This window comes from Callithrix jacchus, chromosome 7 (assembly GCF_049354715.1).
Source record: "Callithrix jacchus isolate 240 chromosome 7, calJac240_pri, whole genome shotgun sequence".
NCBI classification, from domain to species: domain Eukaryota; kingdom Metazoa; phylum Chordata; class Mammalia; order Primates; family Cebidae; genus Callithrix; species Callithrix jacchus.
Window position 1 is genome coordinate 37,244,857 of NC_133508.1, and position 71,873 is coordinate 37,316,729.

General features: G+C 49.5%; 1 pseudogene; it reads right to left on the reverse strand.

Annotated features, from left to right (window-relative positions):
- Positions 1–8,311: 8,311 nt before the first annotated feature.
- On the reverse strand, positions 8,312–58,794 carry LOC128928273 (NFAT activation molecule 1-like; annotated as a pseudogene).
- Between the last annotated feature and the right edge of the window lie 13,079 nt (positions 58,795–71,873).

Sequence of the window (71,873 nt, forward strand, 5' to 3'; positions counted from 1 at the left end):
CGGTGGCTCAAGCCTGTAATCCAAGCACTTTGGGAGGCCGAGGCGGGTGGATCATGAGGTCAAGAGATCGAGACCATCCTGGTCAACATGGTGAAACCCCATCTCCACTAAAAATACAAAAAATTAGCTGGGCATGGTGGCATGTGCCTGTAATCCCAGCTACTGAGGAAGCGAGGCAGGAAAATTGCCTGAACCCAGGAGGTGGAGGTTGCAGTGAGGCATGATCATGCCATTGCACTCCAGCCTGGGTAACCAGAGCAAAACTCCATCTCAAAATTAAAACTAGGGGAGGACTCAAGATGGCGCTGTGAGAACAACCCAGGATTGAAGCTCTCGCTGGATGCACAGAGAGGGTGAGTCGGGGACGCATTTCCAGATGGATCTTAGTTGCCCACAGAACGGGGAAATTCCCAGGTATAAAAGAGACGCAGGACGCCAGGCAGAGGTGTTCGCTGGTGTAGCGGGCAGCTGGTGTGGCTGCGGCCTGCTCCAGAGTGCAGAGGCGCTCCACAGTGCTCCATACAAAAGCGCACTGTTATGGGTGCCCTGTTGAACCGGCAAACTGAGACCTGAGAGGGCTGAACTTGAAACTGAATGGGACTTGGACAGGGAGCCAGCCCAGGAAATCCCAGGGAAACAGCGTTTGGGGTAGCACAGTGCGACAAACAAAATGGCGATTCCAAACACTCCCAGTGAGGAGGTTTTCTTAAAGCGCAGCTCCGTGGGGGAGGGGCGTCCGCCATTACTGAGGCAATCAGCCCCTACTGAGGTACACGCCCATTGCTGACACAGCCTGCCATTGCCGAGGCAACCCGGTACAACAGAGAGACTCCACCGCAGGGTGGAGCCCAGGGCAGCAGGGCGGAGACTGCAGCAGAAGGGCAGAGCCTGCAGAAACAGGGCAAACCTCACACCAGCAGCGCAGAGCCTCGGCAGGCAAAGAGTGAATAGACTGCCTCCTAGCTGGGCAGGACAGCAAGGCGGACACTCACAAGGAAAGCCCCAACCCGCCCCCCAGACAGAGCATCTGAGAAAAAAAGGGGTTTTTTTATGAGTTATGTTGCAGCAGAATTAAGCATAGCAGCCTAACAGCCCTGAATGAACAACAGAGCTCACAGCTCAGCACTTGAGCTCCTACAAAGTACAGACTCTCTCCTCAAGCAGCTCCCTGACCCCTCTATATCCAAAAGACTGACATTTGGCAGGCATCATTCTGGGACGAAGATAGCAGAAAAAGAAACTGGTAGCATCCCTCGCTGTTCCGCAGCTGCTATAGGAGCACCCCAGACAAGCAGGGCCTGGAGTGGACCTCAGCAGTCTTACAGTGAAGGGGCTAGACTGGTAGAAGGAAAATCAAGTAACAGAAATACTTCATCATCAACAATCTGGGAGTCCACTCAGAGACCCAATCGAAAAGTCAGCAACTACACAGATGACAGGTGGATAAATCCACAAAGATGGGAAGAAACCAGCGCAAAAAGGAGGAAAACACCCGAAACCAGAACACCTCACCTCCTAGAAAGGACCAAAACTCCTCACCAGCAAGGGAACAAAGCTGGATGGAGAATGACTGTGACGAAATGATGGAATTAGACTTCAGAAGGTGGATAATGAGAAACTTTTGTGAGCTAAAAGAACATGTTTTAAATCAATGCAAAGAAACTAAGGAACTTGAAAAAAGATTTGAGGAAATGATAACAAGAATGGATACCTTAGAGAGGAATATGAATGAATTAAAGGAGTTGAAAAACACAATACAAGAACTTCGCGAAGCATGCACAAGTTTCAATAGCCGAATTGACCAAGCAGAAGAAAGAATATCAGAAGTCGAAGATCAGCTCAATGAAATAAAACAAGAAACCAACATCAGAGAAAAAAGCGCAAAAAGGAATGAACAAAGCCTCCAAGAAATGTGGGACTATGTGAAGAGACCTAACCTACGTTTGATAGGCGTACCAGAATGTGACGAAGAGAATGAACCCAAGCTGGAAAATACTCTTCAGGACATTATCCAGGAAAATTTCCCCCACCTAGCAAGACAGGCCAACACTCAATTGCAGGAAATACAGAGAACACCACAGAGATATTCCGAAAGAAGAGCAATCCCAAGGCACATAATCATCAGATTCAACAAGGTTGAAATAAAGGAGAAAATACTAAGGGCAGCCAGGGAGAAAGGTCGGGTCACCCACAAAGGGAAGCCCATCAGACTCACAGCAGATGTCTCGGCAGAAACTCTACAAACCAGAAGAGAGTGGGGGCCAATATTCAACATCCTTAAAGAAAAAAACTTTCAACCCAGAATTTCATATCCAGCCAAACTGAGCTTCAGAAGTGAAGGAAGAATAAAATCCTTTGTGAACATGCAAGTACTCAGAGATTTTGTCACCACCCGGCCTGCTTTACAAGAGCTCTTGAAAGAGGCACTACACATAGAAAGAAATAACCAGTACCAGCCATTCCAAAATCACACTAAATGCTAAAGAGCATCAACATAATGAAGAATCTACAACAACTAACGGGCAAAGCAGCCAGCGAGCATCAAAATGGCAGTATCAAATTCACACATAACAATATTAACCCTAAATGTAAATGGACTAAATGCACCAATCAAAAGACACAGACTGGCAAATTGGATAAAAAGCCAAAACCCATCAGTGTGCTGTATCCAGGAAACCCATCTCACATGCAAGGATACACAAAGGCTCAAAATAAAGGGATGGAGGAAGATTTACCAAGCAAATGGAGAGCAAAAGAAAGCAGGAGTTGCAATTCTCATCTCTGATAAAATAGACTTTAAAGCAACAAAGATCAAAAGAGACAAAGAAGACCATTACATAATGGTAAAAGGATCGATACAACAAGAAGAGCTAACGATCCTAAACATATATGGACCCAATACAGGAGAACTCAGATACATAAGGCAAGTTCTTAACAACTTACAAAGAGACTTAGACTCCCACACAATAATAGTGGGAGACTTTAATACTCCACTGTCAATATTAGACAGATCAACCAGACAGAAAATCAACAAGGATATCCAGGGCTTGAACTCAGACCTGGAGCAAGCAAACCTGATAGACATTTACACAACTCTCCACCCCAAATCCACAGAATATACATTCTTCTCAGCATCACATCGCACCTACTCTAAAATTGACCACATAATTGGAAGTAAAGCACTGCTCAACAAATGCAAAACAACTGAAATCATAACAAACAGCCTCTCAGACCATAGTGCAATCAAGTCAGAATTCAGAATACAGAAACCAACCCAGAACCGCACAGCTTCATGGAAACTGAACAACTGGCTCTTGAATGTTGACTGGATAAACAATGAAATGAAGGCAGAAATAAAGAAGTTCTTCAAAACCAATGAGAACGAAGACACAACATGCCAGAATCTCTGGGACACATTTAAAGCAGTCTCTAGAGGAAAGTATATAGTAATAAGTGCCCATATGAGAAGAATGGAGAGATCCAAAATTGACACCTTATCGTCAAAATTGAAAGAGCTAGAGGAGCAAGATAAAAAAAACTCAAAACCCAGCAGAAGACAAGAAATAACTAAGATCAGAACTGAACTGAAGGAGATTGAGACACGAAAAACCCTCCAAAAAATCAATAAATCCAAGAGCTGGTTTTTTGAAAAGATCAACAAAATAGACAGACCACTAGCCAGATTGATTAAAAAGAAAAGAGAGAACAACCAAATACATGCAATAAAAAATGATAAAGGGGAAATCAACACAGATTCCACAGAAATTCAAACCATCATCAGAGAATATTACAAACAACTCTATGCACATAAACTAATAAACCTGGAAGAAATGGATAAATTCCTGGACTCCTGTGTCCTCCCAAGCCTAAACCAGGAGGAAGCTGAAACTATGAATAGACCAATAACAAGGGCAGAAGTCGAGGCAGGAATTAAGAGCCTACCACACAAATAAAGCCCAGGTCCAGACGGGTTCACAGCCGAATTCTACCAGACACACAAAGAGGAGCTGGTACCATTTCTTCTGAAACTATTCCAAATAATCCAAAAAGAAGAAATCCTTCCCAAATCATTCTATGAGACCAATATCATCCTGACACCAAAACCTGGCAGATACCCAACAAGAAAAGAAAACTTCAGGCCAATATCCATGATGAACATAGATGCAAAAATCTTCAATAAAATATTGGCAAGCCGATTGCAACAGCAAATCAAGAAACTTATTCATCATGATCAAGTAGGATTCATCCCGGGGATGCAAGGCTGGTTCAACGTACGCAAGCCTATAAACGTAATTCACCACATAAACAGAACCAAAAACAAAAACCACATCATTATTTCAATTGATGCAGAGAAGGCATTTGACAAAATTCAACAGCCCTTTATGCTAAAAACCCTCAATAAACTCGGTATCAGTGGAACGTATCTCAAAGTAATAAAAGCTATTTATGACAAACCAACAGCCAATATCATACTGAATGGGCAAAAACTGGAAGCATTCCCTTTGAAATCCGGCACTAGACAAGGATGCCCTCTGTCACCACTCCTATTCAATATAGTACTGGAAGTTCTAGCCAGAGCAATCAGGCAAGAAAAAGAAATAAAGGGTATTCAAATAGGAAAGGTGAAAGCCAAATTGTCTCTATTTGCAGACGACATGATAGTACACCTAGAAGACCCCATCGCCTCAGCCCAAAAACTCCTGAAACTGATAAGCAACTTCAGCAAAGTCTCAGGATATAAAATCAATGTGCAAAAATCACAAGCATTCCTCTACACCAATAACAGACTTAAAGAGAGCCAAATCAAGAATGAACTGCCATACACAATTGCTACAAAGAATAAAATACCTTGGAATACAACTCACAAGGAACGTAAGGGACCTCTTCAAGGAAAACTACAAACCACTGCTCAACAAAATCAGAGAGGACACAAACAGATGGAGAAACATTTCATGTTCATGGTTAGGAAGAATTAATATCGTAAAAATGGCTATACTGCCCAAAGTAATTTACAGAATCAACACTATACCCATCAAGCTACCATTGACTTTCTTCACAGAACTGGAAAAAACCACCATGAACTTCATATGGAATCAAAAGAGAGCCCGCATAGCCAAGTCAATTCTAAGCAAAAAGAACACAGCAGGGGGCATCACACTACCGGATTTCAAACTATACTACAAGGCTACAGTAATCAAAACAGCATGGTACTGGTACCAAAACAGAGATTTAGACCAATGGAACAGAACAGAGGCATCAGAGGCAACACAACATATCTACAACCATACAACCTTTGATAAACCCAACAAAAACAAGCAATGGGGAAAGGATTCCCTGTTCAACAAATGATGCTGGGAAAACTGGCTAGCCATGTGCAGAAAGCAGAAACTGGACCCCTTCCTGACACCTTACACCAAAATTATCTCCAGATGGATTAAAGACTTAAACATAAGACCTGGCACCATAAAAACCCTAGAAGGAAATCTAGGCAAAACCATCCAGGACATAGGAGTAGGCAAGGACTTCATGAACAAAACACCAAAAGCATTGGCAACAAAAGCCAAAATAGACAAATGGGAACTAATCAAACTCCACAGCTTCTGCACAGCAAAAGAAACACTCTCTAGAGTGAATCGGCAACCAACAGAATGGGAAAAAATCTTTGCAGTTTACCCATCTGACAAAGGGCTGATATCCAGAATTTACAAAGAACTCAAACAGATTTACAGGAAAAAAACAAACAACCCATTCAAAATTGGGCAAAGTATATGAACAGACACTTTACGAAAGAAGACATATATGAGGCCAACAATCATATGAAAAAATGCTCATCGTCACTTGTCATCAGAGAGATGCAAATCAAAACCACATTGAGATACCATCTCACGCCAGTTAGAATGGCGATCATTAAAAAATCTGGAGACAACAGATGCTGTTGTGGAGATGTGGAGAAATAGGAACACTTTTACACTGTTGGTGGGAGTGTAAATTAGTCCAACCATTGTGGAAGACAGTGTGGCAATTCCTCAAGGCCTTAGAAATAGAAATTCCATTTGACCCAGCAATCCCATTACTGGGTATATATCCAAAGGACTATAAATCGTTCTACTATAAGGACACATGCACACGAATGTTCATTGCAGCACTGTTTACAATAGCAAAGACCTGGAATCAACCCAAATGCCCATTGATGATAGACTGGATTGGGAAAATGTGGCACATATACACCATGGAATATTATGCAGCAATCAGAAATGATGAGTTCGTGTTGTTTGTAGGGACATGGATGAATCTGGAGAACATCATTCTCAGCAAACTGACACAAGAACAGAAAATGAAACACGGCATATTCTCCCTCATAGGCAGGTGATGAAAAATGAGAACACATGGACACAGAGAGGGGAGTACCAAACAGTGGGGTCTATTGGGGGGAAAGGGGGAGGGTCAGTGGGAGGGGGAGGTGGTAAGGGATAGCCTGGGGAGAAATGTCAAATGTGGGTGAAGGGGAGAAAGCAAAGAAAACACACTGCCATGTGTGTACCTATGCAACTGTCTTGCACGTTCTGCACATGTACCCCAAAACCTAAAATGCAATAAAAAATTAAAAATAAAATTAAAAATAAAAAAAGAAAGAAAGAAAAATTAATAAATGATCAGTAAATGAATGAATCAATGAGTGAGTGAATTAATGAGTGAGTGTGCAGATCGTTGTGGGGTCAGAGGCCAGGTGAGCTCCCTGAGATGGGGGCAGCAAGACAAAACTGTGGTGTAAAACAAAACACACTGTCCCCCAGCCCCGTCTTTCTTCTGTAGGGAAAGGGGCTATTTAGGTCCTGGGTAATTTTAACCTCACATGAATCATGCGGATGGGTGGACAGTTGGAGGACCAGGAGCAGCAGCACAGGCCCCTGGCCACTTGGGGGTCCCAAGTGCTGGAATGATCTGCCTCCATGGTGTGGGTGGGGTCTGGGCCCACCTGGAGGGGCAGGAGATGTCGCTGGACCACAGCTGGGGGTGCCAGACAAGGGCCACACCATATTTGGTGTCAGAGCCCAAGCAGACCCAGGCATAGAAACTGTTTCTGGGGCCAAGTTGGCTACAGCCCAATACCTGGGTGACCTCAGGCCCAAAGCATGCTCCTGGCCCCCGAGACGGGCCTCATAGTTGCAGCCCATGTACTGGGCTTTGTCAGCTGGGCCTGGGACACCCCTGCTGCCTGCCCCTGCCTCCAGGCTCACCATTTCCCGCCCTGTCACCAGGGAGCTGTTCCCAGTTAGCCTGTTGCTGTGGCCACTCCCCTGCTCTAAGCCCCTCCATGGCTCCCATCACCAGGATCCCCCATGACTTATCTTAGGAAGTGAGGAGTGAGAAGAGGTGCAGGGCGTGTCTGAGCATGGTGGCTCATGCCTGTAACCCCAGCATTTTTGGGAGGTTGAAGCGGGAAGATCATGAGGCCAAGAGATTGAGACCATCCTGGCCAACATGGTGAATCACGACCTCTACTAAAAATACAAAAATTAGCTGTACATGGTGGTGGGTGCCTGTAATCCCAGCTACTCAGGAGGCTGAGGCAGAACAAAAATCACTTGAACCCAGGAGGCAGAGGTGCAGTGAGTGGAGATTGAGCTATTGCACTCCAGCCTGGGCGACAGAGCAAGACTCTATCTCTAAGAGAAAAAAAAAGAAAAATCGGCTGGGCGAGGTGGCTCATGCCTGCCAACCAAGCACTTTGGGAGGCCAACATGGGTGGATCAGACCAGCCTGACCAACCTGGTGAAACCCCATCTCTACTAAAAACACAAAAATTAGCCAGGCATGGTGGCACGCACCTAACCCTAGCTACTCAGAAGGCTGTGGCAGGGGAATCACTTGAACCTGGCAGGCAGAGGTTGCAGTGAGCCAAGATTTCACCACTATACTCCAGCCTGGGTAACAGAGCAAGACTCTGTCTCAAACAAATAAACAAAAAAAATTGAGAGGTGCAGGGCAATGGAGACAGAGGACCAAAGGCCAGGTCAGACCCCTGCTGGCCAGGCCCTTGGCACCAGCTCTTCAGGCCCCAACAGAGGGCATCAGCAACAGGGGCCAGGACCAAGGGCCTGGAAAAGGCCCTCCAAGCTGGGGCTTGTCATCCCTACACAAATTGCACCTCCACCTCTTCCTACAGTAGAGGCCATACCCCTCCAGCCCCATGTCTAGCCCAGCTTGGTCTACACTGGCTAACAATGACCCAACAAAACAGCATCCACACTGAGCCTCCATCCAGGCTGAGTGCAGACACAGAGGCTCCCAGAGCGCTGGGGTTGTGCCCTCAGAGGCTCTGACATCCTGATGGGAACACAGAGGCCCAGAGAGGTAAAGGTGTCAGAGGCGTGTGAACCAAACCAACTTCATCTTAAATAGGAGATGGGTAAAATGGGGATGGAACTTACTGGGCTGCATTCTCAGACGGTCACGGCATTCTAAATCACAGGATGAGGAGTTCAGCACAAAATACAGCTCATAAGGACATTGCTGATAAAACAGGTCGCAGTAGAGAAGCTGGCCAAAACCCACCAAAACCAAAATGACCACGACAGTGGCCTCTGTCCTCACTGTTACACTTCCACCAGCGCCATGACAGTTCACAAATGCCACGGCAAGTTACCCTCTATGGTCTAAAAAGGGAAAGCATGAATAACCCACCCCTTGTTTAGCACATAATCAAGAAATAACCATTAAAATGGGCAATCAGGGCAGGGCCTGGTGGCTCACACCTGTAATCCCAGCACTTTGGGAGACTGAGGTGGGTGGATCACAAGGTCAAGAGATCGAGACCATCCTGGTCAACAAGGTGAAACTCCATCTTTACTAAAAATACAAAAAATTAGCTGGGCATGGTGGTGCGTGCCTGTAATCCCAGCTACTCAGGAGGCTGAGGCAGGAGAATTGCCTGAACCCAGGAAGCAGAGGTTGCAGTGAGCCGAGATCGCGCCATTGCACTCCAGCCTGGGTAACAAGAGCGAAACTCCGTCTCAAAAAAAAAAAAAAAAGAGCAATCAGCAGTCCTAGGGCCTGCTCTGTCTATGGAGTAGACATTCTTTTATTCCTTTGTTTTTTTTTTTGAGACGGAGTCTTGCTCTGTTGCCCAGGTTGGAGTACAGTGGTGCCATCTTGGCTCACTGCAACCTCCGCCTCCTGAGTTCAAGTGATTCTCCCGTCTCAGCCTTCCAAGAAGCTGGGATTACAGGTGCCCGCCACCATGCTGGGCTAATTTTTTGTGTTTTTAGTAGAGAGGGGGTTTCACCATGTTGGCCAGGCTAGTCTTGAACTGACCTCAAGTGATCCACCCATCTTGGCCTCCCGAAGTGCTGGGATTACAGTATGAGCCAACGGCCCGGCCTTAATAAACCTTCTTTCACTTTGCACTTCAAACTCGTCGTGAATTCTTTCTTGCCCCTTGGCGTGAGTGACCACAATTCCCTCCCACCACCCTGCCCCCACATCACTCAACATTTCCTTCAATGCCCTTGGTCATGGGCCTGGCCCAGGGAGCAGACTGAGGACCTGGACAGCCCCATGCAGGGCCTGGGGAGGGCTCTGAGTTCCTGTTAGGGCAAGGGATACAGGAATGGGTATAAGGTCTTTTAGGCTGACTGAGGGCTCCGTGGATGCAGTGGCTGTCCCCATGACCTGCAGGTATACTCTGGATGGCCTCCTGGAACTAGAAAATCTAAAGTAACTGGAAGACCCTGAAGAGAGGAAGCATTATCAACCCCTGTGGGGCTTAATTAACTTGAGATATTCTCTATCGCTGCTTTTTCCCTATCTCTGTTCTGGAAAAGGAATGTTGCTTCTCTATACCAGCCAGTCGGGACTGGTACAAAATACAGCCCAATGGCTAAGTAAAAGGGCCTCTGAAATTAGACAGTGCCTCTCAAACTCAGGAACCATGTGGTCCCACCTTTAAAGTCGGGCACCTGGCTCCTCCCACTAATGGAACCCCTTGCTGCCATATTGCTCCTTTTAGCCTTTGGCCCTTGCCTAATGAACATCCAGCCCTTGTGGGTACAAGCCACTAAGTACAAACACTAGGGTGTAAAAGGTGATGCTCCCTAATATCCATAAGAGAGCATCGAAGGGGGAAACAAAGTAGAAATTTTGCCCAGGATTTTGTCAGCACATTTTCAGCAACTGTCCCTATTTTTAAAGTTAGTAATGGCCTCTTTCTGCTTCTGTAACTCAGCTTACTGCTTACTAATGGGAAAACCTTAAAAAAAAATGCCTTACTGTCTAAAACCTGCTCCATTGTCTAAAGTCCTGAGTTCCTTCCCCTGTCCCTTCAACTAGAAAAACTCTGTACTTTTCTTAGCCAGGGTCCAAACTTTTTAGTGCTAATCCTAGGCGTAATAAAAATGTGTTCCTCCAATTCAGAGTGCCACTTGGGTTTCTTGTCAGGTAAAATTTTCCAAAACACCTCAATTGATAAGGCAATTGGATTTTGTAACCAACTTGGTCAACCTCCCAACTCCAGACCCTACAACCCCCTCCCAGCTTGCAAAAAAAATGCCCTAACCTGTAAGTTCTGTAACTTTCCACTTCCCACCCCAAACCTATAAAACCAACTTCTATCCCACCGCCCTCCATTGACTCTTTTTCAGACTCGACCTGCCTCAACCAGGTGAATAAACAGCCATGTGGATTACACAAAGCCTTTTCAGGGGGAATCTCTTTATTCAGAGTGCGTGTGTTAACACTGGGCAAAGGGAGAGTTGAGCTGTGAGGCTGTTGAAACAGAGGCCGGCCAGGCACGGTGGCTCATGCTTGAAATCCCAGCACTTTGGGAGGCCAAGGCAGGTGGATAACAAGGTCAGGAGTTCAAGACCAGCCTGGCCAACACAGTGAAACCCCATCTCTACTAAAAATACAAAATTAGATGGGCATGGTGGCAGGCGCCTGTAATCCCAGCTACTCAGGAGGCTGAGGCAGGAGAATCGCTTGAACACAGGAGTCAGAGGTTGTGGTGAGCCGAGATAGCCCCATTGCACTCCAGCCTGGGTGACAGAGCAAGACTTTGTCTAAAAAAACACACACACACAAAAACAAAACAAAACAAAACAAAACAGAGGCCTTGGCTGCTCTCACAGGAGCTCCAGAGCTGGGCTGGCCTTCAGAGATGTGTTCCAAATCGCAATGGGGGCTGTGATGGTTAAGTTGATGTGTGTCAACTTGACCAGGCCACAGGGTGCCCCAATTAAACGTTACTCCTGGGTGTGTCTAGGGGCTGTTTCCAGATGAGATTAGCATTTGAATGTCAGAATCAGGAAGCAGATGGCCCCCAGGGTGGGGGGGGGCCCAACCCTCAAGGACCTGAGCAGAAGGAAAGGCTGAGGATGGAGGAACTGGCCCCACATCCTACTGCCTCACTGCTGAGCTGAGCCATCTCATCTCATCTTCTCATGGACTGCTTCTGTTTATTTGGAGAACCCCAGCTAACCCAGGGGCCTACAATGACATTAACCCACATCGGGTCACTGGGGACAGGCTGCTCAGGAGGCAGGGGACAATTCACCCAGGAGACGGGGGCTCCAGGGCTCCATGGTAGGACCAGATGGAGCCACCACACACAGTGCAGCCCTCAGCCCCTGGAAATAACTGTGTGTGTTTTCCATTGTCTCACTCCTAAGGGGCAGGGGCTACTCCATCTCTCATTCTGTCCCCGCAGACAGCAGGAGCTCAGCAGATAAGCAAGAGACAAGAACTGGCCCTCCAGTACAGCCAGGGGCTATTTCCGTTTTTCTCAGGTTCTTGAGGTCTCAAGAAAAGGGCACAGGAACTGGAACTCCAGGAGCAAAGCCTTGACCCCATGGTGGGAGGCCAGCAGCTCATTCGAAGTTGGGACGTGGGGAGAAACACACCCAGCAACGGCGGAGGGGCACCCATCAGTACCATGGTCAGATCCTGCTGTGGCTTCCAAGCCTCCAGATAAGGAGCTAGCCCATGTGCACGGCCAGGATGGGGTGTGGCCACCCCTTTTCATTTGTGATTATAACCCCTTATACCCCTGAGGTGTAAGATACCAGTGCCAAGGTACATGGGGGCTCCCCCTGCATCACCAGCCATATGACTGCAGTCAGGCCATGCTCCTCCTCTAAGTCTCAGTCTGTCTGCCCACAAAATGGGATTAACTCTGGCTGGGTGCAGTGGCTCACACTTGTAACCTCAGTACTTTGGGAGGCTGAGGTGGGTGGATCACCTGAGGTCAGGAATTCAAGACCAGCCTGGCCAACATAGTGAAACTCTGTTTCTTTTTTTTTCTTTTTTTTGAGATGGAGTTTTGCTCTTGTTACCCAGGCTGGAGTGCAATGGCATGATCTCAGCTCACCGCAACCTCCGCCTCCTGGGTTCAGGCAATTCTCCTGCCTCAGCCTCCTGAGTAGCCAGACTGCAGTCACATGGCCCATTGCTTCCCAGCTTACAGGAACGCACAACCATGCCCAGCTAATTTTTGTATTTTTAGTAGAGACGGGGTTTCACCATGTTGACCAGGATGGTCTCGATCTGTTGTCCTTGTGATCCACTTGCCTCCCCCTCACAAAGTGCTGGGATTACAGGCTTGAGCCACCACGCCTGGCCAGTGAAATTCTGTTTCTACTAAAATTACAAAAAATTACCTGGGCATGGTAGCTGGTGCCTATAATCCCAGCTACTCAGGAGGCTGAGGCAGGAGAATCACTTGAACCCAGTGGTAGAGGCTGCAGTGAGCTGAGATTGTGCCATTGCACTCCAGCCTGGGTAACAAGAGGGAAACTCCATCGCAAAAAATAAAAAGAAAAGAAATGGGATTAACTCCACCTTGGAGGGATGGAGGGAGGTGATGAATATTCAGGGCCCAACCCCTGCTGGAGCAGGCTCTCAACAGATGCGGCCACGGCCATCATGTCACAGGCCTTTTCCCCCACAGGGGGGACTGGTGCATATCTGTATGCAGATGTCTGTGAAGGGGCTGGGAGGGAAGGGCCATTCAGGATAGTCTCTAAGGCCAGGAAGCACAGGCATGCAGCCAGAACTAGCGCCCTCTTTATCATGCTCCCAGTCTCACAGCTGTCACCAACTGGATAGTCCAAGCATGCCATCCCTGTCCCATGGTCATACTTGCTTCTAGTGGAGCCAAATTGGCTCCCCTCTCACCCACCTCCACCCTTTCCTGAGCAGAGACCCAGGTGGACTTCACCCCAGGGTCTCCCAGCCCATTGCTTCCCAGCTTCCTTTCTGAGCAGGACTTTGTGTGGCCAGGCCTGGAGGACCAAGGCCCACAACAATATGCCCAAGCTTCCTTCCTGGCCCTGCCCTGTGCCCACAAGACAGGCCACTGCTCTAAGCCTTTGTTCCTCTTCTGTGGACAGGTCACAGGTCGCTGTGGGAAGTGAGTGTAATCAGGGCTCAGCTGGGTCCTAAACTCAGATAGGAGCCCGAGGTGGACCCCTGGCCAGGGTAAGGTGGAAAGGAAACTTCTCACACCACCTTCTGCAGGGTTCCCATGACTTTCATGTCACATGTATGCAGGGTCACATGTGGCTTTCAACATCACTACTATGGCAGTTCTGTAGAAAATCTCCCTCTGCAGCAGGAGAAAAATCACATGCACTGCTATTCTGCAGTGGAGACAGAGGGTCATCTAGGTTTACCTCCCCTGAGAATACCTGGTGTCTTGTGGGGGGAGCCACCCCTGCCCTTGGGCCCCACCCCCGGCTGTCAAGGTGAGCACTGACTCAGGTCTGGCTAATGACTGTGCCACACTGGTCAGGCTGAGGCTGACAGAACCCAGGCCAGGCCAAGCTTCCCATGGGGTTGCTAGGTGTGAGCCAGGAACCCTCAGGGAGAGCCTGCCTGAGAATGAAGCCAGCCCAGAGGCAAGAAGAGCCAAGGGAAGGAGACAGGGACCCATGGCAACCCACCATGTGTACCCCACCAAAGAGGAAGGGAGTGCCTAGAAGTCAATGGTGGAAACTTCTGATGACCTCCTCAATCAATCAATCAATCAATCAATGTCTTCTTTCCTGTCAGTGTCTTCTTCCTGCTTTTCCTCTCTGGGGCTCCTTGTACCTCCCCTCTTTCTCTTGGTCCTGTCACTCCAGGTTGGTCTCTCTCTTTCTCTCTCCCCTTTCTCCCTCCTCATCCCCCTCAGCAGACACCAGGATCCCTGACCCCACAACATCATATTGGGGCAGGGGGCTGCAATAGCAGCAGATAGAGAGGGCCAGGGCTAAGCATGCAGGACTGAGGCATGCAGCTGCTGTCAAGGACTCGTGCCCTCCACTGGCCCCAGAAAGGGGTTCCCCCACCAGAGGAACATACTCTTTTTTACAGAAACACAGTCTTGATCTGTCGCCCAGGCTGAAGTGCAGTGGTGTAATCTCGGCTCACTGCCAACCTCTGCTGCCTGGGTTCAAGTGATTCTCTTGCCTCAGACTCCCAAGTAGCTGAGACTACAGGTTTGTGACACCATGCCCAGCTAATTTTTTGTACTTTTAGTAGATATGGGTTCTTGCCATGTTGGCCAGGCTGTTCTGGAACTCCTGACCTCAGGTGGTCTGCTCACCTCGACCTCCCAAAGTGTTGGAATTACAGGTGTGAGCCACTGTGCCTGGCTGGACCACACTTTTGACCTCCAAGTGGCATGGGAACCCCCTTGCCGGGAAGAGGACACCTGGACTCATTGGGACTGGGGGGTTTGGGGGAAGGGACGCAGTGGGTCAGGAGCCTTTGTGCAGAGAAGGTGGGGAGCCTGCCAGGTTCTTCCACTTGCTGAGGACACAGCTGGAAGTCAGGTGGTCCTAGCCCAAACAATGGGGTGGGCAGGTTGTCTTACCTCAGCTTGACCCCCGTGAGGGCTGTAGGTACTACTCCAGCCAATCCCAGCCCTGCTCTCCTATTTAACTTTCAGAAAAGTTAGTGGGCTGCAGTGGCACTGGAGCTAGGGAGCAACACAGTGTGGTCTGCTGGCCGCAGCATCCCTGCTCCCCATGCTGCAGCCTCGGCTGTCATGTGCTGCCCTGCTGTGTGTGTGTGTGAGCATGCTGCCCTACTGAGTGCGTGTGTGTGAGAGCGGATGCTCCCTTGCTGTGTGTGTGTGAGAATGCTGCCCTACTGTGTGTCTGTGTGTGTGAGTATGCTGTCCTACTGTATCCGTGTGTAAGCAGGCTACCCTACTGTGTGTATGAGCATGCTGCCCTACTGTGTGTGTGTGTGTGTGTGTTCCCCATCAGGCTGTGAATGCTTTGCAGGCAGAGACTAACCCAGCCTAGGGCTCAGGCATATGTATTAAACAAGTAAGGAGTGTTTTGAAAACTCTCAAGTGCAGAACTAGGAAGCTGTCCTTGGCCCACTCACCAGTGAGGTCAAGAGGATGACTTGCTGTGTCACCTTACAGAGGTCACTTTCCTTTTTGGGCCTCAGATTCCCTTCTGCACAGTGGAGCGGGTGCAGGACTAACCAAATGCTCTAACCTTGGGCACACATAGGCACCTGCTGCTAACTGCATGTGATAAGTAACACCTTAGCACAGACCCAAGGCACCAAGGACCCTGAGGGATCTGAAGCGGAAGGCCGCAGAGCCAGGAAGCAGCATGGACTGCAGAATTCAGATCCAGGTCCGGCCTGCCCACTTCCACATCTGCTGCAATTTGGACCCACCTCTGCCCCTTCCTGGGCCTTCACTGCTTTGTCCATCAGAGGAGCAGGTGGGCTCCTTGACCTTAGAACTCAGATCCTCCTTGGTGTGAAAATTCAACACCCAGAGCTTCTAAACCCTGGCTGGAGGGCCCACTGTCCTGTGCCCCACCCCTGGTCCCCATAATCTTTCAGGGTACAAATAAATACAATATTTCTACCCAAGAAGTAAGAATGACAGATTTTAGGAGGAAGTGATTGGCATAAGAAGGGCTGTTTGTGGCCAGATGTGGTGGCTCACACTTGTAATCCCAGCACTTTGGGAGGCTGAGGCAGGTGGATCACAAGGTCAGGTGTTCAAGACCAGCCTGTCCAATATGGTGAAACCCTGTCTCTACTAAAAATTACAAAAGTTATCTGGGCGTGGTGGCATGCATCTGTAATCCCAGCTACTCAGGAGGCTGAGGCAGGAGAATCGTTTGAACCTGGGAGGCAGAGGTTACAGTCAGCTGAAATCGCACCACTGCACCCTAGCCTTGGTGAAATAGTGAGACTCTGACTCAAAAAAGAAGGAAAAGAGGAGCTGTTTGTAAGAAGGGCTGTTTTCAGAGCAGAGGTTACAAAATATTTTTCTTCCCAACACTCCAAGACTTGAATGTCCTCAGAAGCCAGAAACCAAGCAGGTGGTCTTGCTCTCTGGGTGGACGTTACAAACAGAAAACTCACGGAGGTGAAGACTTCATGCCAGGAGGAAAACAAGGCAGCAGCTTAGCTCTGGATTTTCCCTTTTCTACCAAATTATACAAAGCAACACGGGGAAAGACAAGGGTAAGAGGCAGAAAAACCCATAAACTCCCAACCATGAGTGAACGTGACCCAAAGTACCTGCCAGCAGCAGACATGGCAGTGCGGGGGATGAGGGGGAGGCAGGGGGCTCAGGAGTGAAAAACCCCAGAAAAGACCACTTCTAAAAAGGATATGGTGGAAGGCAGGAGCTATGGCCGTAATGAACTGGGAGCACTCAGGGCTGGAGGCAGATGACCTCTTGAGCCAGATTAGGCTCTGGAGGTGAAGGAGGAGTGCAAGCAGAGAAAGGCCACATTTTCTTTTTTTTTGAGTTGGAGTTTCGCTCTTGTTACCCAGGCTGGAGTGAATGGCACAATCTTGGCTCACTGCAACCTCTGCCTCCCAGGTTCAAGCAATTCTCCTGGAGAAAGGCCACATTTTAAAAGCCATTACCATGGCAATAGAGGAGGGAGCCTTTCACCAGAGAAACCCAGAGAACTGCTCTGGCTTCTCTCCCAATTTCTGCCAAAACTTCCTGTTAATTTTCACTCCAGGAAAATTCAACTAATTCAAATATAGAAAAAAATGTAAAAATATAATGCAAAATGGAGATGATGAACACTCCTTTTGTATATAAAGAAAATTCACTATGAAAATATTGCCACAAGGGGCAGCCAGGTGCAGTGGCTCATGCCTGTAATCACAGCACTTTGGGAGGCTGAGACGGGCAGATCACCTGAGGTCTGGAGTTGGAGATCAACCTGACCAACATGGAGAAACCCCATCTCTACTAAAAACACAAAAAATTAGCCAGGCATGGTGGTGCATGCCTGTAATCTCAGCTACTCTGGAGGCTGAGGCAGGAGAATCACTTGAACCCAGGAGGCAGAGGTTGCAATGAGCAGAGATTGCCCCATTGCACTGCAGCCTAGGCAACAAGAGCAAAACTCCATCTAAAAAATAAAAAAAGAAAAGGAAAAGAAAAAATATTGCCACAAAGCCAGGCACAGTGGCTCATGCCTGTAATTCCAGTATTTTGGGAGGCTGAGGCAGGTGGATCATTTGAGGTCAGGAGTTCAAGACCAGCCTGGACAATGTGGTGAAAGGCATCTCTACTAAAAATACAATTTTTTTTTTTTTTTTGAGATGGAGTCTCACTTTGTCACCCAGGCTAGGGTGCAATGGCTCGATCCGGCTCACTGAAACCTCTACCTCCTGAGTTCAAGTGATTCTCTTGCGTCAGCCTCCCAAGTAGCTGGAACTACAGGCACGTGCCACCATGCCTGGCTAATCTTTTTTTTTCTGTAGAGGTGGCGTTTCACTGTGTTAGCCAGGATGACTAACCTGACCTTGTGATTCTCCTGCCTCAGCCTCCCAAAGTGCTGGGATTACAGGCATGAGCCACCATGCCCGGTTAAAAAAAATACAAAAAATTAGCCGGGCATGGTGGTGTGCTCCAGTAGTCCCAGCTACTTGGGAAGCCAAGGCAGGAGAATCACTTGAACCTAGCGGGTGAAGGTTGCAGTGAGCCGAGATCGTACCACTGCACTCCAGCCTGGGCAACAGAGATTCTGTCAAAGAAAAGAAAAGATTGTCACAAGACAAATACAAATTCTAATCCAAAATTACAGTGTGAATTTAAAAAGTAATTCCAGGCCAGGTACGGTCCAGCACTTTGGAAGTCTGAGATGGGTGGATCACCTGAGGTCAGGAGTTCGAGACCAGCCTGGCCAATATGGTGACTACCTGTCTCTACTAAAAATACAAACCTTGGCTGGGCGTGGTTGGCTCATGCCTGTAATCCAAGCACTTTGGAGGCCAAGGCGGGCAGATCACCTGAGGTCAGGAGTTCAAGACCAGCCTGACCAACATGGTGAAACCCCATCTTTAAAAAGAAAAAATAAATAAAAATTAAAAAGAAATAAAAATACAAAACTTAGCCAGCCGTGATGGCGGGCACCTGTGATCCCAGCTGCTCAGAAGCTGAGGCAGGAGAATCACTTGTACCCAGGAGGCAGAGCTTGCAGTGAGCAGAGATCGCACCACCACACGCTGGCCTGAATGACAGAGCTAGACGCCATCTCAAAAATAAAATAAAAAAAACAAAACGTAATTCCAGGCTGGGTACAGTGGTGCACATCTGTAGTCCTAGCTCCTATGGTGGCTGAGGCTGGAGAACAGCTTGAGCCCAGCAGTGCGACTGCTATGATTGCAGCACTGCACTCTAAACTGGGTAACTGTGAGATCCTGTCTGTATAAATAAAATGAAATTGGCCGGGCGTAGTGGCTCATGCCTGTAATCCCAGCACTTTGGAAGGCCGAGGTGGGTGGATCACGAGGTCAAGAGATCGAGACCATCCTGGTCAACATGGTGAAACCACTAAAAATACAAAAAATTAGCTGGGCTTGGTGGCATATGCCTGTAATGCCAGCTACTCAGGAGGCTGAGGTGGGAGAATTGCCTGAACCCAGGAGGAAGAGGTTGCAGTGAGCCGAGATCGCGCCATTGCACTCCAGCCCGGGTAACAAGAGCGAAACTCTGTCTCCAAAAAAAAAAAGATGTGAGCCACTATGCCTGGCCAGGAATGGCTGGCTGGCTTGCTTGCCTTCCTTCCTTCCTTCCTTCCTTTTTCTCTCTCCTTCCCTCCTTCCTTCCTTCCTTCCTTCCTTCCTCTCTTCGATGGAGTTTCACTCTTGTTGCCCAGGCTGGAGTGCAATAGCATCATCTCGGCTCACTGCAATCCACCTCCTGGGTTCAAGCAATTCTCTTATCTCAGCCTCCCAAGTAGCTGGAACTACAGGCACCTGCCACTACACCCAGCTAATTTTTGGTATTTTTAGTAGAAAAGGGGTTTCACCATGTTGGTCAGGCTGGTATTGAACTGACTTTGGGTGATTCACCCACCTCAGTCCCCCAAAGTGCTGGGATTACAGGCATGAGCCACTGTGCCTGGCCAGGAATGACTTTCTTATGGTAGCCATCACTCGAGCTGTGCACAGACCCACAAGCTTTTCCTGGCTATGCCTGGGGAAACTGCGTCCTTACAGCTTGTTTAATCTTACAACCCTCTGAGGTTGTCATCACACTTCTATCATCCCCATTTTACAGATGAAAAAATGGAGACTGTTGGCCAGGTGCGATGGCTCACTCATGTAATCCCAGCACTTTGGGAGGCCAAGGCAGGAGGATCACCCGAGGTTGGGAGTTCCAGACCAGCCTGACTAGCATGGAGAAACTCTGTCTTTACAAAAAATATAAAAAATTAACCAGGTCGGCCAGGCGCGGTGGCTCAAGCCTGTAATCCCAGCACTTTGGGAGGCCAAGGCGGGTGGATAATGAGGTCAAGAGATCGAGACCATCCTGATGAAAATGGTGAAACCCCGTCTCTACTAAAGATACAAAAAATTAGCTGGGCATGGTGGCATGTGCCTGTAATCCCAACTACTCAGGAGGCTAAGGCAAGAGAATTGCCTAAACTCAGGAGGCAGAGGTTGCGGTGAGCCGAGATGGTGCCATTGCACTCCAGCCTGGGTAACAAGAGCAAAACTCCATTTCAAAAAAAAAATTAGCCAGGCATGGTGGTGAATGCCTGTAATCCCAGCGACTTGGGATACTGAGGCAGGAAAATCACTTGAACACAGAGGGAGGCGGAGGTTGCGGTGAGCCGATATCACACCAGTGCACTCCAGCCTGGGCAACAAGAGCAAAACTCTGTCTCAAAAAAAAAAAAGGTAAGAAAGAAAAAGACAAGCAGAGGTTGGAATTCAAATTTGCCTGGCCTCCAATGCTGCAGCAGCCTTTGAGGCCAAATTATTTTCTAGCCTGAACTGCCCTGGCTGTAGGGAGAGCTTCAGGGGCCAGGGCATGGAGGAAGAAGTGGGGAACAGAAGATCCCTCATGTCTGACCTGCCCTGGACTTAGTTTGCTCATCTGTGAAACCCTGTCCTGGAAGCACAGCCTGGCCCACGCTACCCTGGGCTCTCCTGACCCTGGAGCACCCCTTCTGCTCCTGAGCCCAGTGTGCCCCTTTTCTCTCCCTACGAGCACCCTTGCAGGTTCCTTTCCTCCTAAGGTTGAGCACGCAGGCTCCGAGAGGAAGGGAAGGCATGGCTTGTGGCTGGCTTTCTGGCTGGAGATGAAGAACCCACAAGTGGTGCTTGTGAAAGAAGGGAGTGGTCTGCCTGGGGTTAGAATCTGCCTCTAGGGTGGGTGTGGGCAGATTTTTACTTTTCTGCAACAGCATCTTACCCAGGCTGGGATTCATTATTATCATTATTATTGTTACTATTTAGAGACAGTGTCTCACTCTGTTGCTCAGGATGGAGTGCAATGACATGATCACAACTCACTGCAGCCTTGACCTTCCAGGTACAAGTGAGCCTCCTGCCTCAGCCTCCTGAGTAGCTGGGACCACAAATGTGCACAGCCATGCCCAGCTCCTTTTTGTTTGTTTGTTTGTTTGTTTGTTTGGAGATAGAGTTTCGCTCTTGTTACCCAGGCTGGAGTGCAATGGCATGATCTCCGCTCACCGAAACCCCACCTCCTGGGTTCAGGCAATTCTCCTGCCTCAGCTTCCTGAGTAGCTGGGACTACAGGCACATGCCACCATGCCCAGCTAATTTTTTGTATTTTCAGTAGACACGGGGTTTCACCATGTTGACCAGGATGGTCTGGATCTCTTTTTCTTCTTTTTTGTTTTGAGACGGAGTTTCGCTCTTGTTACCCAGGCTGGAGTGCAATGGCGCAATCTCGGCTCACCGCAACCTCTGCCTCCTGGGTTCAAGCAATTCTCCTGTCTCAGCCTCCCGAGTAGCTGGGACTACAGGCGTGCGCCACCATGCCCAGCTAATTTTTGTATTTTTAGCAGAGGTGGGGTTTCACCTTGTTGACCAGGATAGTCTCGATCTCTTGACCTCGTGATCCACCCACCTTTGCCTCCCAAAGTGCTGGGATTATAGGTGTGAGCCACTGTGCCCAGCAAAGTTGTATTTTTTTTATTTTTTATTTTTTAGAGACAGGGTTTTACTATGTTAGTCACGATGGTCTTGATCTCCCGACCTGGTGATCTGCCCACCATGGCCTCCCAAAGTGCTGGGATTACAGGCGTTGCATGAGCCACCCCGCCCGGCCAAGGGGGGTCTTTCTTTTTTCTCTCTGCCACCTGTCTGGTTATAGCACACTAAATACATCCCAAGAAGTACCCCCTGTGTTTGGTGTGGTTGATCTGTCCCTTGACATAACTAACTCTATCTTTTTTTCTTTGAGACAGAGTCTTGCTCTGTTGTCCAGACTGGAGTACAGTAGCACAATCTTGGCTCACTGTAACCTCGACCTCCTGGGTTCAAGAGATTATCGAGCCTCAGCCTCCCTAGTAGCTGGGATTACAGGCACCTGTCACTTTTATTAAATTATTATTTTTAGGCTGGGTGCGTGAGCCACCGTACCTGGCTGCTCATGGCATTTGTGATGGGCTCACGCCTATAATCCCAGCACTTTGGGAGGCCGAGGCGGGTAGATCATGAAGTCAAGAGATTGAGACCATGCTGATCAACAAGGTGAAACCCTGTCTCTACTAAACATACAAAAATTAGCTGGGCACGGTGGCACATGCCTGTGGTCCCAGTTACTCAGGAGGCTGAGGCAGGAGAACTGCCTGAACCCAGGAGGCAGAGGTTGCAGTGAGCCGAGATCGCGCCATTGCACTCCAGCCTGGGTAACAAGAGTGAAACTCTGTCTCAAAAAAAAAGAAAACAAAGAAAAAAGAAAAAAAAAGAAACAGCATCACTAAAAGCCTGACATTGTGGAAAGACACATACATGGACCTGGTTATTTCTGACCGTGGACAATTCACCACATCTGGCCAGAGACTGGTCCAGAGATGATGTGACCCACATGATGTGATGAGAGAAGTCTGGGATAGAGGTGTGTCCTCTTCTGGATGGCTTTTAGGTGTGCTGTCTTTTTCTAGACTAGGTGACATCTCATTGCCACATGAGGGGAGGGCCCATCTCAAAAGAGAGCCCAGTCTCCAACAAATGGAGCTGGTTACACACACAGAACTGAGCCAGGGCATCAGTGGAGCCATGTCCAGCTGGGCCTAATCTGGTGATGTCCCTGCTTCCACCCCCACCTGGGCTTTCCTGTTATATGGTTTGGTTTAACCAGACGAACTGCATTCTTTCTTTCGATTTTTTTCCAAGACAGAGTCTTGCTCTGTCGCCCAGGCTGGAGTGCAGTAGCAGGATCTTGGCTCACTGTCATAGCCTCCTTGGTTCGAGAGATTAGAGAGCCTCAGTCTCCCTAGTAGCTGGGACTAAAGGTGTGCACCATCACACCCAGCTAGTTTTGTATTTTTAGTAGAGACAGGGCTTCACCCTATCTCCAACTCGGGACCTCAGGTGATCCACCCACCTTGGCCTCCCAAAGTGTGGGGATTACACACCCAGCCTCTTGCCCTTGTAGAAGAAAGAATTCTGATGGATGCACCCTTATGGCTACTAGCACTTTCCACCCTACCCATGAGCAAGCTGGAGCCTCTCCCAACCTAAGAAAAGAACAAGAAAACAAAAACAAAGCAGATTCCTCCCTCCACCTGTCAGCCAGATTTCTCAAAATAATCACCTCCACCCAATGTTCCCCTTGGGATTCTTCCCTCCCTGCCTTCATCCTTTCTCCTCTGCTTCCTGTCCCTTGCTGAGCCAGCCAGTGTCACAGCAGTTGCCCTGTCAATATGGAATTAACAATAACAATGGGCCGGGCATAGTGGGTCACACCTGTAATCCAAGCACTTTTAAGGCCAAGATCACCTGAGGTCGGGAGTTCAAGACCAGCCTGACCAACATGGTGAAAGCCCGTCTTAAAAAAATAAATAAATAAAATAACAATGTTCTTAATGCTTGTTAACAAAACTGCAGCCTGAAGAAACTTACTGACAATTACTGACAATGTATGACCTTAAAAGTCAAAGAGGTATTTCTGGTTTTGTGTGTGAGTGTGTGTGTGACTGATTCTCACTCTGTCACCCAGGCTGGAGAACAGTGGTGTGCTCTTGCCTTACTGCAACCTCTGCCTCCTGGGTTCAAGTGATTCTCCTGGCTCAGCCTCCTGCGTAGCTTTTTGTATTATTTTATTTTATTTTTTTGAGACAGAGTCTTGCTCTTTCACCAGGCTGGAGTGCAGTGGCACAATCTCAGCTCACTGAAACCTCCTGAGTGGCTGGGACTACAGGCATGCATCACCACTCCTGGCTAATTTTTTGTATTTTAGTAGAGACAGGGTTTTGGCCGGGTGCAGTGGCTCACGTCTGTAATCCCAGCACTTTGGGAGGCTGAGGTGGGTGGATCACGAGGTCAAGAGATCGAGACCATCCTGGTCAACATAATGAAACCCCATCTTTACTAAAAACACAAAAAATTAGCACATGCTTATAATCCCAGCTACTCAGGAGGCTGAGGCAGAATTGCTTGAACCCAGGAGGCAGGGGTTGCAGTGAGCCAAGATCACGCCATTGCACTCCAGCCTGGGTAACAAGAGCAAAACTCTGCCTCCAAAAAAAAAAAAAAGACAGGGTTTCACCTTGTTAACCAGGACCATCTCAATCTCTTGACCTCATGATCCACCCGCCTCAGCCTCCCAAAGTGCTGGGATTAAAGGTGTGAGCAACCGCGCCCGGCCTAATTTTTTGTATCTTTAATAGACATGGGTTTTCATCATGTTGGTCAGGATGGTCTCGAACTCCTTACCTCAACTGATCCACCTGCCTTAACCCCCCAAATTTCAGGGATTACAGGTATAAGCCACCATGCCTGGCCTAATTTTTAAATATTTTTGTAGAGACGGAGATCTTGCTATGTTGCCCAGGCTGGTCTTGAACTCCTGGCCTCAGCCTCCCAAAGTCCTAGGAATACAAACATGAGCCACCATGACCGGCTTCTTAATTATAAGTCTTATAGGACTAATTGACACAATGTACATGTGTAATTTAGATAAAAAGGAAAAGTAAATTTTATAAAAGAACAGGCACATTATGTCCCAAGAAAAACAGATGCAGAATGATCATCTGCATAAAGCAACTGAACTTTAAATAAAGAATTCTTTGGATACCTGGGCAGAAAGATAATATCACCCAAAGAGTGACCTCAGAAGTTTCCGTAGCAGCATTCAGTGTTAGACTGTGTTTACCCTATCCTCAGAGAGAGAAAGTAGGACCCAAGAACTTTATAGCCAGCCTAACTGGTTTTAAATAGTAAATGCTGCAGGCTAGCATTTTCACGGGTCTAGAATGCAGGGAAGGTAGCTCCTCAGGTCCCTTGTTGAAGAAACGTCTGGAAGATGAGCTTTAACAACCAAGACATGAATGGAGAAATTCAGTGAGCATTGCATACCTGCAAATATAGGATCCAGCTAAGATGATAAGGGCACTGTAGGTAAGAAGGTAAGTGTGGCTGGGTGGGTGGCTCTCACCTGTAACTCCAGTACTTTGGGAGACTGAGGCAGGTGGATCACCTGAAGTCAGGAGTTCAAGACCAGCCTGGCCAACATGGCAAAATCCTGTCTCTACTAAAAATACAAAAAAAGGCTGGGCGTGGTGGTTCATGCCTGTAATTCAAGCACTTTGGAGACCAAGGCGAGTGGATCACCTGAGGTCGGGAGTTCAAGACCAGCCTGATCAACATGGTGAAACCCCTTCTTAAAAAAAAATACAAAAAAGCCCCCACAAAAATTAGCTGGATGTGGTGGCAGGCACCTGTAATCCCAGCTACTCAGGAGGCTGAGGCAGGAGAATCAGTTAAACCTGGGAGGCGGAGGTTGCAGTGAGCTGAGATCGCACCACTGCACCCCAGCCTGGCTGACAAAAGTGAAAGTCCATCTCAAAAAAAAATTATTGTCTTTGGTGCCTACAGGTGTGTGCCACCACACCCGGCTAATTTTTGTATTTTTAATAGAGATGGGGTTTCACTGTGTTAGCCAGGACGGTCTCAATCTCCTGACCTTATGATCCGACCACCTCAGCCTCCCAAAGTCCTGGGATTATAGGCATGAGCCACCATGGCTGGCTGGTCTCTGCCTTTAAGTGGCATCCCCCTGTTCAAGATGTTTGCATTCTTAGCTTCCCAAGTGAGCAGAGGGCCTGAGGGACAATCTACTCTAGAGGTGGTTCCCCTTCTCCAGGACTGTATCCCCTCCTACTTGGTCACTTGGGCAGTTTCTAATGCCTTCCAGGAGGTTGCTGTCCTTCTGAGTTTGCTCTGCTTTGCTTTGCCAAGTTGGTGTCCAGCTTTCCAGCTGTTCTGCAGCTGTGGGATCACTGATCCCTTGCAGACTTCTCCACGGGAGCCAAAAGCAAAAGTCCTGATCTAACTTCTTTTCCAGCAGACATTTAGCCGCTGCTGCTTTCTGAGGCGTCTGAGCCTTTCCAGGCTTTGCCCACATTGCCTTAGGGCTTATCTGTCTGGGATCTGTTAGGTGAGTAACTCATCCATCCGCTTCCAGCTTCTAAGATGTTGTCATCACATTTCCTATTATTTCTGTCCAGGGTCTTATGTCTTTCTAGGCATCTCTTTTGGCTGGGGGAGTGGTTCACACCTCTAATGCCAGCACTTTGGGAGGCCAAAGTGGGAGGATCACCTGAGGTCAAGAGTTTGAGACTAGCCTGGCAAACATGTGAAACCCTGTCACTACTAAAAATACAAAAAATTGACCAGGCGAACAACCTACAGAATGGGAGAAAATTTTCATGATCCACCCATCTGACAAAGTTCTAATATCCAGAATCTACAATGAACTTACATAAATTTATAAGAAACCAACAAACGAACAAAAAAAGAAAAACAAAAAAGTGGGCAAAAAATATGAACAGACACTTCTCAAAAGAAGACATTTATGCAGATGATAAACATATGTAAAAATCTCCTCATCACCGATCATTAGAGAAATGCAAATCAAAACCCCAGTGAGATAGCATCTCACACTAGTCAGAATGGCAATTATCAAAAACTCAAGAAACAGTAGATCCTGGCGAGGCTGTGGAGAAACAGGAATGCTTTTACACTGTTGGTGGGAGTGTAAATGAGTTCAGACATTGTGGAAGACAGTGTGTCAATTCCTCAAGGATCTAGAGCCAGAAATACCATTTGACCCAGCAATCCCATTACTGGGTATATATCCAGAGGATTATAAATCAACCTACCATAAAGATACATGCACACGTATGTTTATCGCAGAGCTATTTACAATAGCAAAGATATGGAACCAACCCAAACGCCCATTAATGATAGACTGGATAGAGAAAATGTGGCCAGACAAGCTCACTCATGCCTGTAATCCCAGCACTTTGGGAGGCCAAGGTGGGCAGATCTTGAGGTCAAGAGATTGAGACCACCCTCGCCAACATGATAAAACACCCTCTCTACTAAAAATACAAAAATTAGCTAGGTGTGGTGGTGTGCACCTATAATCCCATCTACTCAGAAGGCTGAAGCAGAAGAATCACTTGAACCCAAGATGTGGAGGTTTCAGTGAGCCAGGATCCTGCCACTGCACTCCAGCCTGGATGACAGAGCAAGTCTTCATCTCAAAAAAAAAAAAAAAAAAAGAGAGAGAAAAAAGGAAAGAAAATGTGGCACATACACTGTGGAATATTATGCAGCCATGAAAAAGAATAACAGGCCAGGCATGATGGCTCACACCTATAATCTCACCACTTTGGGAAGCCAATGTGGGTGGATCACCTGAGGTCAGGAGTTCGAGACCAGCCTGGTCAACATGGTGAAACCTCATCTCTATTAAAAAAAAAATAAGCTGGGCATGGTGGCAGGTGCTTATAATCTCAGCTACATGGGAGGCTGAAGCAGGAGAATCACTTGAACCTCGGAGGGGGAGGTTGCAGTAAGACAAGATTTCACCACTGCATTCCATATTGGGCAACAAGAGTGAAACTCGGTTGTAGGAAGTAGAAATGTTCCTTTTTAAAGTTTCCTTTCTTGTTAAAGAGTAAGTATGCTAATAACTTTGTGAAGCCCTATCCTCTGTAGCTGTTAGACATGCCATGCTTACAGGCACGTAGTACACTCTATGTCCTTCTATTTTTTTTTTTTTTTGAGACAGAGTCTTACTCTGTCGCCAGGCTGCAAGCTGGAGTGCAGTGGTGCAATCTCGGCTCACTGCAACCTCAGCCTGGGTTCAAGCGATTCTTCCGCCTCAGCCTCCCGAGTAGCTGGGACCACAGGTGCATGTTACCATGCCCAGCTAATTTTTGTATTTTTAGTAGAGACGGGGTTTCACCATGGCCAGGATGGTATCGATCTCTTGACCTCGTGATCCGCCTGCCTCGGCCACCCAAAGTGCTGGGATTATAGGCGTGAGCCACGACACCCGGCCTTTTTTTTTTTTTGAGACGGAGTTTCACTCTTGTTATCCAGGCTGGAGTGCAATGGCACAATCTCGGCTCACCACAACCTCCACCTCCTGGGTTCAAGCAATTCTCCTGCCTCAGCCTCCTGAGTAGCTGGGATTACAGGCGCATGCCACCATGCCCAGCTAATTTTTGTATTTTTAGTAGAGATGGGGTTTCACCTTGTTGACCAGGATGGCCTTGACCTCTTAACCTCATGATCTACCTGCCTTGGGCTCCCAAAGTGCTGGGATTACAGGCGTGAGCCACTGTGCCTGGCAAAGTTTTTTTTTTATTTTTTAAAGATGGGGTTTCACTATGTTCCAGGATGGTCTTGATCTCCCCACCTGGTTATCCACCCACCTTGGCCTCCCAAAGTGCTGGGATTACAGGCGTTGCATGAGCCACCCCGCCTGGCCAAGGGGGTCTTTCTTTTTTCTCCCTGCCAACTGTCTGGTTATAGCACACTAAATACGTCCCAAGAAGTACCCCCTGTGTTTGGTGTGGTTGATTTGTCCCTTGACATAAGTAACTCTATCACTTCCTGTGTAGCTTGGATGGAGGGCCTGCCCTCTGTCTCCAAGGCCACCTCCCAGCCTCTTCCCCTACCACCTTACCCCACTCCTGCTCTCTGCCCTCCAGCCACATGGGCCTCCCCTTATAGCCTCAGAGCTTCCCCCACAGCTCTGCCCTCAGCCTTCTGCCCTCTGTCTGGGATGCGCCTCGTCCCGTAGACTCACCTGTTCCAACTGCCTCCTATTCATCTGGTTACTGGCTCATGGTAGGGTCCGAGGACCCCTCCCTGCTCCCCGCCCTGGCTGGTCCCTCCCAGAAGACCACCCCTCACAAGAGGGCTACAAATACCACTGTGTGTCCATGGGATCAGTGACCTGTTCCTACAGACTGTCATTCCCAGAGGCCAGGGACATGCCTAGTTCTCCTGACCAGCACCCCAGAGCCTGGCACAGGTTGGGCACTGCCTGAGACAGCCCAGACATCCCTTGGGGTCCCAGGCCAGGGGAAACCCTGCTTTCACTTGGGGTCAGTTGAGGGCTGAGTATAGAAAGGGCTATGAGAATAGGCAATTTAACAAATAGTGCCGGCCTGGGCCAGAAGGCCAAGTGCCAGCCTCCCGCCCTCCCTGACGGGTGCTCCAACATGCCCAGAAGCTGCCGTTCTGGCTGAATGACACCTCACACTTCACAGTGCTGACAGCTCTGGTGCAGATGTCATTCAACTTGGAACACATCTGAACTTAGGAGCAGCTGGTATTGCAGGAAAGCATTGCTCACCCACTTTACAGATGAGCAAGGAGGTTTGAGAGAAGGTATGGTTGCATAATATGCCTGAGGCTCTGTCATGACCATCGCAGAGCCCTGACCCAAAACCCAGCTTCTAACAGTTCACACTCTAGCTCCAGACTTGAGCTAACACTGGCCTGGGGGCAGCTGGAAGCCTTACACCCCCTGTGCTTGGCCAGTGTGGATACTGTGCCCGTGGCGGTTACACTGGCTCACAGTGTGTGGGCACAGTGGGTCCCAGGCAGCTCCCTCAGCACAACCTTCTACCCTCACTGAAAGTCTCCGAGGTGAGTACAGTTAGGTGGCTCAGTCTGCACACAGGGAGATTCAGACACAGAGAAGTTAGTTGCGTCACCCAGGGCTGCACAGTGGCTAAGGGACGGAGCAGGAACTCAAACCCTCCAGTCCTAACCAACTTGCCAGCTGCCACCAGGAGAGGGCTGGGATTCCACAGCAGGTGGCTCATTTCTATGTCCCATTTGCCCCCCACTTCACCCATGATGGGAGGGTGAGATGCAGTGAGAAGCCAGGCTTGCGGCCCCGACCCTGTGTACCTTGGAGACGGGGCTGTGCATGGTGGTGTGTGAGCTGCCAGTCTCACTCTCAATGCAGGCATAGACCTCTGTATTATGGTGCTGCAGAGCCTGCAAGAGACAGTGTGCCAAGATCAGGGGCAGGTGTGCAGAAGGACAGTTTCTGGCCCCAGCAGCTGGCCTCCCTGCCTGTTACACACTCCGCCATGGGAGCCCAGGGGAGGGTGGAGCCTGGCCACACCTTTGCACCTGCCACCCAGGTTCCCAGAGTCACCTCGCCCCTTCCTTGCCTGTACAGGGCTGACCCCTCTCTGTTCTCTGCCACCTCCCTAAGCCCACTTTAGGACTCCAGTAAAGCCTTGTGCTCCACCTGGCAAATTTTATCCAGGCTTCCACCTGGCTGGCCAGCGGAAGGGCCAGATCTCCTCCTGCTGTCCCTGCCTGTCCCTAGGTTCTCAAGGGCCTGGCAGCCAGCAGGCCCCTGCAATGACACCTGTGGCCACCGCTCCAATAGGATGCCGCCCTGAACTCTGCCTTTTCGCCCCTGCTCAAAGTCCAGGCTCCTGTGAGGGTCCTGCCACCCACCTGCACCCTCTACATCCCCTGCCCCCAGCCTGTACTCAAGGATAACCAGGCAACCACTGGGGTCACATTAGCTGGCCATTGGGCCAGTACCCTGCTGGGGGACTCCAGAGTCCTGTCACTTTCCTTTCATTCCCCTCAGCCACCCATCCCGGGCCACCTGGGCTGTAGCCTTAACCCATATGTGCCTCCCTAGAGATTCTCAAGCTCCTGCCATCCACTCTTTGACCACAGGCTCTCCACAGCCCAAGCCTCCTCCCAGGAAACCCAAGTGAGTGTCGAGCTCAGCTGCAGTTGGAGGCCCTGTCCCGGGCCTCATGGCTCCTGTACTGGATTATGTCAGAATCCTGCTCCCACCCGAATCTCACCAGACTGGGAGCCCCTTGAGGGCAGGGACCATGCCTAGTTTGTCTCTGGGTTCCTGATCCCACAGCTGTGCTTAGCACCCAACAAGCTATCATGAGGGGCTTCCCCATCACATGGGTGTCCTAGGACCCACTCACTCTTGGCCCAGCTAAGAGAGGCCTGACCAGAGACCTTAAGGTGGTAGAAAGAACTGGGGCTTTTGGCAGGGCACGGGGGCTCACGCCTGTAATCCCAGCACTTTGGGAGGCCAAGGTGGGCAGATCACGAGGTCAGGAGATTGAGACCATACTGGCCAACATGGTTAAACCCATCTCTACTAAAAATACAAAACTTAGCTGGGTGTAGTGGTGCCCACCTGTAGGCTCAGCTACTCAGGAGGCTGAGGCAGCAGAACCACTTGAACCTGGGAGGCAGAGGTTGCAGTGAGTCAAGATCACACCACTGCACTCCAGCCTGGTGACAGCAAGACTTTGTCTCAAAAAAGAACCGGGGCTTTAAAATCAGACAAGAGTAGGTTCAAATCTCAGCTCTGACTTCTGCCGGCCAAAGGCAACCCCTTAACCTCTCCATGCCTCAGTTTCCACACCTATAAAATGGGAATCATCACATCTATTTTGCAGGTTCAATTCATGATTAAATGAGATACTGTGCGTAGAGGGCCCCACACATAGGCAGGCAAGCAGTAGGTGCTTTATAAGCTGCTGTTGAATTGTCAAGAGATGCATGATGCCTGCCCTCCTCCCCTCTCTGGGATCACAGACCAGACAGACCCTCCCTCAGAACCTGTTGGGCTTCACAGCAGAGCCCACCAACAGCCTAAGCAAGAGCAGAAGCCTTTCCTTCCTGAGTGTACATGTCATGTGGATGCTGACTGGTTGCCAAGGAGGCGGTTTCCCTGGCAACAGGCAAGCAGGGGTTGCTGAGGCAGGCTGGAGAGACAGGTGGTGCTCAGAGGCAGGAGGAGGGTGGGAGGCGGGAGGGGAGGAGGGAGGGAGGCAGACACCAAGAGGCAGCTGGGCATGAAAATCCAAGTAATAAACCATTTGGCGCTTGGGAGACCCTCACTTCAAGGGCATCAGGCGCGGGGATGGTGGGGTGGCCCTGGGGATGAGTTCAAGGGGTCTTTGAGCCAGAAATAGGCTGGGTCTGGGGAGAGGGGCTTTCAACCTGCCTCCTTGTAGGAAAGGGACCAGGGCTGCCCCAGGAAGAAGCCCCATTTCCAGTGGAGAGAAACTTCCAAGGCCTGCCCTAGCTTCAGTGGCCTTCATGCCTGCCTGGAGCACCAGGTACCCCCACTACCCTGGCACCCAGGATGGGAATGTTCCTCTGTGGTCCTGTGCCCTCCACCCTTCACCACTCAGGACAAGACCCCTGTGAGGTCTCAAGATCTGACAGTCTCTCTGAGCTGTACGTTTCTGGTCACAGAGAGAAGGGAGGGGAGCAGCCTCCTTGCCTGTGTCCTGGCAGAGGAGCAGGTCTGGGGACCCACAGGTGGTTTTCTCCCTCCTGTCCTGCTCAGCCAGGCTGCCCAGAACACATGAGCCCAGAGAGGGTGGGCAATGCATGCCCCTGGCCCACACAGTGGAGGAGTAGGTGAGTGGGTGACTGGGCGAGTGGGCAAGGAGGCAGTGGTGCAGCAGGCAGGGTGGGAGCAGCTGTGGGGCTGAGGGCATGGGAGGCTGTGGAGGTGGCCACCAATTAGCAGCTGCTGAGTGAAGCCTCCGACAAGTCTGACCTGCTGGGGTACATCTATATGCAAAGTCTGATCTGCATCACCAGGCTGTGAAATGCAGGGTGCCTTGGCAACAGGACACCCTCTGAGCCCCTGAACCATCCCCTCCTGGCCCTCCATTAGGTTTGTCTGCTGGGAGATTGCACAGGCCTTGGAGGGGGTGGCTTGTGGGGCTGGGCTAAGCTGGGATAGGGGATTTGGGGTAGGGGCTGGGGACTGGGCTGGGCTGGGTGTTGGGGGTTGAGGGCTGGGCTGGGGGTTGAGGGCTGGGGGCTGGGCTGGGCTGGGAGCTGGGGGTTGGGGTTGGGGGCTGGGCTGGGCTGGGAGTTGGGGGCTGGGGGTTGGGGGTTGGGGGCTGGGGGCTGGGCTGGGTGTTGGGGGTTGGGGACTGGGCTGGGGGTTGAGGGCTGGGGGCTGGTATGGGCTGGGGGCTGGGGGTTGGGGGCTGGGCTGGGGCTGGGCTGGGGGTTAAGGATTGGGGGCTGGGCTAGGGGCTGGGGCTTGGGCTGTGGCTGTTTGTCCGGGATCCAGGCCTTCCAGGCTCTTTGCCCCCTGCTGCCAGTGGGCAATGGTGCTGACCCCAGTTGTCATCCAACTGTCAGAGGTGTGAAGTCAATGGCAAGGCCTTCCTCCAGGCAGGCTGAGGCCAGAGCTAAGGTTAGCATCTTTGGGCCTGAACCTAGTCTGAGGGTCTTGGACATTGGGGGTGATGGGTGAGATTCAGGGGTGTTTTTTGGGAAGGAGTATACTCCTTGGAGAAGCAATTCAATTCTAGACCAGGCACTGGCAATGGGGAGCCCCTGGAGGCCTTCCTCACCAGGCACCAGAGTTGTGTGTTAAAAAGATCCCTCTGGCTACAGCTGAGAGCAAGAGAGGGAGCAGGAGGGACTGGAGGCTGAGAGCAAGATCGAGGACGCTGGGCTGGGCAGGTCTGGGACAGAGCCGCTGGGCAGGTGGGGGCTCTGAGTACTGCTGCTGAAGGAGGATGCAGACCACATCCTGACATCTCACATTTGCTAGTGGGTGTCCCCCTTCCCTGCACCAGGCCCCGTGGAAGGTAAGAACAGGCTTCTGCCCATCATAGAGGGGGTGATCCTTGAGCACCTACTGTGTGCCGGGTGCCAGGCTGGTGTGGGATGAGGAGGAAGCTCCAGACTGACAATCATCTCAGTAAAAGGTGCCCATGAGGACACTGGAGGCACTCAGAGAAGGCAGACAGGGAGGCTGGGACAGGACAGGAGAGGAGGGAGGCTGCAATTTTGAAAGAAAAGTCAGGAAAAGGCTGCACTGAAAGGTCCCATGCAAGCAGAGAGCTGAAAGAATGAGGGAGCAGGCTGGGCACAGTGGCTCATGCCTGAAATCCCAGCACTCTGGGAGGCCAAGGCAGGTGGATAACAAGGTCAAGAGATTGAGACCAGCCTGGACAACATGTTAAAACCCCATCTCTACTAAAAATGCAAAAATTAGCTGGACATGGTAGTGGCGCCTGTAGTCCCAGCTACCAGGGAGGCTGAGGCAGGAGAATTGCTTGAACCCAGGTGGTGAAGGTTGCAGTGAGTGGAGATCAAGCCACTGCACTACAGCCTGGTGACAGAGTGAGACTCTGTCTCAAACAAAAACAAAAACAAAAACAAAACCTCTTGCTCATCTAACCCCATCTTGGTGTCTCTGTCTCAGAGGGCCATGATCTGTTTATGGCTTAGCAGGATCACTGACTGCTGCCAGGTGGAAAATGAACAGGGGTGGGGGTGGGGTAGGGGGACATGGGAAGGGGAGAGGATAAAAATAGACCAGCTGCTTAGAGACCAACTGCAGGACTCCAGGCAAGAAATGGGACTGGCTCCCACCACTGTTAGCACTGGGGCAGTAAGAAGAGTTGGATTCTGGATACGTTTTGAAGCAAGATTTTCTGATGGATCAGATATGGGCAGTGATTGAAAGACAGATGGAGAGAACAACTTCAACATTTCCAGTGAGCAACAGGAAGGATGGAGCAGTGATGAGGAGATGGGGCGGGGGGGGGGTTGGGGGGGGAAGAAGCTCACAGAGGGGTAAAGAATTGGAATTTGAGACCGGGCACAGTGGCTCATGCCTGTAATCCCAGCACTTTGGGAAGCTAAGGTGGGCAGCTTCCCCATTTGAGATCAGGAGTTCGAGACCAGCCTGGTCAACATGTCGAAACCCCATCTCTACAAAAATTAGCCGGGTGTGGCAGTGCACACTTATAATCCCAGCTACTCAGGAGGCTGAGGCAAGAGAATCGCTTGAACCTGAGAGGTGGAAGTTGCAGTGAGCCAAGATATCGCTACTGCACTCCAGGCTGGGTTACAAGAACAAGACTCTGTCTCAAAGAAAAAGAAAAGAAAAATAGGAGTTTGGTTTGAAAGAGATGCCATTTAGACATTCAAATGGGATTGACTCCTGTGTTCAGAGATGTCTGGGCTGGAAATATAAAGTTGGGAGTTGTCAGGATGTAGATGGTTTCAGAACCTTGGGGCTGAATGAGGTCACTCAGTGGAGGGAGTGAAGATGGGAGGAGAGGGGTCGAAGGATGGGCTCCAACATTTACTCCAATCTTTGCAGGTCAGGTTTCCACTGGTTCTGGAGAAGGAACCAGTGAAAGGGACTGAGGAGGCATGGCAGCGAGGCAGGGGAAGATCAGGAGAGGGTGGAATGTTCGTAAAGAAAGTGTGTTGAGGAGGAGGAAGAGCTCAAGGGTGTCAGATGCTGCTGATTCATCAAGGGAGGTGAGGGATGAGAACTGCCCATAGGTTTAACGATGTGGAGTCAGTGAGGACTGTGAAGCAAGGTTCTGGAGAAGAGGAGGGCTGTAAGAAAATAGAGAGGAACAGAAAGGGGAGGAGAGGGGCTGAAGGTGAGAGGGACCTGACAACAGTGGAGCAACTCCTCCGCCTCCGGGTTCAAGCAATTCTCCCACCTCAGCCTCCCGAGTAACTGGAACTACAGGCATGTGCCACCACGCCTGGCTAATTTTTTATATTTTTAGTAGAGACGGGGTTTCACCATATTGGCCAGGCTGATCTTGAACTCCTGACCTCATGATCCACCCGCCTCGGTCTCCCAGAGTGCTAGGATTACAGGCTTGAGCCATCAGGAACTCTGTTCTAAGGTGCTGTGGAGAAAGGGCAGGGAGCTGGAGGGAGAGGCAGGCTCAAGGAATTTCAGACGGAAGAAGTCACAGCATGCTTGTAAGCTGTAAACCAGGATTGCACTGTTAACCCTATACTGTAGATCATGGAACGAAGACTCAGGAAGTTTAAGTAACAGAACCAGTGAGCAAAAGAACAAGGCTTGGATGGGGGTTTTGGTGGGTCTCTCTGACTCACCCCAAATTCATGCTTTTAATCAAGTTTGCTCTTTTATTTCTAAATTTATTTAATTTACTTATTCATTTTGAGACAGAGTCTCCATCACCCAGGCTGGAGTCCAGTGGCATGATCTCATCTCACTGCAACTTCTGCCTCCTGGGTTCAAGTGATTCTCCTGCCCCAACCTCCCAAGTAGCTAAGACTACAGGCATGAACCACCACACCCAGCTAATTTTTATGTTTTTAGTAGAGATGGGGTTTCATCATGTTGGCCAAGCTGGTCTCAAACTCCTGACCTCAGGTGATTCGCCCACCTTGGCCTCCCAAAGAATAGGTCAAATTAAAAAAAAAATAAATTGAAGTAGTAGCAATAGATAATTAGAAAATAAAGTGAAGCCAGCACGGTGGCTCACACCTGTAATCCCAGCACTTTGGGAGGCCGAGGCAGGTGGATCACGTGAGGTTGGGAGTTCAAGACCAGCCTGACCAACATGGAGAAACCCCATCTCTACCAAAAATAAAAAATTAACTGGGCATGGTGGTGCATGCCTGTAATCCCAGCACTTTGGGAGGCCGAGGTGGGTGGATCACGAGGTCAAGAGATTGAGACCATCCTGGTCAACAAGGTGAAACCCCGTCTCTACTAATAATACCAAAATTAGCTGGGCATGGTGGTGCACACCTGTAGTCCCAGCTACTCAGGAGGATGAGGCAGGAGAATTGCTTGAACCCAGGAGGCAGAAGTTGCGGTGAGCCAAGATGGCACCGTTGCACTCCAGTCTGGGTAACAAGAGTGAAGCTCTGTCTCAAAAAAAAAAAAAAAAAAAGAAAAGAAAGTGAAAATGGGGACAACACCTGTACCCCAAAGCCTTATTAAGAGGGTTGATAAAATATAGCAGGTGTGAAGTCCTGCCATGATACAGTAGATAGACAACAAATGGCACTTGATATCATCATCATCGCTGTGAATGCCATTGTCCTCTGCCCAGGTCCAATCCCAGTGGGTAGACCCTTGTGTCAAGGGCTCAGCAAAGTCCTACGATCTCTCCTCTTCAAGCTGCCTCACAACCCTGCAAGCAGGTAGCTCTCTTCAGAGAAGTCAGGCTGAGTTCTAGCAGCTTCTAAACCCAGGAAGAAAGGGAGGTCTACTTTTCAAAAAAGCTCTTCTATTAAAAATATTCCCATAGAAGGATATTTATTCATGTGGAAGGATGTTCATGAAAAAATTGCTGTATTACTCCAATTAAAAAAGAAGGATGTTTGAGTGTGTATGGGTTTCTTTGTATATATTTATAGAAAAAAATACTGGAAAATATATTAGTCAATGTTACTAGCATTTATCCTGGAAGAAGATGGGATTAGGATGCTGGTTATTTTCTTCATATATATATTTCACATATGTGCATGCTGGGGAGAGGAAAAGTGAGAGTGAGAGGGAGAGAGAGAGAAAATATTTTCATCTAACAGTTGACACCAGAATCCCTGGTAGGGAAAATACCACCACGAGATGCTAGGAGACAGGAGAGAATATGAGGAAGGCTCTGGCCACGTGCAAAGCCGTGGCTGATGGAAGTTCCCAGGGCGGAGAGGCTGAGAGCCCTCTGAGAAATGCCGTATTCCACTTTGGAACTAACTGTTGGCACTTCCCCACAGGGACATTTCCTTGGCCTTGATGCCACCCGTCCATCCTCAGCAGACAAGGTGTCCTCTGTGTGGAGTTTGGTGGCATAGAGTGAGTTGATGTTGTGGGGACAGAAACTGCAGCACGTGTGAGGAGAACCCAAGTGCCCACGCAGCCAGGGATCATGCATCTGCAGAAACCGCAGGGCCCCAGAAGGGCTCTGTGTCTCCTGGGCATGGAGTGGAGAGCCCAACTGGCAGTGCCAGATCTCACGGGATGGGGACCCCAGCTGGCACTGGGTGGCATTTGTTCTTCACTTGCTCTGCTTGGAGCGTATGTTGCTCATGGAGCTGAAAGGAGCATAGCAAGAAGAGTGTTCCCTGCCCTCCCGAGCCCCAGCTGCTGGGCTGAGGGCCACGTGCTGGCTGGCTGGCTGGGCTGGGGCGGCCTGGCCCCCTCGTCCCCTGTGCTGCAGCCACATCCACATCTTCAGGAAGATCGTTTCAGAAAATTCCTAGGACACAGCAGGGAGTGGAGCAAACAGGGTCCCAACCCATGTCACCGCTGCGATGGTGACCGTGTCTGCCTGTGCCAGGAGGGGAGAGAGCAAATAGTTAAAAATCACTGATATGTTAAGGGTGTGGGATGGTGCCTGACCTCTTCCTCTTTTTGTGATTTGTGTTGTTTGTGCAATAAAAACAGGAGGAAGTGGGGACAGTTGTTTGGTCAGATGAAGGAGCTTTCTTCACCCTCACCAACTTGTGCCCTCACTTGTTCCAGAGTGAGAGGCCATGTCAAGGAGGGGAGCAGGGAATGTGGGGCACTTGGCATTCGTATGCTTTCCAGGGGGCCTGCACATGTCATCTCTTTTCAGCTTCACAGACATTCCACAAGGTGGGAATTGTCCCTATTTTACAGATGAGGAACTTGAGGCTAGGAGAAGTCACCCAGCTGGTATAAAATTGAAGAAGGGGGCCAGGCACAGTGGCTCATGCCTGTAGTCCCAGCACTTTGGGAGGCAGAGGTGGGCTGATCATGAGGTCAGGAGTTCAAGACCAGCCTGACCAACATGGTGAAACCCCGTCTCTACCAAAAGTACAAAATTAGCCATGCATGGTGGCGTGTGTCTGTAATCCCAGCTACTCAGGAGGCTGAAGCAAGAGAATCACTCAAACCCAGGAGGCAGAGGTTGCAGTGAGCCGAGATCATACCACTGCAATCCAGCCTGGGTGACAGAGCAAGATTCTGTCAAGAAAGAAAAGAAAGGAAAGAAAGAAAAGAAAGAAAGAAAAGAAAGAAAGAAAGAAAGAAAGAAAGAAAGAAAGAAAGAAAGAAAGAAAGAAAGAAAGAAAGAAAGAGAGAAAGAAAGAAAGAAAAAGCCTGCGCCCCACGACTCACTGTGTAGACGGATTCTGCGATTCTGCAGGAGGCTGTTTGGGGCTGCTGGCAGATCTTGGAGCTGGGCACTTCCTAGTGTGGTCCTTCCATGGAGCCTGCATCTGCCTCTGTAGGGAGAAAGGAGTCAGGGCCAGGGATGAATGGCTCCCATCTTCCTCCCCGTGCAGACCTCACCAGGGGAAAGGATGGCAGATTGTCATGAGGCCACACAGAGATTCATTGCTCCATCCCTCCCACTCACCCTCTCCAGTGAAACATATGGCAAATGCCTTCAAGATCTGCATCAAACCACTCATGCACCTGGAGACACAGGAAATGGAAGAGGCCCACACGAGGTGTGGTCCCTGCATGGAGCACCTGGCTTGTAGGGACGCAAGCTGCTGGGCCCAGGGCCAGTGGGGCAGGGCCCAGAGACCAAGCTGGCTGTCGTGGGTGGACCTCTAGTGGTACCGGCCAGGCCTGGTGTCCAGTCCTTCCCTGCTGTCACTCACTGGCTCTTGCCTCGAGCAAGCCAGTTCCCCTCTCTGGGCCTTGGTTTCTTTTTTTTTTTTTTTTTTTTGAGAAGGAATTTCACTCTTGTTACCCAGTGGCCCAATCTTGGCTCACTGCAACCTCCACCTGCTAGGTTCAAGTGATTTTCCTGCCTCAGCTTCCCGAGTAGCTGGGACTGCAGGTGTGTGCCAACATGGCTGGCTAATTTTGTATTTTTAGTAGAGACAGTGTTTTGCGATGTTGGCCAGGCTGGTCTTGAACTCCTGACCTCAAATGATCCTCCCACCTTGGCCTCCTAAAGTGCTTGGATTACAGGCGTGAGTCACTATGCCTGGTGGTGGGTCTTGGTTACCTCAGCAATAACCCTCCTTTGTGAGATTGTTGCTAAGATTCAAGAAGAACACAGGGAGTAGGTGCCCGGTGCTAAGTGGTGCTTAGGAGGTCAACCAACACACACTTGATAGCCCCGGTGAACCAGGCAGTGTGAGGAAGTGGGCACCGTCCCTAGCCTCCTGAAGTTTAGGGGCCAGTGAAGAGATAGAGGATGAACCCGCAGTTTCGCCAAAACAAGGTATGTGGGCTGATCGTGGGTCATGGAGCCTCTGGCACATGAGGAGGAAACCAGTGCCCCACTAGGCAGAAGCAATATTGAAGGTGAAATCCTGAGGGCAAGTTCATTTAGCAAGAGAGGGAGGAGGGAGCCCCAGGCAGAGGGAACAGCAGGTGCCAAGGCCTGGTGGTCCTGAGGCACTTAGAGAAGGTCAGCGTAGGCCAGGCATGGTGGCTCTCACCTGTAATCCCAGCACTTTGGGAGGCTGAGGTGGGCAGATCATGAGGTCAGAAGTTCAAGACCAGCCTGGTCAACATGGCAAAACACCCTCTCTACTACAAAAATTAGCCAGGCATGGTGGTGGATACCTGTAATCCCAGAGGCTGAGGCAGGAGAATCACTTGAACCGAGAGGTGGAGGTTGCAGTGAGCCAAGATCACACCATAGTACTGCAGCCTGGTGATGAGACCCCATCTCAAAAAAGAAGAAAGAGAGAGAAGGTCAGTGTGGCCAGAGAGGAGAGCCTGTCCGGGAGGGGCCGGAGTGGCCATGCAGGCTTCATGAAGAGCGCAGGAGATAACTGAGGGCTGGAAGTGGGAGCCAGGTCAGAGCTTCGCTGGAGAAAGACCCCTCTGGCTATTGCCTGGAGCACTAATGGTCACGGTGGAGGCTGGGCCTGGCCTGCTGGGAAGGTGAAGCCTGGGCAGGTCAGGAGGCAGTGCAGGCAGCCCTCTGGAGGCAGAGGGAGGTGGCCTGGACGTCCCCGCTCATTGCAGGCACTACACTGTCACTGCTGACAGTGGAGTCACAACTGCCTCATCTCAGGGCAGGAGCTAATTAAAAACCCTGGCCTCCTGCCAAACCCCAGCCCATTTACTGCAGGATTAGCTGTTGAGAGCCACTTCACACTCAGGCAGAAGCCAGTGCCACCCCCAGTCACAGCACATAACGGCTCAGAGCATTGAACCAGGTAGGACTCTGAACACTGGACCTGCCTTCTCTCATGGGCCTCTCCACAAACCTGCAGTCTTTCCATCATCTCGCTTCTGTACCTGATGGAGAGGAGGCTCAGAGAGGGCATGTGACTTGCTGAGGCCAAGAAGCCAGGAAGTGGCAGAGGCAAGATTTGAATCCAGGTCTGTGTTGTACCAAGATACCGACGAGACGAGAGCTGGAGTTTTCACTCCTCTGCTTTGTTAGAATGTGTAAGCCTCACAGACTCAGAGAAGTGCTGGCGTCTGTGTAGCACTTGATAGTTTACAAAGTCTGCTGCGACTTGTCCTTATTTTCATTTAATTCTCAAAACAGCCTGAGGAGGTGGGCATGGAATTGTTCATTTAACAGAGAGGGGGCCAGGTACAGTGGCTCACACCTGTAATCCTAGCACTTTGAGAGGCCAAGGCAGGTGGATCACTTGAGGTCAGGAGTTCAAGACCAGCCTGGCCAACACAGCAAAACCTCATCTCTACTAAAATTACAAAAATTAGCTGGGTATGGTGGCTGGCATCTGTAATCCCAGCTACTCGGGAGGCTGAGAGAGGAGAATCGCTTGAACCTGGGAGGCAGAGGTTGCAGTGAGCCGAGATTGCGACATTGCACTCCAGCCTGGACAAAAGGAGTGAGACTCTCAGAAACAAAACAAAACAGAACAAAACAAAACAAAACAGAGGTGGGAAACTGAGGCTTGTCCATCTGGTAAAGAGCTGTCCTTGGATCAAACCCAGATGTGTGTCCTCAAATCCAGGGTCCCCTCCCCTGCACCACCTGCTTCTTGAGGGCATTGTCATAGTCAGAGGCTGTGCTCCACCCCAGGGCACCTCCGTGCCTCCTCTTGTCTGGCAGCTGGGGACCTGGTGTCTGTGTCCTCACTGAGCCAGCTGGCTTGGACACTGCTGGGGTTGAGGATGTGAGCTCACGGGCAGTGGGTCTCCTGCAAGGCTGACCTGGACTCAGGTCTTTGGCCCTGCCGGGGCTGGAAAGCACGGTCCCTGGAGCTCAGCTGTCAGTGCCCCTCCCTGGTCCTGGGCCTGGGCTAGGCATGGAGGACCCCGTGGTGAGAGAGACCCAGGCCTGGCACCAAGGTTCTATCAGTGAGACTGCTGGGGCTGCCAGAGAGGTGAGTGCCACTGCAGGGCCCCAGGAAGGAGCCCCAGGTCTGCAGGGGACTGCAGCAGTCTCAGGGCCATCTTGCACTGTCTTCTGAAAACACAGGAGGAATTTATAAGTTCTCCGAGTCTGAGAAGATGTCTGAGGCATGGCAAACAGCTTGGGGGCAGGAGTGTCTCGATGTGTCAGGGATGCACAGAGGGATGGACAGTCAGACGGAAAGGAGGTGAGCTGCAGGCCAGTGCAGGTGGGGCCACGGGAGGCCAAATGCCACGGTGTCTACCTGGAGGGCAGTGGGGGCCAGCAGGGCAGGGAAGTGGCAGCAGTTGCATTGTATGAGCCTCCCTCTGCTGCCACAGGTGTGGGGTAGACTGCAGGTTGGGGCTGGCAAGGGGAGGAGGCAGGATCTCCAGGAAAGAGGCCTCCTGGGGGTACTGGGGAGGTTTGGCCAGGGCAAGGGGTCCCATGGAACAGGGAGGGAGCCTTCTTGAAAACTCAGATTGGCGCCATTGCACTATGGGGGCAGGGCTGCTCTGCTCCCTGCCCACCCCTGCCCATCCTGCCCACTGAGTGCTCTGTCCTCGGGGCCAGCATTTGCCCTTTCAACTGTGGTTTTCAGATTAATCACTGATGTGGCTTCTCCTACCGTGCCCAGCTCTCTGTGGCCCAAGTCTCCCTCCCTGGTAGACAGTGGTGGGGCAGGGAGTTACCAGGTATGGGCTGAGATCCAGCTCTGAACACCAGGGCTGCTGCCATCAGCAGCTCAGGATGCCTGTCAGGCCTCAGTTTCGTCCTCTGTAAAATGGGAGCAATAATGTGGCCTTGCCTACCTCACACTCTGGCCACTTCTGACTTATCTTCCAGGTCCTCATGTGCATTTGTCCTGTCATTCCTTCCACAAGCACGCACTGCATGCCAGGCTCCCCAGCTACTGGAGACACTAAGTTTCCCTCCATCTCCCCCACCTGGCCCCGGCAAGGGCAATGCTTTGGCAGGACAGACAGCATAGAGACAAGCCAGGGGCCAGGTGTGGTGGTTCACACTTGTAATCCCAGCACTTTGGGAAGCTGAGGTGGGCAGATTACCAGGTCAGGAGTTTGAGACTAGCCTGACCAATATGATGAAACCTCATCTCTACTGAAAAAATACAAAAATTAGCCAGGCAAGGTGGCACACGCCTGTAATCCTAGCTGTGGCTTGAACCCGGGAGGCAGAGGTTGCAGTGAGCTGAGATTTTGCCACTACACTCCAGCCTGGGCAACAGAGTGAGACTCTGTTGCAAAGAAAAAAAGATGGAAACCAGGGCATGGCAGCAGACACCCTTATTCCAGGAGACACTGATGGAACCCTGAGCCCTGGACTCCCAGGAAGCCCTGGGGAGGGGGCCGGATCCTGGATAGACTGAGTGCAGAGCTTGCTGAGGGTTGGGTGAGAGAGAAAAGAGTGAACACAACTCCAGGGCTTGGGCCTGAGCATCGGGAGCACATTTGCTGGGACTCAGAGGGCTTGGGGACGAGGAGCAGTGCTCTGGATGCATGAGGTGGTGGTGCCCTCAGGCCCCATATGGGGCTGTGGAGCATGGTCTGGAGCTTGGGGAGGGGTCTGAGCAGCAGATTCTGTGGGGGGGAATGGGCCCGCAGAGCAGAGCCTTCGTCACAGGAGCACAGGCAGAGAACAGAAGGGCTTGGAGGAAGGGCTCTGGCTGTGCCAGAGGCCAGAGGTCACCTAGACAAGGGTGACCTAGCAAAGCTGCCCGTGGGGTGGGGCAAAACCAGAAGGGCAGCGGGTCCTGGAACCAAGAGGAGTGTGCTGTGAGGCGGGAGGCCTGCTGTGTCCAATGCCATGGGAAGAGGAGGGTCAGCTGCAGGGAGCGCCTGAGAAGACCACTTTGACCCTCAAGCCAGTCAGGATCCCCCAAATCTGCTCTAATGGTGGGAATCATGGTGATCACTGCCCTCCCGAGGGAGAGACCTCTCCTCGTGCTCAAAGCACCTTAGAGCCACACCGGCTCCTCTGTGCCTTCTACAACTTCATGACATGGCTCCTCTGCTTGGCATCCCTACTGGGGAAACTGAAGCCTGGGCACCCAGCCCACACTCACAGAAATTAGTAAGCAGCAGAGCTGAAACTGAGCCAGCCTGTGCTTTTAAGCCCCCTGCTGACTTCGATTTCCTTTTTTCCTGAATGGGTCATGACAGCATAACAGCTGATCTACCCAGCTGACTGAGAGTTTAGCTTGCTGTACTCCCTCTGTGTTCCCAGCTCTGTACAGGGCCTGACACGTACTAAGTGCTCAGCTAACATCAGTTTAAGTAATGAATGAATGAATTTACGTTTGTTTGAGAAGTAGTCTCACTCTGTCACCCAGGCTGGAGTGCAGTGGTGCAATCTTGGCTCACTGCAACCTCTGCCTCCCAGACTCAAGCAATTCCCATGCCTCAGCCTCCTGAGTAGCTGGGATTATAGACATACCATACCCCACCCAGCTAGTTTTTGTATTTTTTGTAGAGATAGGATTTCCCCATGTTGGCTAGGCTGGTCTCCAGCTCCCAACCTCAGGTGATCAGCCCACCTGGGCCTCTCAAAGTACTGGGACTACAGGTGTGAGCCACTGCAACTGGCCTGAATGAATGAATTGAATGACAGGTGTGAAAGAGCCCTATAAATGGTAAGCCCTTCAGCAAATGTTAATTGAGGGCCTACTATGTGGGGGGCCCTGTGCTAGAGACTGGGGCTGCGTGTGGCAGGGAACAGGCTGAGAGGCACCCAGCCTCACAGAGCTAGCTTTGGGGAAGAAATGGAGTAAGAGATCAGGAGGCCTACAGATGCCGAGGGCAGAGGCAAGGGTGGTGGCAGAGAAGTAGCCATGGGGTCCGGGAGGGCCTCTCTGAGCTGGGGACATGGGAGCTGGGTCCAGAAAGGCAAGAAGGAGATCACCAGGAGGCATCCCAGGTGCTGGAACACAGAGAACAAGGAGGGCACACGAGGCCTCTGCTGTTGAAGGGCCTGCGGGCAGGGCTGATGGATGGTCATCCATTCCTGGGCTCCACCCCCATCCCTTCTGCCCCATCCCCTCCTGGCAGCCTCTATGGGTCTTCAGTTCTTGCTACCCTCCAGCTCCCATCTACCAAGAGTGTGAGCTCCATGCCCTCTCTGCCTGGCCTTTGCAGGCACTGCCCCCGAGGAGGCAAAGCCATTTTTCCAGACTTGTCCCAGTGGGGTTGCACACTCTGCTCTGTCTTAGTCCTGACTGTCCCAAAGCTGCCAACTGCAGTTCCGGTTCACCCTCTGCCGCTTCTAGTTGGTAGTTTCCAGCCTTGATTCATTTATCAACCACCACAGGTGCTCCCGGGGTCCTCTGTGCCTGGAGGGAACATCTTTTTCCTGGACTCTCTCCTTTCCCCATCCTGCTGAGGCCCTCAGGGGCATCCACAGTGAACCTGGGGGCTCAGGGCTGCTTCAGCAATGCAAACACAGCAGCAGCTCTGGGCCTCGGGTTCTCTTTCCCTCCCAGCCCAGGCTCTCACCTCAACTGTCTTCCCGAGGGGCAGGGGATGTGGAGGCAGCAAGAAGCTCCTACTGTGCATCAGGCACCCAACTGGTGCCTCAAAAGTGCTCTCCTGCAGATCACCCAAGGTTAGGAGTTTGAGATCAGCCTGGCCAACATGGTGAAACCCCGTCTCTACTAAAAATACAAAATTAGCCAGGCATGGTGGTGTGCACCTGTAATCCCAGCTACTTGGGAGGCTGAGGAAGAAGGATCACTTGAACCTGAGAGGTGGAGGTTGTAGTGAGTCAAGATCACACCACTGCACTCCAGCCTGGGCAAAAAGAGTGAAACTCCATCTCAAAAAAATAAGTGCCCTCCTTCCATGTTCACTTGGTGGGCAGGGTCTATCTGTACCCCATTTCCAGAGGAGAAAACCGAGGCTCAGAGAGGGCCTAAACTTGATGAGAGGGCTTGCTCCCACCCTGCTGTCACTTAGCCTAGTGATGACACACATGAGACACTTTGCAGACATTCCTGAAAGCACAGGCAGGGAGGTGAGAGGAGGAGGAGGAGGAGGAGGAAGGCAGGAGTCACTGAAGCAGGGAGGAAGCTGGGACCAGAAGTCAAGCACATGGCTCTGAGCTTTGCCCCTCCTTCACTGATACCGTGACCCAGTCCCTACAGTCTGGTCCCATCTTTGTAGGGCAGGAGCTGGGGTTGCTCAGCAAGTGGGGGGCTCAGGGTTAAGATCTTGCCTGGCACTGTTCTGCCGCTCACCTGCTGTGCTTCGTGTACACAGAGGGCACTTGTGTGGGTCACTCCTGCAACCCTGGGTGGGGGTCCGCAGGCAGGGAGAGTCCCTTGTCACCTGTGCCTGAGCCCAGTTTCTGTGTCCATGGCCCAGCTCCTCCCCTGGCCTCATTTTGAGCACCTGCCGTCTGCTCAGTAGTGAAGAAATGGAGAAATATCCTACTTGCTATCATCATGGGAAAAGCAGGAGGGAGGGAGGGAAGATATTGAGGGCAGAAGTCGGGGGTGTGCAAGAAAGGCTCAGGCTGGGTACGTGGCAGGTGCACCCCTGTGCCGGCTTGGGGAGGGAGGTGGCCTGAAGTCGGCAGGTCTCATCCTAACCCTGGGTTCACGGAAGCTGAAGGAAGTGTTCCCACCCATCTTGGGTCTTCCTGGCTCAGCTGGTCCCTCTGGCTGGGCTGGAGTCAAAGCTGAGCCCAGAGCCCTCCTGGACTTCACAGTGGCACCCAGGGCCTGTGGCTCACTTCACCCTGAAGCTCATCAACAGGGCAAGGTCAAAGTAGGACCAGTCACGCCAGGGTCAGCCCCACAGGAAGGATGGGAGCCAGCATCGCAGCTGAGGCCCTGACCTAGAGGCCAGCTCACAGAAGGACATGCAGCCCCTGACACTCCTGGGGGTGAACAGGGCCAAGTTCATGCTCTTTTAGCACCTCAGAACCTTCTTGGGAAAAGCAATGACATCTTCAGCCTAAAGACAAGGATGGGAAACTAAAGCGTGGACTCTAGTCCCAGGCCTGCCACTTGCAGTGGCTCAGGCAAGCTGTGACCTTCAGCTTCCTTGCCTGCTCTTCCAGTCCACACCTCACCTGACACCTGCCCACCAGGCCCAGATCCAGATGCCCCCAGGCTCAGGCCCACCCCGGAGGAAGCAGAGCAAACCTCTTTGCTGAGTCCCTTTGGGTCCACTTAGCCTTTCACCCACTTCACTCACTGCTTCCCCGAGGCCACCCTGGTCCTGGCTCCTGTCTCTTCTGCCTGGACTTTGCAGTAGCTCCTCACTGGGTATCCCTCACCCAGCCAGAGGGTCCATTAGAATCTGGGTCTGATCGAACCCCCTCCCTTGTCTCACATAGATTAAGGGCTGAAGTCCTTTCAATGCCCCTACCTGGCAGGACCTCCTTCCACTTCCCATCCGTCTACTCTGAGCTCAGGCTACACCAGCCACCTCAGCCCCGCTGAAGCTCCTGGGACACCCCATGCCCACTCCTGCCCCAGAGCACCTGCTCCCACTGTTTCCCTGCTGAACACACCTGGCCCTGGTGTGCACCTGCCTCCCTTCATTTCAGGCACTTCTTCGTTCCCAGTCTGAGTTCCCCCAACACTTATCCCATCTGAGTTAAATGAACTATTCACTGGGTGGTTCATCATCTGTCTCGCCTCAGTGGAAATATCAATTTAATAAAAACAGATTTTCTTTTCTTTTTTTTTTCTTTTGAGATGGAGTTTCGCTCTTGTTACCCAGGCTGGAGTGCAATGGCGCGATCTCGGCTCACTGCAACCTCTGTCCCCTGGGTTCAGGCAATTCTCCTGCCTCAGCCTCCTGAGTAGCTGGGATTACAGGCACGTGCCACTGTGCCCAACTAATTTTTTGTATTTTTAGTAGAGAAAGGGTTTCACCATGTTGACCAGGATGGTCTCGATCTCTAGACCTCATGATCCACCCACCTTGGCCTCCCAAAGTGCTGGGATTACAGGCTTGAGCCACCGCGCCTGGCCAGATTTTCTTTTCTTTTCTTACTTTCTTTTTCTTTCTTTTTCCTTAATTCAAAACCACAATCAGAATAAACTTTCTTTTATTTTCTTAGATGGAGTCTCACTTTGTTGCCCAGGGGCTGGAGTGCAGTGGTACGATCTCTGCTCACTGCAACCTCTGCCTCCTGGGTTCAAGGAATTCTGCCTCAACCTCCTGAGTAGCTGGGAGGACAGGCGCACATCACCATGCCCAGCTAACTTTTGTATTTTTAGTAGAGGCAGGGTTTTGCTATGTTGGTCAGCATAGTCTCGAACTCCTGGCCTCAAGTGATCTGCCCACCTCAACCTCCCAAGATGCTGGGATTACAGGCGTAAGCCATCGCACCCAGCCTCTTTTTATTTTTATTTTTTTGAGATGGAGTCTTGCTCTATCGCCCAGACTGGAGTGCAGTGGCATGATTCCGGCTCACTGCAACCTCTGCCTCCCAGGTACAAGCGATTCTCCCACCTCAGCCTCCTGAGTAGCTAGGACTATAGGCACCTGCTGACGTGCTCAGCTAATTTTTGTATTTTTAGTAGAGACAGGGTTTTGCCATGTTGGCCAGGCTGGTCTCGAACTCTTGACCTCGAGTGATCCACCCAACTTAGCCTCCCAAAGTGCTAGGATTACAAGCTTGAGCCACCGTGCCTGGCCTCAGAAACAGAGATTTCAGGATTCCAGTTTGGTCATTGCTACGTCCCGAGTGCCTAGAACAGGGCCTGGAATATTGGAGGTGTTGAGTGTTTGCTGAATGAATGAGCACATGAATTCCCATAGAAGAGAGCTCTTCTATGGGTGTGGGTAGGGTCTCAGCCTTTGGATGCAGGGGCTGAGCCTTCTTTGACCCAGGGAGACCCCCCGGTGATGGTGTCATTGCCCTCCCCTCACACCCAGGGTCATTGCTGACTCAGCTGCCCTCAGGCTTGGCCCTGAAGGTCCCCGGAGGGCGCAGCAGTAGCCTGAGCTGCTAACAGCAGCTTCTGAGGAGCCCTGACCTCTCATCTTTGCACCCCTGGGCCTGGGAAAACCCAGTGGGTACTGCATACTTTCCCTCAGCATGCTGCCTGAGCACCCTCATGTGCTGGGCACGGAGCCCCCAGACAAGACTGCCTCGGTCTCTGGCCTCCTGGCACTTGCTGCCAGGTAGGAAGGGTGGGCCTGCATTGAACAGGAATCCATAGGGCTGGGTGACAATGAGCATGAGGGGCCAGCAGAGAAGCTCCCTCCACAGGCAGGGGCCACCTGCAGTGTGAGCAGGAGCTGTCCAGGTGAGGAGCTGGACCCAGCTACCCCATCCTGCACTCCAGCCCCAACTCCGCCCACACTTACTATTGACCCTGGGCAAATCACAACCTCTGAGCCTCACCTTCCAGAGCTGTGAAATGGGAAGAAACCCCCCTGTGGAGCTATGGTGGAGGGTGTGTGGAAGGGTGTGTGGGAGGGCACCTGTGCCAGTGGCTGGTAGCCCCTTCTTCCCTTCCAGCCTCTCGGGATCAAAAAATCCGGGCAGGGATTCCCTAATCTGTGGAGCTGGAATGGTAGGCAGGAGGGCCTGCAGGCCCTCTCAGGTTCTCAGCAGGATCAAAAGGGGCCCCAAGGCAGCTCAGGGAGTGGCACAGGAGAGTGCCCTCAGTCCCAGTACAAGGGGTCACCAGGGCCACCTGTTACAGATGTGGATGTGCCCTCACCAGGCAAGGACACAGCAGTTTTTCTGCTTCCCGGAGGCGCCCCAACCCGTGGTGTGTGGGTGGAGGGGCTGCGTGGCTGTGAGTATTCATACCTACCTTCTTCCAGAGCAGCCGGGCTGTACCCACAACACTCAGGACACTCAGGAGGCTGGTGAAGCCAAAGAGCAGGAGCTTCTGGGGGCTCCACGGGGGCTTTCGGTACCCTGTGTCTAGGAGGAAGAGCAGGGGATCAGAGGGGTCAGTGACCCAGGAGAAAGCAGGGCACACCCACCTGATGTTCTCCCTCACCCAGGACCTGTTTTCAATGCTCCCCTGCTGACACACTCCACACCCCACTAGGGCCCCTGGGAACCGGGTCTCAGGCCTTCATTGTCCCCCTGGGTCCTTTTTCTTTCTTTTCCTTTTCTTTTTTTTCTCTCTCTCCCTCCCTCCCTTCCTCCCTCTCTCTCTCTCTCTCTGTCTTTCTGCCTTTCTTTTTTTTTTGAGATGGAGTTTCACTCTTGTTGCCCAGGCTAGAAGCAGGATCTCAGCTCACTGCAACCTCTGTCTCCCAGGTTCAAGTGATTCTCCTGCCTCAGCCTCCTGAGTAGCTGGAATTACAGGCATGTGCCACCACGCCAGGCTTATTTTTATATTTTTAGTAGAGGTGGGGTTTCTCCATGTTGGTCAGGCTGGTCTAGAACTCCCAACCTCAGATGATCCAACCGCCTCGGCCTCCCAGAGTGCTGGGATTACAGGTGTGAGTCACTGAGCCCGGCCTCCCCTTGGTCCTTTTTATGTTCACTGCCTTGATTCTCTGTAAGGACAGGGACTGCCTCGTTTGCTCCCCCAGTGCCCCAGTGACCTGGCTCCCCTGAGGGCTGTCTGCAGGGCTCTGAGCCCATTGTCCCCCATTTCGGGGTCTCTTCTTTTCCCTGTGTGAGGTGGTGATAATAGGGGTGAATGTGGCTGGGCTGAAGGAGGTGGGTTTATAATGGGACTGATGGGGGAGGGGTGCTGCACCTGGGCTAGGTGAGGCCCAGCCCTCCCTCTGTGCCATCCTTTTGTCCCTCCTGCTGTCATCCATTCTTCCTTCCCCTTTACCCCATCCATCCATCCATCTGGTGGGCAAAAACACACAGGATGCCAACCTTGTGCCAGGCACATGGTGATTTCCCCAGTACTGCCTATAGTCAGCCACCAGCTCATATGGGCACCATCTCCTTCATCCTCATCCAAGTCCTTGGAAGGCAGAGGATTGCCATGAAGACCAGGCCCAAGCTCACATCAGGCAGTGGGACAGGGGTGCAAACCCAGGCCTATGGAATTTGGAAGACCCTAGCTCCTTCCAGGGGATTGCAGAGGTAGATCAGACAATCAGGGCTTCAGCCAGGTCCTCCCTCATAACTTTTGGGGTCATCACTCCTTTGAGAATGTGATGAAAACTAGCAGGTTGTAGTGACTCACACCTGTAATCCCAGCACTTTGGGTGGCTGAAGCAGGAGAAATGCTTGAACCCGGGAGGTGGAGGTTGCAGTGAGCAGAGATAGTGACACTGCACTCCAGCCTTGGTGACACAGTGAGACTCCATCTCAGAAAAAACAAAAAAGATGGCCAGGCGTGGTGGCTCATGCCTGTAATCCCAGCACTTTGGGAGGCTGAGGTGGGTGGATCACAAGGTCAAGAGATCGAGACCATCTTGGCCAACATGGTGAAACCCCGTCTCTACTAAAAATACAGAAAATTAGCCGGGCGTGGTGGCGTGTGCCTGTTGTCCCAGCTACTTGGGAGGCTGAGGCAGGAGAGTTGCTTGAAACTGGAAAACGGAGGTTGCAGTGAGCCAAGATAGCACCACTGCACTCCAGCCTAGTGATAGAGTGAGACTCTGTCTCAAAAAAATAAATAAATAAAAATATCTTACCTTGGATTCAGAAAAAATAAATAAATACACAAATAAAAAAAAGAATGTGATGAAAACTAAAACCCTGTACCTCTAAAGGTATATTATACATGAGCCAAGTGCTCACATACACGAGGCCCCCACAAGAACATACATGCACCTGGCTAGTTCTATAGAAGTCCACCAAGCGGTGATGCCCATGCACACTGAGACCAAGGGCCTGAGTGAGCTCTCTCAGGTCACCTTCCAGAGGCATCTAGGGACCGATCTGCAAGCCAGGCCTTCCCTTTTCATATGCAGGTGGAGCCCTGGCACAGCTGCAGGCCGGGGCTCCCTGAAAAGGCTGGGTCCTTCTTTGCCAACACTGGCAGAGAAGGCAAACCATTCTCTATTTCCTATTTTTTTGTTTTTAAGATGGGGTTTCACCATGATGGCCAGGCTGGTCTTGAACTCCTGACCTCAGGTGATCCACCCACCTCGGCCTCCCAAAATGCTAGGATTACAGGCTTGAGCCACTGCCTTTTTTTTTTTTTTGAGATGGAGTTTCGCTTTTGTTGCCCAGGCTAGAGCGCAATAGCGTGATCTCAGCTCATGGCAACCTCTGCCTCCCGGTTCAAGCAATTCTGCTGCCTCAGCCTTCTGGGTAGTTGGGATTACAGGCATGTACCACCATGCTGGCTAATTTTTTTTGTATTTTTAGCAGAGATGAGGTTTCTCCATGTTGGTCAGGCTGGTCTTGAACTCCTGACCTCAGGTGATCCTCCCTCCTCGGCCTCCCAAAGTGCTGGGACTACAGATGTGAGCCACCATGCCCAGCTTTCCTTTCCTTTTTTTTTTTTTTTGAGACAGAGTTTTGCTCTTGTTGCCCAGGCTGGAGTGCAATGGTATGATCTAGGCTCACTGCAACTTCCAAATCCTGGGTTCAATCGATTCTCGTGGCTTAGCCTTCCAAGTAGCTGGGACTATAGGCACCCATCACCATGCCCGGCTAATTTTTATATTTTTAGTAGAGATGGGGTTTCACCATCCTGGCCAGGCTGGTCTCAAACTCCTGACCTCAGGTGATCCACCACCTTGGCCTCCCAAAGTGCTGGGATTACAGGCGTGAGCCACTGCACTTGGCCCCATTCTCTGTTTCTGGTCCGGAGTCCCAAACTGCTGGTTGAAATGTCTGGTTCCTTTGCCCCTGGAAGAGCCACAGAGGAAGCCTCTGACCAGGATGAAGGTGCCACTGCCTCTTGCCATGGTGTTTGGCCAGTGGACAGAGCAGTAGTAGGTGCCGGTGGCTGATGTGTTCGGTGGCACAAGGGTGACCAGGCAGTTCAGGGTGTAGGTCTGGTTCTCTATGCCCGGTCCAGGGTGGCAGTTGGTTGGCTTCTCAGGGCTCCTTTGCCCATGAAGGTCTTTGTGAAAGTAGCTGACTGTGAAAGTCTTAAATTGGGGGGTGTACGGATAGCTGATCCTGCAGGTGAAGGAGACAGGTGAGTTGGCCAGGGAGGCCACAATGGGCAGGCTGCTGTGGGTCACTGACTGTCCTCCTGGAGGGGAAGCAAAGGGAGAGAGTGACAGGTTACTTGAGGCTGTCTCAGTCCCACCCACTTACAGGTTAAAACAAGGCTTGTGGCCAGGCACGGTGGCTCATGCTTGTAATCCCAGCACTTCGGGAGGCTGAGACAGCCAAATTACCTGAGGTCAGGAGTTTGAGACCAGCCTGGCCAACATGGTGAAACCCTCATCTCTACTAATACAAAAATTAACTAGGCATGGTGGTGGGCACCTGTAGTCCCAGCTACTCGGGAGGCTGAGGCAGGAGAATCGCTGGAACCTGGGAGGTGGAGGTTGCAGTGAGCCGAGATCATGCCACTTCACTCCAGGCTAGGTGACAAGATCGAGCTCCATCTCAAAAAAAAAAAAAAACTGAAAGACAAGTCTTATGCCTCCTGTGCCCCTACCTCTGCAGCTGCAGCCCCTGCCTCTCCTGCACTTGCTGTGTGTCGGACTTGTGCCAGGCACATTACACACACCGCTCTGCCTCTCCTAATATATCCCTAGGCAAAACAAGAACACCTGTTTTGCAAAGGGGAAGAGTCTGAGGGGCAGGGAGCTGAAGCACCTAGCTCCTGATCCCTCAGCAGGTAGGGACTGGAGCTACAACCCCATTCAGGGCTGGGAGACACCAGAGCCTGTTCTCCTAACCTTTTTCCTTCCCGAAGTCCAAGAGGCCACGTGAAATAAATGCCCAGGCCTGAGAAGAGTGAAAGCTGGTGATGGATGAGAAATAACGAAGGAAGCAAGAAAACAAAAGAAATGCAAGCATTTCCTGATGGTAGACAGAGAGGGAGGCAGGTCTGTCCACAGTTTTTCCGTGCCAGAGGAAGAGGGTGCACAGGTGGCAGCAGACAAACCTCTCCCGGACTCGGAAAGGATGTGTCAGGCTTTTGGTTTTTGTTTTTGTTTTTATGAGACAGAGTTTCACTCTTGTTGCCCAGGCTGGAATGCAGTGGCATGATCTCGGCTCACCTGGGCTTAGTGCAACCTCCCCTCCCAAGTAGCTGGGATTACAGGCATGCACCATCACACAAAGCTAATTCTGTATTTTTAGTAGGGATGGAGTTTCCCCATGTTGGTCAGCCTGGTCTGGAACTCCCGACCTCAGGTGATCCACCCGCCTCAGCCTCCCAAAGTGCTGCGATTACAGACATGAGCCACCTCGCCCAGACAGTTAGGATTTTATCTAGTATAACAGGCAACATCCTGAGAGTGGTTTTTCCAACAACAAAGAGGTGCTCCACATGGGGCCATTTCGGCTGTGATCATGATGTCAATGGACTGTGACAAGGCCAGTTTTGCAGGAGCCACCCCTTCCCCCCAAGCATCAGAGGCACTTCAGAAAACAGTTTGAAAATTTGCAAAGCAGCAGCCCTCCCTTGGGGGCCTTTAACCCCTGCTGCAGGCCTCTGAGATGCTGTTTGGATCCTGGGCTCGGGCAGCAGCCACCCCCTGCCCCAGACTTTAGCTGATCAGACCCCTCAGCTGCAGTGCTCCCAGGCACTCCAGGCCCCACCTTCTCTAGCAGCTGAGCAGCAGACAGTTCTAAATTGAGGTTGGCAGCCAGCAGCCAGCAGCCAGCAGCCAAGAATGTGCAGGCTGGCTTGTTACTTGGGAGAAGATAGTGTGTTTGAGATGCTCAGAGGAGCTGCAAGATTTATTTTGCTGGGGAAAGTGAGGCGCAGGTGCTGCCTGTGGTGTTGGGCTGGAGTGAGGCTGGACTGACATCCCAGGTCTCTTCAGTTCAGCTCTGAGCCAGAGCTCTGGGAAGGGGGTCCCAAAGGGAGGCCAGCCTTCTGGAAGATGCGGGACAGACCCAGAGTCGACCCCGCGCTTCAGTTAATCCCTCAAAACTTTGGCCACACTGATATTTTGAGCTTCTTATTGAGCCACTAAAGAGACACCCCCAGGCTGGGCAGAGTGTTTCATGCCTGTAATCCCAGCATTTTGGGAGGCGCAGGTGGGCTGATCATCCAAGGTCAGGAGTTCAAGACCAGCCTGGCAAACATGGCAAAACCCCATCTCTACTAAAAACACAAAAATTAGCCAGGCATGGTGGTAGGAGCTTGTAATTCCAGCTACTTGGGAGGCTGAGGCAGGAGAACATTTGAACCTGGGAGGTGCGGGTTGCAGTGAGCTGAGATTGTGCCATTGCACTCCAGCCTGGGCGACAAGAGCAAGGCCCCATCTCAAAAAAAAAATTGTATGAGACAAGAGGGGTGGGGTGAACCACAAATGACATCGTCACTGACCCCACCCTGTAGCCCCACACAACACTCACAGGCCACTTCCCCCTCTGTGCCCCTACCCTGTGGGCCCCTTGGCCTGTGACCTCCATTTCCTCACTGGGGCTTCCTGCTCCTCCTCATGGTGTAGCTAAGAGGCCACTCCAGGGGGAGGACAGATACACAGTCAGCACCATGAAACCTTCCTGTTTCTCCAAGGCAGGAAGACTTCAGACCAACTGTCTTTAAAAATTCTCTCTGTCCGAAGTATCCTTCTAGAAAATGATGAACTTTGCTATCACAATTGTACCGATCTTTATAATTCCAGGGAAATCTATAAAAACAGATGGCCATGGTTCTGTATTCTTTTGGGATTTGTTATGTTAAGGTCAGAGTGTTAGGATCATGAAAACATTCAGCTCTGGCTCAGATCTGCCATAGCGAGGAGAGGTTTCGAAGCAAGAACCTCAGACCTCTGATGAAACTGCTGTCTCTAAAAAGTGAAGAGAGGAAGCAGTCTCTGACCAGCTCCATCAGTAACAACAGCCAGTCTGGAGACATCAGGCCAAAACCCAGGGAGAGGAGAGGAAGCCTGCAGGTGCCGCCAAGGCCTCCAGGTTCTGGCCTTTGGATGTAGCTCACCGCTTCCCCTGCCCTCCTTTCACTGGGTGTCAGTACCTCTGAGCTAGACCCCTGCAACTGCCCAGCTCCCAGCCCATCTCCTGGCCCCCTGCCTCCCAGAGGCCCCTTCAGCGGTGCAGACTGTAGAGGTCCAGGCCCTAGCTGGCTGCCGGCTAGAGGTGGTTCCCCATGACAGCTCAGTGCTGAAGATAGGTTTCATGGCCATTTCCAAGTCCACAAATGCTTTTCAGCTGTCATTTGTTTGCAGCACTTCCATGGGGGTCCTGAACGGCCATGAACATGCCCCACGGGACTCGAGGCCAACTCTACAAGCACCCGGAGCCCAGGGCCAGCCTCCCACGTGCCTGACATGGCAGGTCTTTTCTGCCTCCACCAGCTTGATCAGTGGGGACGGACAAGGAGGGAGTCTGGGTGGGAAAGAGAAGAGGGACCTCGCCCCTCCCCCTCACACGGGACCCAAGTGACATGGAGAACCACTTCAGCATCAGAGTTTGAAGTTTCATCTGTTACACAGGGTTAGAGATGTGAAGAACTGGGACTCATGTGTGACTTTCGGTGACCATTGGACTTTGACTTGGAGGAACTAGGTTTTGCCGGGAGAAATCCTCCAACACCAAGGCATCTAGAGGGCCCAGAACCTGTTCCTGCTGCTTTCCTGGTCACTCTCCAGGTCCTAGGGTCCTGGGGCAGGTGGAGCTGGGACTGGCCCTGGGGCACAGGGAGGAAGTGTCTCAAGGAACCCTAGGTGTTTTCTGTGCAGGGAATGGATTGGATCCCAACCATTTAGAGAACTTAGGAGGATTCTCCATTTGCCTGTCTGGTGGAGAGAAGGGCCTGGAGGTGGCTGCAAGGAGCTCCCCTGGGGCTTGGGGAGGGCAGAGTTGGGGCACAGGGTGAGGAGGGGTGGGTGAAGACATGAACTCCCTGGCCTGCCCTGCCTGGAGGAAGGCTGCAGGGGCAGGGAGAGTTTGGCTCCTGGGGAGTTTTCTGGATAGGAGCCTCTTGAGCCTGGTGAATGTGGATGGGATGGTGTAGGGAGAGGGGAGAGGGCACCCGGGTGAGGACCATGGGGGAGGAGGGGTGGAGCAGGAGGGCAGCAGGGCCACCAGGTGCAGGGTTGCTGCAGGTGTCTGGGAGGGCCCCACCCCAGGGCTTGGCTATTTGTTCTGAGCCTTCAACTCCTCCCCTGTGCCTCCCCACCCCACACAGCTGCAAGCACAGACATCTGATCTGGGCAGCACTGTGCATCCCTGCTCAGTCTGCCCACCCTGCTATACTGCTATACCAGAGACTGTTTTGGGCAGTACACTCCCCATCCCTCACTTCCCTGCAGCTCCAGGGTAGTTTCTCCCACACTGTGAGGAAGCCTTGGGCCTGGCCGGAAACAGGGGCCATGAGCATGGGCGTCTGGAAAAAGCCCAGGTTCTGGAGGCAACAGGCCTGGATTCAGCTCCTGGCTCTGCCACTTCAAGGCTGTGCAACCTTGGGCAGGCAGCTTAACTTCTCTGACCTCAGCGTCTCCCCGCAACACAGGGAGAGCAACAATGCCAACCTTCAGGGACTGTTGGGGGATTCACTGGACCTGGAACCCAGCTCCTTGCCAAGGGCCAGGCTGCCTTTCTTTAGGGTAGGAGAATGAGGCAGGGAGTCCTCCTTGAGGATTTTCAAAGGCAAATGCCAGCTGGGTGTGGTGGCTCAAGCCTGTAACCTCAGCACTGTGGGAAGATCACATGAGGTCAGGAGTTCAAGACCAGCCTGGTCAACAGGGTGAAACCCCATCTCTACTAAAAATACAAAAATTAGCCAGGTGGAGTGGCACACGCCTATAGTCTCAGATACTTGGGAAGATAAGGCAGGAGAATAGCTTGAACCCAGGAGGCAGAGGTTGCAGTGAGTCGAGATTGAGCCACTGTACTGCAGCCTGGGCAACAAGAGCTATCTCTGTTTCAAAAAAAAAAAAAAAGAAGAGGCAAATTTGGGGGTTTGGGAAAGCCCTGGTTAAATGACACGCCCTTGGCACAGGGGACACAGGCCCTGATGGTCCAGGTGCAGCAGGACCCCTAGGGTCCTGTCCCTGACCCAGGCTGGGGCACCATCCCTGTCCCGGGTGCTGGCCTGGCCCAGCTGAAGTCCCCTCTGTGGTGTGGTATTTGAGGGTTCTAGACATGAACAGCCCTCTGCCCACAGCTTCCAGCTCCTCTTCTCCCACCCTTGTTGGGAAAGACTTTGCCAACCACCTGAGGGTGCCTGAGTCCTTCCTTTTCCAGTTCTTCTTATGAATCTGTGGCTGCTTGAACTTGGGGTTTGAGAGCTGGGTGGAGTTACTACCCTCCCACCCCTGGCACAGGGACCCCATGCTGAGTGAGTCCCTGGTGGGATGTGCCCCTACGTGTTTGTGTGTCCACCTGGCAGCTTTCCTGTGGCTCACTGATGTTCAGGATCAGACCCTCCCACCGCTGGTACACGCCCCCCACCCCTCCACCTCAACAGCTCCCATCCAGCCCCCTCTCCTGTCCAACCGGGGCTGCCTCTGTGGCTCTGAGGCCCTAGTGATCCACAAACTCAACCCGCTCCTGCCCTGCCTGAACTGGCAGAGGTTCCCTGCTGGAGGAGACCCAGGAAGGAGTCTGAAATCAATGTACAGGGTCAAGACAAGCAATTAAAAAAAAAAAAACAGAACACGAAGCATTTCATGCGTAGTAAGGGCACTGTTTGTGACCTTCTGGTTTCAGTTACATTCATACAATTGGGTTCAGACAGGGTCATGCTAAAACATGCATCTCTTAACTTTGGGCCACTGCTAAAAAAATGGAAAGTCCCTGGCCTGGAGGATCCAGTTCCTGCCTCACAGGCCCGGCACAGCCCTGCTCTCTGGCCCTCAATCGCCTGCTCCCACGTAGATGTCGGGCTGCCACAATCCGGTGCAGTCGCCTGTGCCATCCCAGCTGCGGGGATGTCTTACTCACTCCTTCCTCTCCTGGGCTTTGGGGGTCCCCCATCTGTCTCCAGGACTTGCTTGCTTCTTTCTTGAGCCACTCCTGGGTGTCTGGCTTCCTGCACGGCACAGCCTCTCAGGCATTGCTGTTATGCCATGTGATCAGAAGAGCCAGTGTCCTCTGGGAATGGTGTTGCTTTTTGCAGATGACAAAATGAGTCTCAGAGGAGGGAAGACGTTTGCCCAAACAGTGGTGGTAGACATGGGATTTTAAGCTGGGTCCCTTTGAGTCTGTAACCTCTCTCTCTCTCTCTTAAGATGGAATTTCACTCTTCTTGGCCAGGCTAGAGTACAGTGGCATGGTCTAGGCTCCCCACAACCTCCGCCTCCCAGGTTCAAGTGATTCTCCTGCCTCAGCCTCCCGAGTAGATGGGATTACAGGCATGCACCACCATGCCCAGCTAATGTTGTATTTGTGGTATAGATGGGGTTTCTCCATGTTGGTCAGGATGGTCTCAAACTCCCGACCTCAGGTGCTCTGCCAACCTCAGCCTCCCCAAAATTCTGGGATTACAGCCATGAGTCACTGCGCCTGCCACCCCACTGTTAACCATTATATTATACTATACTAAACTATACTATACAACAATTTTAAAACCTCAGACTGGGTGTGGTGGTCACACCTGGAATCTCAGCAATATGGGAGGCTAAGGTGGGAGGATCTCCTTGAGCCCAGGGCTTTAAGACCAGCCTAGGCAATATAGCGAGACCCCATCTCTACTAAATAAGTAAATAAATTAGCCAGGTGTGATGGCATGCCTGTAGTCCTAGCTACTCAAGGATCACTTGAGCCTGGGAATTCGAGGCTGCATTGACCTATGATCATGCCACTGCACTCCAGCCTGGGTGACAGAGAGAAACCCTGAAAAAACAAACAGGCCGGGGCAGTGGCTCACGCCTGTAATCCCAGCACTTTGGGAGGCTGAGATGAGTGAGTCACCAGAGGCCAGAAATTTGAGACCATCCTGGCCAACATGGTGAAACTCTGTCTCTACTACAAATACAAAAATTAGCTGGCATGGTGGGGGGCACCTTTAATCCCAGGTACTCAGGAGAATTGCTTGAACCCAGGAGGTGGAGGTTGCAGTGAGCCAAGATCACATCACTGTACTCCAGCCTGGGTAAAAGAGTGAACCTCCGTCTCAAACAGATCCCTCAAAGCAAGCAAGAGAAAAAATTCTCAAAGGAAAGAAATATACTTTTTTTTTAGAGAGAGAGACAGGTTTTACCATATTGGCCAGGATAGGCTTGTCTCAAACTCCTGACTTTGTGATCCACCCACTTTGGCCTCCCAAAGTGCTGGGATTATAAACTTGAGCCACCATGCCCTGCCTGGAAAGAAATATACTTTCTTAAAGGGAGTCAGAAGTTCAGAGGCTGTTTCCTTAAATTTGGGTCATGTAATAGGTAGACAGGGCCAGCAACATGCATCGGCTTGGGGACAATGCTAGTCGGAAATGGCCCTAAGCACTGGGGGACAGTTCCCTCAGCTCCAGCAGAGCCTGCGGCTCCCCAAACAGAAGTGACCCCACAAGCCCTCTACAGACTGGTCCTGTGACAGGGTGAGGTGGCTCATGCCTCTAATCCCAGCACTTTGGGAGGCTGAGGCAGGTGGATCACCTGAGGTAAGGAGTTGCAGACCAGCCTGGCTAACATGGTGAAACCCAGTCTCCACGAAAAATACAAAAATTAACTGGGTGTGTAGGCACGTGCCTGTAATCCCAGGTATTTGGGAGGCTGAGGCAGGAGAATTGCTTGAACCCCAAAGGCAGAGGTTGCCGTGAGCTGAGGTCGAGCCACTGCACTGCAGCCTGGGCAACAAAAGTGAAACTCCGTCTCAAAAAAAAAAAAGGTAAAAGAAAATGCTTCCATGGCTTCCTCTCACCCCCAGAATCTGCCACCCGCCATCTCCCCAGTCCCTCCCACCCTGCTCCAGCTGCCAAAGCTCCTCTCATCACAAGCCATGGGCCAGGCCAGGGCTTCGGTCCTGGCTCCCCCTGCATGGAACTCAATCCCCACATGGCATCGTGAGCATTGTCAGCCAAGGGCGTGAGGGCCCAGACACGCTGATCAAAGGTATTCGTTCTGACTTAGGTCGATTTTAAAGGAAAACACTTTGATTACCCAGCTACAGAAGACAGCAATTCCCATGGTCTTTATTTTAGGGATGGAATTTGCCCTCCAATATAATTCTGACACCTCTTAGAGCTGTGCCTTTTTAAAAGCCCATCTGAAAGGCTACAATCGGGGCTGGCAGTTTAATCACAGAGCCCCAGCCATGTGCCTAAGCATGACTCCCAGGATGCCACAGATGAGCGGGTGGGCAGGACACAGGCATCAAATGTGAAGGCGTGTGGCAGAGTGGCTGGCAAGGGAGGGGCATGTCAGGCCTTGGAAGGCATACTTTGAACGGAGACTATTTCTGAGGTTTTAGCACTGTCAGCTTTGGAATGGCACCACTGGACAGCCTGTCACATCTTTCAGCGCCTCCAAATTACAGAGATGTGTCAAGATGTGGCCATTTCCACAGCCCGTCCACAGCTCGTTTTTATGCCTCTAGACCCCCAAACCAGGGCACAAGGTGGCCACTCGGGTACACAAACCAAGTGCAGAATGTCCAGGGTTTGGATCGGGAATAAGCCTCACCAGGGTCTATTGGTGTCTTTACAGCAGTGGCCTCCTTTTTGCCTGTTTTGAAAGTTTAGGCCGGGCTCTGTGGCTCATGCCTGTAATCCCAGCACTTTGGAAAGGTGAGCGGTCAGATCAGCTGAGGTCAGGAGTTCAAGATCAACCTGGCCAACATGGCAAAACCCCACGTCTACTAAAAATACAAAAATTAGCTGGGCGTGGTGGCAGGCACCTGTAGTCCCAGCTACTCGGGAGGCTAAGGCAGGAGAATTGCTTGAACCCAGGAGGTGGAGGTTGCAGTGAGCCGAGATTGTACCATAGCACTCCAACCTGGGCATCAAGAGCAAAAGTCAGTCTCAAAAAAAAAAAAGGAGACAATCCAATGCATCCCCTCATTTTCTCATTTCCCAGATCAGGATATGTGCCCAGAAGGGCTGCTGCTACAGCCTCATTAATAGCAGAGCTCTGAGGGGCACCCTTGGGCTTTGTGCTCTTGTCACTCTAACATCTACCATCTTGTGACAACTTTCTAGATTAACTTAATGAATGCCACACCCCCAATAGCTCTAGCCCACACTGATGTTTACTCATTCATTCATGTAACAAACATTTATTGGACATGAGCCTCATATCAGACAGGCCCTGGGAACATACTGGTAAGCAATCAGGCAGCATCCACGTTTACAATCCAGTAGGAACGAATGACACAACACACACGACACTGTATATAAGCTAAATTCTAAATAAACTGAATCAAATGGAAAAATTTTTTTAACGTTGTTTTAAATAGTTAACATTTGCTCATCCTATGCAAAACGAACACTTTTTTGGCATATCTATAGTGCTACATATAGGCTGATGACAGTAATTGCTTTTGTGTGTGTGTGTGTGAGAGAGAGAGAGACCAGGTCTTGCCCTGTTACCCAGGCTGGAGTGCAGTGGTGCCATTATGGCCTCAAACTGCAGCCTCAAACTACTGGCCTCAAGCAATCCTCCCACCTCAGCTTCCCTCCTACTTCAAGCTCCCACACAGCTGGAACTATAGGTGCATTCCACTATAGCCAGCTAGTTTCTTTATTTTTTGTAGAGACAGGGACTCTTTGTAGCCCAGGCTGGTCTTGAACTCCTGGGCTCAAGCAATCCTCCTGCCTTAATCTCCCAAAGTGCTATAAGATCCACCATACCCAGCCTTACTTATTATTACATTTTAATTTTCCTTCTCTTCCTTGTCTTAAAAAGACTTGACTTGGCAGGGCATTGTGAGTCATGCCTTTAATTCCAGCACTTTGGGAGGACAAGGCAGGTGGATCACTTGAGGCCAGGAGTTTAAGACCAGTTCGGCCAATGTGGCAAAACCCTATCTCTACTAAAAGCACAAAAATGATCTGGGCATGTAGCACATGCCGGTGGTCCCAGCTACTGGGGAGGCTAAGGTAGGAGGACCGATTAAACCCAGGAGGGAGAGGTTGCAGTGAGCCAAGATTATACCACTGTACTCCAGCCAGGAAGACAGAGATCCTATCTCAAAAACAACAAAAACAAGTAAAACTAAAAACTTCACTTAAAAAGATCCCTTACATCAAAAGGATATACAACCCAGAGAAAATATTAGCAAATGATATATCTGATAAGGTACCTGTATCTAAAATATATAAAGAACTATTATAAATCAATAATAAAAAGATTAGATAATCCGATTTTTTTTTGAGACAGGATCTCACTCTCTTGCCCAGGCTGGAGTGCAGTGGTGCAATCTCTGCCACTCAGGTTCAAGCGATTCTCCACCTCAGCCTCATGAGTAGCTGGGATTACAGGTGTGCACCACCATGCCTGGCTAATTTTTGTATTTTTAGTAGAGACTAAAAATACACCATGTTGGCCAGACTGGTCTCAAACTTCTGACCTCAAGTGATCCACCCACCTTGGCCTCCCAAAATGCTGGGATTACAGGCGTGAGCCACCGTGCCCAGCCCAATAATCCAATTTTTAAGTGAGCAAGAGATCTAAATGAACTTAGACACTTCTCTAAAGAAAGGCCAATTAATATATGAAAAGATGCTCAACACATTTATCCATCAGGAAAACACAAATCAAAAGCACAGTGAGATAGCACTTCACACCTAATAGAATGGCTATAATCAAAAAGACAGATGATAAGTTATTCAACTATGCATACTACTTATCTTCATCTGTGACAGATATAAAATAAGTACCTCCCTTACAAGAGATGGGTTACGAGGTTATTGTAAGGATTAGCTAAAAGTGTAGGTATAAGTGCCAGCACAGGGTCATTCTTATTATTCCATAAGTGATTGCTAAAGTAATGGTAACCAACAGACCAACAAAGATTGTCTCCAGACAGTCCTAGGCGATGGAACTTTGCAAAAATACGAAGGAAGAATGTGCTTGTGGCATTGGGCACTCAACACGGTGCAATGAAGTTTCACTATAAAGCTTTCCTCAAGTCTCTATTCCTGAAAGCAAATAATAGTAATTATAATACAACCTGCTAATAGCATATAAATCACATATCTCAGAAAAACCAAGGAAACCAAGCAGTGGAGAACACTAAAAATAGGATAAGAACAAAAAAAAATTAATGGGCTGATTCTTCTAAAGCAGTTAAAAGCACAGCTGCTAAGAGTAAAACTAAGTTGAATACCTAACAAAGGTATAAATGCGTATACAGTAATATCACTAACACTTTGCTATATTTACATTTTGGTTTTACAAATTCAATTTTAACTCTATCATTAGTTGCCGAAAGCATGAGGAACTGGGAGAATGACATAAGAAAAAAGAAATGTAACCTTGTTCCTTAGTTTTAGCATGGTGAAAAGGACACAGAACTGCAAAGCTGAAAACCTTAATTTGACTACTGGGCACCACTAATTAGCTGTGAACTACCATAAGCCACAATTATTTTTTCTTTTCCTTTTTTTTTTTTTTGAGACAGGATCTTACTTGGTCACCCAAGCTGGAGTACAGTTGCACAATCTTGACTCACTGCAGCCTCCAACTCCTGGGCACAAGCAATCCTCCTTCCTCAACCTCCTGAGTAGCTGGGACTACAGGTACACACCACCACACCCAGCTAATTAAAAAAATTTTTTTTTGTAGAGAAGGGGTTTCGCCATGTTGCTCAGGCTGGTCTTGAACCCCTGAGCTCAAGAGATCCTCCTGCCTCAGCCTCCCAAAGTGCTGGGATTACAGGTATGAACCACCATGCCTGGCACACAATTTTCTAACCTTATATAAAATAAGGATAACTTAGAAATATGTCAATAATTGTTAAATGGGTATGGTAACAATTTTTTGATTTATTACATTGGACCATTCTTGTGACCATTTTAATTTTTCAATTATAAAACATTAATGGAAAAGAAAAACCTCTGCTTAGCTACTTCACTCTCACCTGGATCAAACAAAATAAAGTACATTATATTACTATGTTGGGTAGTGTCTAAGTAGTTTAAGACTTTTTAAAAAATCTTCTTCACTAAATATAATATGTAGCCAAAAAGATAGCTGAGGATTGGAAAACCAACTCTAGAAACATTTGATAGTGCTTTGTTCTGGTATTTTTCCATGAAGAATCGTGAATTTCTTATCAAAAGGTAATGATTCAGGAAAAAGTCAACCAGCATGTTCAGAGCTAAATGTGGATATCAGCAGTCTTTCGCCAATCTGCAGATAAAAACTGACTGACAGACATTAAATATAATTTTAGGTTTCTGCCACAAATTGTTCTTAAATCTTTAGCATCTGCTACAACTTGGCCACACTAGAGCCTAATGCGATAACTAGTTCAATTCATTCATTAATTCAACAAATATCAACTGGTTGCTTACTGTGCCAATCTCTGTGCCAGGTGCCAGAGCAAAAGGAGAAAACAAAGACCTGGTGCCTGTCTTCCTGGGGTACAAACTTGCACATTTATTTACCTTATTATATCATACTTACAATTCTACGGCTATGCAAAGTACACCACGGAGTGAGAATAGCGCCCCCTGCCATTGAGTAGTGCATCACCTGCATATTCCAACACCACCGCAGCTCTGGAGTCTAACACAGAATTTCTCAGCTTGGCACTACTGACATTTTGGGCTGGACAATTCTTTGTTGTGGAGGACTGTGTTGCGCCCTGTATATTTGACATCATCTCTGGCTTCTACCCACTAGACATACCATTGCCCCAAATGATAACCAATCCTGTCTCCAGACACTGCCAAATGTTGGTGAGAGAGTGCAAAACTGAGCCTTTTTGAAAACCACTGTTCTAACACTAGTAGCTAATAAGTAGCAGAGGTAGAACTAGGACCCAGATTTATTCTGGTTTTTCTCAAAATAATGCTGTAATTGCAAAAGTAATGTGTGATCACTGTCAAAATTCAAACCCATAAGCTCATGAAGAGTAAGCATTCTCTCCCTCTCCTCCTCTCCTTCCCCTTCCCTCCAAGGGTAACCATTTTTAAGCTTGATGTGTAGATATTATAATTACATACATGTTCACTCACACACAGAAACATGTTTTCCTCTTTTTAAGTTCTGCAACTTGCTTTTTTTCATTCAATACTATACACCAGTAGATGTACAACTACCTCCAGTCTTCCTTCATAAGCTGCAAGGTGATCTTCATTACAGGTGCATCATACTTGATTTAAGCTTTCACCACTGACTGGCATTTATAGTCTTCAGTGTTTGCTTATTTCTAATAATGCTACAATGGAAAAAGTGCTGTAATTAACACATCTATTTTTCCACACTGATGCAAAGATTTCTATAGCACTGATTTTCTGAAGTGAAACTGCTGAGTCAAGGGGATGCACTGGGAGATCTTGCTAGGCACTGCCGAAAGCTTTCTTTTCTTCTTCACAGGCTGCCGTAAGAAGGAAATAAGAAGAGTTGTGTACATTATATTTCCCCAAATCATAATGAAGGCATTCCTGGAGCAGTTAATCTACCCCTGAAGCCTCCTTGTATCTTTTTATAAGTTAACAAAAAGTGACTTGTACTTTAAAAAAAAAAAAAACTCTTTGCAGCAGTCCTAGGAGGGCAATTTTAAGCAACAGCAAGATAAAGCAGTGAACATAACCATTTTGTAAACAAGGGGAAATGTGTACTATGTCCAATAATTTCAATGTGACCAACAAGAATGCTTACCAATCATTAAGTATTACAGATAAAATATAGGGGGATTATTTTCTCTCCAGGATTTTCATTACATTTTTTATCACAGAATTATAGGATAAAGTTACACTGTAACTGATATGCTTTAGTAAACTTAATTTAATATCTTACCCTGACTCTCAGAACACTTGCAGTAAGAAAACAAATGACCTTAGGTGGTATTAATTTAGGTGCAGTCAATAGTTCTCAAGGAGAGGAGACAACTCGCATACTTAAAAAAAGGGGGGTGGGTGCTGAGCATCATCAGATCAAGAAAATGCAGAGTTCATTATTTTAATTTGGGGCTATAAATCTCTCCACAGGCAGTAAATATGTATTATGAGCTAGTACATTTACAGTATTATAGAATAAAGCACTTAATGGCACATGAAGTTGCCTGTATGACCTTGAAAAGACTCTTGCAAATTTCCCCCTTAGATGTGTCCAACTATGAATGAATACTAAGGACTGGAAGAAAATATGGAAAAGTGAAGACAGCTGCTTTGTTAGGACAGCAGGATAATGCTTCTTTTCTTAGCTTCTATTAGCCTTACATTGTTTGGGCTACAATTCATTGTAAATTCACTATTTTGATAATTACTTTCATCAGCTTTCCTTGAGAGTTCACCCAATTGATATGAATGTGGAATTTTCTAGACTCTTGCTACTTAATTGTGATACACTGACCAACAATAGTCACGTCACCTGAAAGCTTGTTAGAAATGCAGAGTCTCAGGCCCTGCCTCTGACCTACTGGATCAGCATGTGCATCCTCAGGGAATTCCTGTGTACATTTAAGTTTCAGAAGTCCTGGGTCAACAAGACCTAGAGAAGTGGCTCACAAGGGGTAATGAATGCGAAGAACAATCTTGCCCCCAGGGCACATTTGACAATGTGGGGAGACATTTTTCAGTGGGTGCTACTGGCATCTCATGGCTGGAGACCAGTATGCTGCTAAACATCCTACAAGGCATAGGACACCCCCTCTCTGACAACAAAGAATTACCCAGTATAAAATTTCAGAGATTGAGAAACCCTGACCTAGAGGAAAGAGTTTTGCCTAATTCCATATAGTTGACTGTAAAATAAAAATAAAACCAGATTTTAAAAAAAAACCCTAAAAGTTTATATTGTCTTTTTTTTCAGAATTCAAATATTCATATTTAACTGCTATTTTTACTGGTAAAAGGCTATATTTTATAATCACACTTTGGAAATAAAGAGTATGAGGTCACTGAATTAAATACTATAGGAAGAGCCGGGCATGGTGACTCATGACTGCAATTCCAGCACTTTGCCAGGCCAAGGTGGGCAGATCATTTGAGGCCAGAAGTTCAAGTCCAGCCTGGCCCCATGGCCGCATCTCTACCAAAAAATAAAAATAAAAAATAAATGCCATAATTAGTCAGGCATGGTGGCACACGCCCACAATCTCAGCTACTTAGGAGGATGTGGCATGAGAATTGCTTGGACCCGGGAGGCAGAGCTTGCAATGAGCCAAGCTCATGTCACTGCTCTCCAGCCTGGGTAACAGAGCAAGGCCCTGCCCCAATAAAAATAATAAACAAACAAACACAGTAGGAGAAACAATATGTTTCCTCAAAATAAGAATGAAACATCTAAATTAACATTTTTTATCATAGAACAGGAAAGGATAATTGTAAATAATCCTATCACATTGTAATTACAAAACTATACCCAGGCCAGGTGCAGTTGCTCACGCCTGTAATCCCAACAGTTTGGAAGGCGGAGGTAGGCAGATCACCTGAGATTAGGAGTTCGAGACCAGCTTGGCCAACATGGAGAAACCCCTGTCTCTCTTAAAAATACAAAAATTAGCCAGGCATGGTGGTGGCATGTCTGTGATCCCAGCTACTCAGGAGGCTGAGGCAAAAGAATCACTTGAACCTAGGAGGTGGAGGCTGCAGTGAACTGAGATCAGGCCACTACACACCAGCTTGGGTGACAGAGCGAGATATGTTTCAAGAAACAAAACAAAACAAAACAAAAAACTATACCCATGCTGTTCTGCGGAACAGATTTCTAAAGAAACAAATTCTAAACTTCTTTCAAAAACAATTCCAGTATTTAACAATTCTAATTGTCGACATGCTTATTTCATATTAAACATAAACTATCATCTGAGAACTTAATTCTAATGCTTTGGGAAGAAAAATAATGCTATTAGAAAAAAAATGTTCTGTACTGAAATTACTGAACTAAAACTTCATAGCCTAATTATAAAAAATTACTTGCTAGATCTAATTTGTAGATTATAGGTTGAAAAAGAATGCTATTCTGAAACTGACTGAAAACCTTAGAGTTCAACCCATAGGCTACAATTAATAAACACAGGAAATACATAGACAAATGAAATTGTATCTTCCAGTTGCTTACAGTCTAGTTCACAGAGCATATTTACTATTTCTAGGAAATCAAAATAATTGCAAATTGCAAATTAAATTGTGTATAAATTTTATCTAGGGACATATACATAACAAAAGTAAAACTGACCATCACTATATATATTTACTTATGTTAGCTTCTGAAAATGTTAATGAAAATGACTAAAGAAGAAAAAAATCTTTCAGAGCTCTCATTTTCTATGAATTATTTTCTCGTTTTATTTGCAGCCACTATATATACTAATTAAAATAAAGTTTCAATCATTTAAAATGTCACACAGCATGCAGCCATATAAAAGAATGAGTTCATGTCCTTTGTAGGGACATAGATGAAGCTGGAAACCATCATTCTCAGCAAACTAACACAGGAACAGAAAAACCAAACACTGCATGTTTTTACTCATAAGTGGGAGGTGAACATGAGAACACATGGACACAGGGAGGGGAACATCACACACGGGCCTGTAGAGGGGTTAGAGGCAAGGGGAGCCAGTGCATTAGGACAAATACATAATGCATGCAGGGCTTAAAACCTGGGTGATGGGTTGATAGGTGCAGCAAACCACCATGACACATGTCTACCTATGTAACACACCTGCACGTTCTGCACATGTGTCCCAGAATTTAAAGTTAAAAGTTAAAAAAATAAATGTCACACAGCTAAGAAATATAATCATTAGCTTTAAAATGTCACACAGCTAAAAAATATAACTGGTTAGTTAGTGACTATCCCATAATCACTGCCCCAATCACAGGTCAATTCAAAATGCTTGCATTATCTTAATGTGCTAGTTCATTATACTTTAATACATTATATTTTGTCTTCTGAGTCACTTTCCATAGCTCCGTGACCAATCATCAGCCAAATAATGGCTGGTAGCTGACTAGATATTCTTTACCTGGGGACTGGTTCACAGATAATGATAAAGAAAGGTTACTATTAAGAACTAACGTGAATATGAAAACAATAAATTTTAAAAATAAAAGTAATTACAGTTAAAAAACTTAAAGTTGACTTTAAAAACATCTACTACCACCCTCTCATTTTAAAGAGAGAGAAATAAATAATCAGCAAGGTCTTGTGTGGGATTTGCACTGAAAAAAAAAAAAAAAGAATCAGCAAGCTAAAGTAATACGTCCAAGGAAACATAGACAGTGAGTGGCAGGTCTCCTAATTCCAGACAGTACTTTCGGACACTGATATGCAATGATAGTTGCACACAAATGCATAAGAGTAAGAGCAAGGGTGCAATTACATTATCATTCAATATCACTTTGTTCTTCAAGATGGTTACTTCTAAGAGCACACAGAATCTTAGAATTTTCGAGGTGGAGGGGGGATCCTTTAATGGCCCTTCACCATAGAGATGAGGAAACTAATATCCAGAGAAGTAACACTGTTCCACTACATCCTTCTACAAACATTCACTGGGCTCCTACAGTAAGGTAGGTGTGGGGGATACAAAGATAAACAAGATAAGAATCACAGTTCTTAAGGAGCTCACGTGGAACAAAGAGAAACATAAGTGCAATACGACCAGATAATTATTATGAGAGATTAACTAAGTGGGGCAGAAAGCAGATACTAATCAATTTCATTTGGTTATAACACTGAACACTATGCATGAAGGGAGATAGCTATTTACATTATTTAATGCTTGGCTACAGTGTTTTATATTAAAAGAGATGAAACAGATTTTTAAAGTTCAGTTTCATCAAAACGGGTAGAGAACTACCATTTTCTCGAGTGTCAGGCACTGTGCCTGGCATTTTATATGTATTATTTAATTCTCCAAAGAACTCTGAGAGGTCGGCACGATTACCTTCATTTCTTAAAGAAGGAACGAGCTGAGGGAAGTTTGTTCAAGTCAGGATGCACCAGAGCTGTAATTTGAATACAGGTTTGCCTGGCTCCAAAATCACATTCCTTCCTTTCTGTTAAACTCTCTCTCTGCTCAGGATTTTTTAAATTTGTTTAAATCACCCTCCACCTTATTTCTTTTTGGTCTACACTAAGCAATACATGGTGCAATGAATTATTCTAGTCTTCAAAGTTATTACTCCTAAAATCAGGAGTCATAGTTTAAAAACCTTAAGAAAGGCAAGAAAAGGTTCTTGCAATATTTCCCCTATTCAAAAAAAAAAACCTCACTGATAAACCCTGAAATACAGACGTAGAGAACTCCTATCGTATCTTGCTTAAGGGATGCTCAGCTTTTCTACGTTTACATCACACCACGGCTGCTCCACAAATGTTAGTATTTTTCTTCCAGGTAATGAGTGTTTGGAAAACTCTGCCCCTACCGCGAAAGCTCAAAACTGACTCTAAAACTTTCTCAAGCACTTGAAATGTGTAGAAGGACTACGTGATTTCTTTTGTTGTTCCCATCCCTGTCCAAAGCCTCTTGAAAAACAGCAGGCTGAAAAAAGCTGTGCTCTTAGAAGCTAGTGAGGAACTTTAGATCCAGACGATTAGCCCAGAAGCCCAGAAAGTCGGGCGCCTAGCCTGCTACAACACACACGTTCCATCTTTAGGGAAAGGGTTTTCAAATGCTGCGGTGGGTGGGGCACGGGGATGGCAGAAGAGGAGGAGGGCAGAAGGTGGAAGATCAAGTCCCGAACCCTGGAATGAAACCCAGAGTCTCCATGGCCCGCGAATAGGCAACGAAGTGGAAAGCTTGGCTGCCACCACGAAAGGAAAGCCCGCCGGACGCGAGCGGCACCTTATATGGAAGAAGTTGTATGAAGTCTGCGCTAAGCCAGCTCCGCGGTCTCCAGGAACGCAGGAGTAACAACGAAAAGCCACCCAAGTGGTCTTTCCT